The sequence below is a fragment of the Procambarus clarkii genome, chromosome 45 (assembly GCF_040958095.1).
Source record: "Procambarus clarkii isolate CNS0578487 chromosome 45, FALCON_Pclarkii_2.0, whole genome shotgun sequence".
Lineage (NCBI taxonomy): Eukaryota > Metazoa > Arthropoda > Malacostraca > Decapoda > Cambaridae > Procambarus > Procambarus clarkii.
Genome location: NC_091194.1, coordinates 3,570,448 through 3,642,536, shown reverse-complemented (window position 1 = coordinate 3,642,536; position 72,089 = coordinate 3,570,448). Strand labels below are relative to the sequence as shown.

The window sequence follows — 72,089 nt, the reverse complement described above, 5'->3', positions numbered from 1 at the left end:
GAGTGTTGCTGTCTTCTTGTTTTGCTTCAGTTGTTTTATTTTTTATTCTACTTTCTCTGTTTTTCATTTTTTGTTCTCATTTAAGGATATATATTGTTTTGATATATGCAGGTGCTTGATATAGAGTCTGTATATACATGGGAGACACTGGGGGGTGGGGGGGGGGGGGGAGGGGGGCAAGGTGCCAAATTGGTTCAGTAAAATAGCAACATATTAGAGTGAGAGACATGGCAGGAAGTGCAGAAGAGAGCCAGTGAGCACACAGAGCACTGTAGAGCACAGAGCCAGTGAGCACACAGAGCACTGTAGAGCACAGAGCCAGTGAGCACACAGAGCACTGTAGAGCACAGAGCCAGTGAGCACACAGAGCACTGTAGGAACATCACAGCTCTACGGCTCTTCAGTATCGTCTCAGAACGTTAAAACAAATATTGTCAGAACAAAAGTGAACGTATGAGGCAATTTCCTCCAGGAAGTGCCGGACCAACCAGGCTGTAGTGGATGTGTCGGACCAACCAGGCTGTAGTGGATGTGTCGGACCAACCAGGCTGTAGTGGATGTGTCGGACCAACCAGGCTGTAGTGGATGTGCCGGACCAACCAGGCTGTAGTGGATGTGTCGGACCAACCAGGCTGTAGTGGATGTGTCGGACCAACCAGGCTGTAGTGGATGTGTCGGACCAACCAGGCTGTAGTGGATGTGTCGGACCAACCAGGCTGTAGTGGATGTGTCGGACCAACCAGGCTGTAGTGGATGTGTCGGACCAACCAGGCTGTAGTGGATGTGTCGGACCAACCAGGCTGTAGTAGATGTGTCGGACCAACCAGGCTGTAGTGGATGTGCCGGACCAACCAGGCTGTAGTGGATGTGCCGGACCAACCAGGCTGTAGTGGATGTGCCGGACCAACCAGGCTGTAGTGGATGTGTCGGACCAACCAGGCTGTAGTGGATGTGTCGGACCAACCAGGCTGTAGTGGATGTGTCGGACCAACCAGGCTGTAGTGGATGTGCCGGACCAACCAGGCTGTAGTGGATGTGTCGGACCAACCAGGCTGTAGTGGATGTGTCGGACCAACCAGGCTGTAGTGGATGTGCCGGACCAACCAGGCTGTAGTGGATGTGCCGGACCAACCAGGCTGTAGTGGATGTGTCGGACCAACCAGGCTGTAGTGGATGTGCCGGACCAACCAGGCTGTAGTGGATGTGTCGGACCAACCAGGCTGTAGTGGATGTGCCGGACCAACCAGGCTGTAGTGGATGTGTCGGACCAACCAGGCTGTAGTGGATGTGTCGGACCAACCAGGCTGTAGTGGATGTGTCGGACCAACCAGGCTGTAGTGGATGTGTCGGACCAACCAGGCTGTAGTGGATGTGTCGGACCAACCAGGCTGTAGTGGATGTGTCGGACCAACCAGGCTGTAGTGGATGTGTCGGACCAACCAGGCTGTAGTGGATGTGTCGGACCAACCAGGCTGTAGTGGATGTGTCGGACCAACCAGGCTGTAGTGGATGTGTCGGACCAACCAGGCTGTAGTGGATGTGTCGGACCAACCAGGCTGTAGTGGATGTGTCGGACCAACCAGGCTGTAGTGGATGTGTCGGACCAACCAGGCTGTAGTGGATGTGTGGGCCTGCGAGCTGCTCTAAGCAACAGCCTGTTGGACCAAGTTATCACAAGCTAAGCCTATCCCCAGGCTAGGTTTGGGGAGTACAAACCCCCATTCCCCCCATGACCCCCTTCCAAGTGGGGATACCCCCTGTGGATGCAATAACCACATAGATGACCAATTACATCGTTAATTACCAATTCTCCTTAATTATCCTTCCTACTCGCTACACGTTCCAATTCCCACGAGACAAATCGTGAGTGACCACAATTTCTGGAAAGCCGGGTTCCGGGAGCTAAAACCCCGATGCTACAGGCACAAATAGGTGAATACAAATAGGTAGATGCCTACAGGAGATTGCTGGGCGGAGTTCATCTCCTGGGCTCCGCCTTAGTTGGTGGGGGTCCAGTTGTAATGCTTCTATCGGATATACACTCTGATGTGTATGTATAGTGTATGTTATAACCTGTGACGCTATGTATACAAAATGTTCCAAGTAGCACGGGCTATGGTGAGCCCGTACTTCTGTGATTTTTGCCGTGGAGGACCAAACTAGGTTGTAGTATGAGGTGTTGTATTTGTGTACTTAATAATAATAATAATAATAATAATAATTTTTATTTAGGCAAAGGTACATATATAAAGAGATTTTACAAAGTTTGTTGGCTTTATAGATAGAGCTAGTACATACAATGCCTAAAGCCACTATTACGCAAAGCGTTTCGGGCAGGCTGGAAAACCCAAGTCACTTTTGTTCTAATGTAGCAGTTAGTGTTCACTTAAATAAAATGAGATAACGTGTGAAAACAAGATTTTTCAGTACCCCAAATGAGCAGTTCCTTAGTCAATTGACCAGTTGACTGACAGTTGAGAGGCGGGACCAAAGAGCCAGAGCTCAACCCCCGCAAGCACAACTAGGTGAGTATGTATGGAGACAGACAGACAAATCAATATAGAAGATTGGTATCCCAATATAGAAGATTGGTATCCCAATATAGAAGATTGGTATCCCAATATAGAAGATTGGTATCCCAAAATAGAAGATTGGTATCCCAATATAGAAGATTGGTACCCCGATACAAGAGGGTGGCCCACACGGCTCGGCCTAGTGAATGGCCTGGCCAAACTGAGTGGATATATCAATTTGTAAAGCCGCTGCTAATTGGCGAGATAATGAACCAGTGGGCGGGGTTTGGGATGACGTATTGGCGTAGGAGCCAATCAGCTACGGGGACACATTAGGCTAGAGGCCTTGAGGTGAATACGAAAGGGACATAAGTGACCAACCAGAGTTCTTAGGTAATTATTCATTTTCATTCTTATGGCGGATATATATAATGAAATATAATGAAGTCATGGAATATTTACGTACCAACTGGAAGTGTACGCTGGCAGAGCTGAGGGAGAACACGTCTTAGACTGGTACAAGACGTCCAGGACTCGTGTAACGGAGCTCCCGCCAAACACACACCGAAACTACGACGTTGGTATAACGTTCGAACAAGTTTTAACACCTCCTAACCGGTTATAACAACCAATATAGCAAGTTGTAACAACGTTCTAATACGTCATAAACACGTTAAGCCAAGATGTAACAACTTTATTACAAGTTGTAACAAGCGGAAAATAGAGACAGGTATGGTTTGTGTTTCCAGGGAGGAGGCTGTTGGTGACAATGTCAGGAGAGGTAGATATCACCACACCACAACAAAAAGTCACTAAACCTTGCCAAATAGTTCCACATGGGCCCAAGTAGTCACGAAAAATAATATAGGTGAGATAAAAAAAATGGTAGATGTTACTCTGCCAATAGCAACCTCCCATGAGAAGAAGGAGGAGACAAGGAGGGTAATACACACAAAAAAAGAGAGAACTCTGATTAATTGAGGTTTTCCAGAGAGAAGGGAGGAACCGAAGGCTGGGCGTTTGGGTGAAGGAAGGAACTGAGCCACACTTAGACTACTGTGTGTGTACACAAGGCTCAGAGAGAGAGCTGGCTGGGTTCATATCCAACAGCTCGTAAACATCGAAGATTTGGACCACTAAAATTGGTATTTGTAAATTATGTGGTGGCTAAGGCATGGAGGAGCCGAGAGAAAACACAGTCCATTGTTTAAGAGAGACAATACTTGCAGACATCAAGTAAAAGTAAAAGATGTTGGCAGAAAATCAGGGAGCACCCAGTAGAGGAGAACAACGACATATGTATACAAAACAGTTATGAATACAGAGGAATACGGAGAACAATAAAGAAGCAACATGAGAACGGTACAGTATTTAATGCCAAGGATCTATATTAATATATAGCCACGTGAGAAGGAAGGTGTCGGTAAATAAACCAATAATCATGCTATGCAAGAGAACATGAAGCCACACAGAGAATGATAAGGAAGTGTGCAAAGAATTCAATACAAGTTTCCAAGAATTTTTCAAGATAGAACAAGAGCTGTTCCCAGATCTACGACTTATAATGGAAATGGAACAAGAAGACTGTATGAAATATTAAGACCAGAGGAGGTAAAGAAACCCTTAGAGGAGCTCGATGTCTTAATATTGTTCCTCACAAGCAGTTTCAGCATGAGACTGTTGATGGCTAAGAGCCTTGTGCCAGGTGCCAACTACTGGTTGTCCACGGAGTTGGGCCAGGTACGGAACTTTGAGAATCTTGGCTGTAAGTTTTCTGGCTACCTTATGGGCCAGGTTAAGCATGTGACTCTTCATTGTCACACAAGAGTCAAACTTCATTCTCAGTATGTCAGTCTTGTCTCTGAACTCTAAGTTGCTAGTGTCCATTTGCAACCCTGTCCTATTCCCAACATGCAAGACATCATCGCCTGAGCTTTCTTAGCCACAAATGTGACCTTCAATCTCCCCCCCCCCCCCAGGTAGACATTGCTGAAAGTTAGAGATTGATGAGTTTTGTATCAGTTGACATTTCTTCCTTTCCAAATGTAAAGGTTAGCGTTCAGTTGCCAGCATGAGACGTGAGCTCCAGTTGTTGTTGTTAAAGATTTGCTACCTGGAACAAAGTTGCAAGTAGCACGGGCTATGGTGAGCCCGTAGTGCCTTGTGAGCTCCAGGAAGGAGGTGAAGTGGATCGTTGAAATAGATAATCCACAGCAGAGGTCCAAGCACACTTCCCTGTGGTACACTGGCACCAGTGGGGTAGCTTTGGGACTCTGCACCATTGAGGACTACTCTGAGAGTCCACTCTTGAAGGTAGTCCTTTATTAGCTGTAAGATGGCGCCAGAGATGCCTAGTGCCTGAAGCTTCACTACCATTCCAGAGTGCCAGAGCCGATCAGAGCAACAACACAGCTGATCTTGGCCCCATCCACTGACTGGTGCCACTTACTGCAGAGATTAGCTAACACATCAACACCAGATTGGTCTCTCCTAAGACAATATTATTGATCACATAGGAACAGATTCTCTCTCTCTCTCTCTCTCTCTCTCTCTCTCTCTCTCTCTCTCTCTCTCCCTGCTCTGTTACCCTTCACATAGTGCAATAACCTCTCTTCGTCCCCCCTCCTCCCCCTCTATCCCCTCTATTCCTTTTAAAGGCAGGAGGGGGGAGGGGGAGAGAGGGTTGGGGAAGGGTGGGGGGAGGTGCAGCAGAAGGTAAGAGTTCCTTGCCTTAGTGTTGAGTGGTCGACCATACTGACCCTGGGTCTTTGTTCCTTAAAGCTCTCTCTTACTCCCACCTCCATACTGGGGGTACACCAACACCTTCACCAACACCTTCACCAACACCACCAACACCACCAACACCCTCACCAACACCCTCACCAACACCTACACCAACACTTTCACCAACACCCTCACCAACACCAACACCAACACCCTCACCAACACCTTCACCAACACCACCAACACCCTCACCAACACCCTCACCAACACCTACACCAACACTTTCACCAACACCCTCACCAACACCTTCACCAACACTTTCACCAACACCCTCACCAACACCTTCACCAACACCACCAACAACACCCTCACCAACACCTTCACCAACACTTTCACCAACACCCTCACCAACACCTTCACCAACACCAACACCCTCACCAACACCTTCACCAACACCAACACCCTCACCAACACCTTCACCAACACCAACACCTTCACCAACACCAACCCCCTCACCAACACCTTCACCAACACCTTCACCAACACCTTCACCAACACCTTCACCAACACCAACCCCCTCACCAACTCCTTCACCAACACCCTCACCAACACCTTCACCAACACCACCAACACCTTCAACACCACCAACACCTTCACCAAGACCTTCACCAACACCTTCACCAACACCTTCACCAACACCCTCACCAACACCTTCACCAACACCTTCACCAACACCTTCACCACCAACACCTTCACCACCAACACCTTCACCAACACCCTCACCAACACCTTCACCAAGACCTTCACCAACACCTTCACCAACACCTTCACCACCAACACCTTCACCAACACCCTCACCAACACCTTCACCAACACCTTCACCAACACCCTCACCAACACCTTCACCAACACCTTCACCAACACCCTCACCAACACCTTCACCAAGACCTTCACCAACACCTTCACCAACACCTTCACCACCAACACCTTCACCACCAACACCTTCACCAACACCCTCACCAACACCTTCACCAACACCTTCACCAACACTGTTCCTCCCTCAGTTCCCTCCATATATCTTTCCTTATTTCTACCCCTTCTCCCCCTCCCCTCCTTCCCTCTCCCTCACCGCCTCTCTCCCTCCCTCCCTCACCCTCCCTCACAAGGGAGGGAGGGGACACTTAAGCACCACCTTCTGGAATTCGTACCATAGATGCTTGAGGCGAGAGATCAATACTGAGCAGCCTCTATGGTCATGGTTAGTGAGAGCAGGTGATGGTGACCTGATGGTGAGGTGATGGTGGTGGTGAGGTGATGGTGAGGAAAGATCACTCAACTGTACAATAAACTAGAGGGAGATATACCCGGAGATACTGAAGGTCTGACACGAAGCATTAAGCAAGCCACTGGCACAGGTACTGAGCAGTGAGAGAACTGCCAGAGCTGTAGAAGAGGGCCAGTCTACCTCACACAACACCTGCTGACCCCAGATGACATATATTGACTGAGGCAGGTAACAGGTACAAGAGTAACAAGGAGTGAAGCAATTACTTGACTACAGTGACTCAAGATGGTGAACACCGCGCCGGACAGATACTCCAACAAGCTGTGAAAACATTCAACTTGTTATCCTCAGAGGATAGCAAGAGCTCACACTACGTCGACTTCCCACACTACAGCACTTCTACAATGGAAAGGAAATATATTCACGATATACAAAGTATACTAATATGTAAGTCCACACACACACACACACACACACACACACACACACACACACACACACACACACACACACACACACACACACACACACACACACACACACACAGCCTGGAGTCCATACCTAGTTAAACACAAGACAAAGCTAGAGAAGATTCAGCGGTATGCCACCAGGCTCGTCCCGGAACTGAGAGGAATGAGCTACGAGGAAAAGCTAAAGGAGCTGAACCTCACATCCCTGGAAAACAGAAGAGTAAGGGGAGACATGATAACCACCTACAAAATTCTCAGGGGAATTGACAGGGGGGACAAAGACAAACTCTTCAGCACAGGTGCGACACGAACAAGGGGACACAGGTGGAAACTGAGTACCCAAATGAGCCACAGAGACATTAGAAAGAACTTTTTCAGTGTCAAAGTAATTAATAAATGGAATGCATTAGGCAGTGATGTGGTGGAGGCTGACTCCATACACAGTTTCAAGTGTAAATTATTCATCTTTCTTCATTACTTCCATTTCTTGAGTGTGTAGTGTAGTAGAGGCGAGCCTTAAACATACCTTCACACAGTAATGAAAACTTTATAAGAACCTGAGTATTTTGTGGTGGTTATAGACAGGTGGGGGTTGGTGTGGGAGGGGTTGTGGTGGGGTTGGTGTGAGAGGGGTGGTGGTGGGGTTGGTGTGAGAGGGGTGGTGGTGGGGTTGGTGTGGGAGGGGTTGTGGTGGGGTTGGTGTGGGAGGGGTTGTGGTGGGGTTGGTGTGAGAGGGGTGGTGGTGGGGTTGGTGTGGGAGGGGTTGTGGTGGGGTTGGTGTGAGAGGGGTTGTGGTGGGGTTGGTGTGAGAGGGGTGGTGGTGGGGTTGGTGTGGGAGGGGTTGTGGTGGGGTTGGTGTGAGAGGGGTGGTGGTGGGGTTGGTGTGGGAGGGGTTGTGGTGGGGTTGGTGTGAGAGGGGTGGTGGTGGGGTTGGTGTGGGAGGGGTTGTGGTGGGGTTGGTGTGGGAGGGGTTGTGGTGGGGTTGGTGTGGGAGGGGTTGTGATGGGGTTGGTTTGGGAGGGGTTGTGGTGGGGTTGGTGTGGGAGGGGTGGTGGTGGGGTTGGTGTGGGAGGGGTTGTGATGGGGTTGGTGTGGGAGGGGTTGTGGTGGGGTTGGTGTGGGAGGGGTTGTGGTGGGGTTGGTGTGGGAGGGGTTGTGATGGGGTTGGTTTGGGAGGGGTGGTGGTGGGGTTGCCGTGGGAGGGGTGGTGGTGGGGTTGGTGTGGGAGGGGTGGTGGTGGGGTTGGTGTGGGAGGGTTGGTGTGGGAGGGGTGGTGGTGGGGTTGGTGTGGGAGGGGTTGTGGTGGGGTTGGTGTGGGAGGGGTGGTGGTGGGGTTGGTGTGGGAGGGGTTGTGGTGGGGTTGCCGTGGGAGGGAAGGTAGTGGGGTTGCCGTGGGAGGGGTTGTGGTGGGGTTGCCGTGGGAGGGAAGGTAGTGGGGTTGCCGTGGGAGGGGAGGTAGTGGGGTTGCCGTGGGAGGGAAGGTAGTGGGGTTGCCGTGGGAGGGGAGGTAGTGGGGTTGCCGTGGGAGGAGTGGGGGACGATAACTACAACATTATATAATATCTAACGACTAATCCAGCCATAAACCAATCATTAAAGTGTATTTTAAGAGAAGTGAAGAGGTTGTAGGGGTGGAGCCGGCAACAGTGTCGACCTGGTCTAGACATATCGACCAACACACGTCTTTGTTGGGAGTCGAACCCCGGCTGAACTCCCTCACTCCCCCTCCTTATCTCTCTTATCGTCTCTTCTTGTTCATCCGTAGCCTCTCCCGGCATCCTGGCGGTGTGGTGGTGTGGGGCTTGGACTCGTAGTGCCAGGTGCTGGCTGAGGGCAGCACTTGACAGGGTTGACAGCACTCCCAGAAGACCTTAAAGCCGAGCTCAGCTGACAGTTTTGCATCTCCCTGCAGGCTTGTTTGTGTGTGTTTGTGGATGAAGGTGTGTGCTAGGCTGTACGACTGCTATATACATCTGTATACAAACACATACATGTGTATTTTGACTCGTTTGACATACATGTGTATTTTGCCTGCACATACATGTGTATACGTGCATAATTTATACATATAAACACTCGCTGTTTGGATGTTACTCATTTTAGTACGAAGAACATAATGGCTCGAACTGTCTGTCTCACTTCTCCAGTGGTGAAACTTCGGCCACTTACTTGAGTAAATTTTTATATATGGACAAACTTCACTACACAAACTTCACTACACAAACTTCACCACACAAACTTCACCACACAAACTTCACCACACAAACTTCACCACACAAACTTCACCACACAAACTTCACTACACAAACTTCACTACACAAACTTCACTACACAAACTTCACTACACAAACTTCACCACACAAACTTCACTACACAAACTTCACTACACAAACTTCACTACACAAACTTCACCACACAAACTTCACCACACAAACTTCACCACACAAACTTCACTACACAAACTTCACCACACAAACTTCACCACACAAACTTCACCACACAAACTTCACCACACAAACTTCACCACACAAACTTCACCACACAAACTTCACCACACAAACTTCATACAAACTTCACCACACAAACTTCACCACACAAACTTCACCATACAAACTTCACCACACAAACTTCACCATACAAACTTCACCACACAAACTTCACCACACAAACTTCATACAAACTTCACCACAAACTTCACCACACAAACTTCATACAAACTTCACCACAAACTTCACCACACAAACTTCACCACAAACTTCACCACACAAACTTCATACAAACTTCACCACAAACTTCACCACACAAACTTCACCACACAAACTTCATACAAACTTCACCACAAACTTCACCACAAACTTCACCACACAAACTTCACCACAAACTTCACCACACAAACTTCACCACACAAACTTCACCACACAAACTTCACACAAACTTCACCACACAAACTTCACCATACAAACTTCACCACACAAACTTCACCATACAAACTTCACCACACAAACTTCACCATACAAACTTCACCACACAAACTTCCCCACACAAACTTCAATAAACAAACTTCACCACACAAACTTCATACAAACTTCAATAAACAAACTTCACCACACAAACTTCATACAAACTTCAATAAACAAACTTCCCCACACAAACTTCATGACATAACTTCATTACAGAACCTTTAAATACCGTTTGCCAGTCAAGAAAAACAGTAATTTCTTTCTTACAGTTCTTGTTATCTGTTCACAGTGAGCGAGAGAGAGTACCGTGAGGGCGTGAAACAGTGCACCACGGTGCAGTATCATGAGTTACACACCTCTCTTAACAAAGGCCACAGCAGGGAGCTAGAGACATAGTACTGTGCGATACTATGCTCCAGGGTCTCCTAGCACAGTTGCCTTCATTCTCCACACACAATCCCGGGTTCGATCCCCGGCCGGGGCAGAAATGGTTGGGCGAGTTTCCTGTTCCCTTGTGCCTCTGTTATCCTATTATGATATAAGTATTTGGGAGTTAGGCAGCTGTTGTGGGTTGCTTATGTACTTGTGACAACAAGGAGGTCAGGTCTAGCTCTCTGTGATGGCTAACTAGGACTGTCTCAACAGGAGGATGGGCTGTTGACTCACAGGATGAGCCACACTGCCCAATAGTCTCCGTTCAGAGCACAACTGACTCATGCAGCTCAACATGTTCTCATCATTTTGAGAAGACTGCAAATATATTTCATCATACACCTAAAAGCCTTATGGCGGGGCCCAAGAACTATACCTCAAGTCCACACACACACACACACACACACACACACACACACACACACACACACACACACACACACACACAGTGAAGAAAGATATTAAGCAAATCAACCCAGTGAAATAGAACTGAGTAAAAATAGAACTGTAGGTGATAGTGAGAGAGAGAGTGAGAGAGAGAGAGAGAGAGAGAGAGAGAGAGAGAGAGAGAGAGAGAGAGAGAGAGAGAGAGAGAGAGAGAGAGAGAGAGAGAGAGAGAGAGAGAGAGAGAGAGACAGACAGGGGGGGGGATACGAACCTCCCCCCACCCCAGAGAGTCATCAAGGCCTACTTCAAGGTCATTTAATGTATCTTAGGAAACACTACAAACTGTCCACATATAGCCTGAGAGACCATACCTGTGTAGTTGACCTGCTCGCACCTGTAATTAAGGGCCAGAATAAGCGCAGACAATCTTGGGGTGGAGGCAAAATAGAGAAATGAGCAGGATATGATAAGGGCCAAGGTGGTGAAGGTGGTGTTAGGCCGGGGCTGTAGTAGCCTCATGTCTTCTCTCTCTGCCCCTTCCTCTTGTGCCTGGGTGGAGTAGAGAGTGTAGAGGGGGAGGTGGGAGGAGCCGCGCTCATCATTATGTGACGATGAACTCTGGCCAGGCTAAATATAAAGTCTACTCGTCATCTGGTGTTGGCTTAGTCCAGTTCGGACGGCTGTCTGGCAGGAGCTGTCTGGCCCTCCATGACGTCACACGCCGGAGTCAACCACTTCACCAACCTCTCCCAAACCCACCACCATATTTTCAATACAAATTCATCCTATTCCTATGAATTCGACTTTAGGTCATTTGCCACAACACCGAGCACTTTTTACTGCGCTTACTTCTGATGAGTCGCTTACCCAGGACTCTGTAGTCCGTTATTTTACATTAATGGAAGGAAGCTGTCTGCCCAAGTCAGGGCCGACGACCGGACGAAAGGGCGTCTCTCCCGAGGCGGGCGACGGGACCTCGCGCGCCATCTATTGAGCGCTGCAACACTCGCTCAAAAGGCTTGCAACTTCAAGTTCAAAGTCATGGAAATTATCATTGCTCACTGGTTGTTTATTGCTTGTTGAGCGTTGTCTTAATATGAAGAATATTTCATTAATTTCCCCTATGATGTGAATGCTTTAATTCTACATTAATATGAACATTAGTTGACACTTGTTAAAAGTAATTTTAAGATAATACTTGTGTTATAATTATATATACTCTCCATACCCATCCTGTGGGTGGTAGTGGACCCCATACCCATCCTGTGGGTGGTAGTGGACCCCATACCCATCCTGTGGGTGGTAGTGGACCCCATACCCATCCTGTGAGTGGTAGTGGACCCCATAACCATCCTGTGAGTGGTAGTGGCCCCCATACCCGTCCTGTGAGTGGTAGTGGACCCCATACCCGTCCTGTGGGTGGTAGTGGACCCCATACCCATCCTGTGAGTGGTAGTAGCCCCCATACCCGTCCTGTGAGTGGTAGTAGACCCCATACCCATCCTGTGAGTGGTAATGGACCCCATACCCATCCTGTGAGTGGTAGTGGACCCCATACCCATCCTGTGAGTGGTAGTGGACCCCATACCCATCCTGTGAGTGGTAGTGGACCCCATACCCACCCTGTGGGTGGTAGTGGACCCCATACCCATCCTGTGAGTGGTAGTGGACCCCATACCCATCCTGTGAGTGGTAGTGGACCCCATACCCATCCTGTGAGTGGTAGTGGACCCCATACCCACCCTGTGGGTGGTAGTGGACCCCATACCCATCCTGTGGGTGGTAGTGGACCCCATACCCATCCTGTGGGTGGTAGTGGACCCCATACCCATCCTGTGAGTGGTAGTGGACCCCATACCCATCCTGTGGGTGGTAGTGGACCCCATACCCATCCTGTGAGTGGTAGTGGACCCCATACCCACCCTGTGGGTGGTAGTGGACCCCATACCCTCCTTTAGAAACAGAATGGGCCCAAGAACCGAGCCTTGTGCTACACCACTCCTAACCTGTCTCTTCTCTCACAATAACCTCTTGCTTCCTGCCTGAGAGGTACTCTCTGACTCCTTCTCTAGTGTGTGTTAAGAGTCTCTCATGAGGACCGTATCAAATGCCTTCTTGACAGTTCAGGAATTCAAGTGTAGATATGACAGAGCTCAGTAGGCTCAGGAACCTGTACACCAGTTGATTGACGGTTGAGAGGCGGGACCAAAGAGCCAGAGCTCAACCCCCGCAAGCACAACTAGGTGAGTACACAGGTACACACAGGTACACCCCCCCAGCAGCAGCAGCCACAGGTACAGTGTTCCAGGAAGACATTACCACCTGTGCCTCCCTCAACTTTACCTTACACCCTCCCCATTTACCCAAGGGTCTCCACACCTCGCCTACCCATCAATTGTTCTCTCCCTCCACCCATTTACTGCCCTATTAACCCATTACATACTTGCACAAGGATATTTACATGTGATTTAATGGCCAACTACACAAACGCTTTGAATACATACCCATACGACCAGTCTACGACCAGTCTACGACCAGTCTACGACCAGGGCATTGGGTCGTTAACTACTACACCCTTCAGTAGACTCCAGTCACAAGTAGATATCAGTATTAAGGTACTCTGTGTATATCTATACCGTAGATACACTACGTAGCATGGGTTTACGACCTCTTAACCTATACTGTAGATACACTACGTAATATGGATTTACCACCTCTTAACCTATAATGTAGATATAGTGCGTAGTATGAACTTACGACGTCTTAACCTACACTGTACATTCGGTGGGTAGAATGGCCTTACGACATCTTAACCTAAGCTGGAGATACACTGCATAGGATGGAACCATCAAATGATTGACCACTCTCACTCTTAAGTTGCTCCTGTACAAAGTTTAGAGAGCACTGAACGACAGGGTCTGTCTGTACAGATTTACGCTCCATAGGACCCAACTGACTGTTGTGGGGTTCATGTTGCACTTCCTAGGACCCCACTGACGAATGGGATTCACGTTTGATAGGCCTTAATAACCCTCCAGAGGTTGATAGGTCTTAATAACCTTCCAGAGGTTGATAGGCCTTAATAACCCTCCAGAGATTGATAGGTCTTAATAACCCTCCAAAGGTTGATAGGCCATAATAACCCTCCAGAGGTTGATAGGCCTTAATAACCCTCCAGATGTTGATAGGTATTAAAGAGTTTAATAGGCTTTCCCCGAAACCAAATCAGTTAAGGAGAAAGTCTGATCAAATTGGTCTACAAATCTTAAAATCTCCTTTGATGAGAATTCTTATTCTATTTATCACTTACATTTTTAATTATCTACTAAATAACATTAATTTTACAAGTAATATAAACCCATAAGATGCCATTGGCTACAGACACGATAACAATTCAAATATCTTGCATATGATTGGCTAAAGAGACTACAGTAATTCAAATATCGTGCATATGATTGGCTAAAGAGACTACAGTAATTCAAATATCGTGCATATGATTGGCTAAAGAGGCGACAGTAATTCAAATATCGTGCATATGATTGGCTAAAGAGACGACAGTAATTCAATTATCTTGCATATGATTGGCTAAAGAGACGACAGTAATTCAAATATCTTGCATATGATTGGCTATAGAGACGACAGTAATTCAAAAATCTTGCATATGATTTGCTAAAAATAAATTGAAATTCTAGCACCAAGCAACCTAAAGAAATTAACATCATTGATAAGAAAAATAAATACAATTAATGTAACAAAAATAGTGATGACAATTATCATTTAAGTGTGGACATGAGGCTAAGTATGAGGAAAGAATGAGTGTGATTTACAATTCAGCTTATCAAGCTCATCATTTAGGAGGCCCAATACTTCACACCAAACAAGCTTAGATATTGACTGTTAAATACCTTAACTCTCCACCAGGTATCAACATGACTAAATTCACTCATAATGACGCTATTCTGACTTTCAAGTCTCTGATAGCCTCATAAAATGTTGCAATGGGTCTTAGTCATTAAACCCGGAAGCTTTCCATAATACGCTCTTTAGTATGGGATCTAGACACAACGAGTCCTGTGAGTTAGAAGTAACTACAGCACATCTACAGGACTGAACTGTATTTATTAACAATCGACTTGAGAATGGTCCAGGACGGACCGAAACCTCGTCGTCCCTTCACCTTCTAGTGTGTGGTCTGGTCAACATATTTCAGCCACGTTATTGTGACTCCTCGTCTGCATCTGTATTTCTATTAGTTTTCCTTTACAAGGGCGGGGTCCCCATAACACTGGCCTTAGTACTGGACGGTAGAGCCATGCTCTCGCTTCATGCAGGTCGGCGTTCAGTCCCCGACCGTTACAAATGGTTGGGCACAATTCCTTTCCCCTGTCCCATCCCAAATCCATATCGTGACCCCTTCCTAGTGCTATATAGTCGTAATGACTTGGCGCTTTTCCCCCTGATAATTCCCTTCCCCTTATCCCTAATCGAATAACCAAAAATTGTACGTCTTGTCATCTGTTGCACATGGATAACTAAAACTGGAACTGAACTCAGAATGTATGAGATGTATAATGTATACCAAGAGAGACAACAACGGCACCTTCCTGCACCGTGGGAGATTACACACTTTCCAATGTTAATCCTTCCCCTTCCACCCAAGAAGTAAATTAGAGATCAGTCCAAGCTTCGTCTTGAGGCAAAGCTCAACGCCTTAAGCCATATTGATGCTCTCTCCACAGAGCATTCTCTCTCCCTCTCTCTCTCAGGTCATATACACTGCTGGTTCCCTACACGGCCCCACGGGTGCAGCTGCAAGTGCACTTGTCCTGACAATGGACGATGGTTTGTAACTAGTTCATCAAGATTGTAACTTGCTTAGCTAAATGAATTGTGGGGTTCGGTCCCTGAGCCCATTATGTACCTCTGTAACCCTTTCCACTACTGCCCACACGACGGGTATGGGGTGCATAATAAATGAACTAAAGTAAAACTGTAGTGGTAGTGACTATGTTGTGAAGTGTTGAACGCCGGGCCAAGGAGGCGACCATTTCCTGCCTCACCGTGACTAAGTATCATAAATACATTATCCTTGTCTAATTCGTGAGACAATTTCAGCAAACAGGTCACCTCTTCACCACAGTTTATAATCGTTCACGTCTGTCTGTTACATTCTTCAATAGGCTTCCCAGCTGAACAAACTGCTCTCTGGAAGACTAGGAAGATGCAAGCAACCTTCTATATCATGGCGTGTTTTGCTGGTCGTTGTTGGTGGTGGTCGTCTTGTGATGCAGTTGGGACGCCAGTTATGGTGGTACAGCTGGTCGTTATATCAAGTCGGTGGGCGTGACTGAGTCCCGGTCATTACCAGAAGTGGTGGTCGGAGGAGGGCGGGCGGCTGGTCCGGTGACGGCAGGTCGTCGTCACCTTGGCCGTGACGCGACCAAAGGAGGTGGAGGCAGCAGGAGCTTGGGGGTAAGGTGGGCCGGGTGCAGGTGGTGCTGGCCGACCATCTGCAGCAGTGTACCACCCCCGCCAGCTCCCCGCCCTCGGGGGAGGCTGCCTCACACTCCCCAGACTAAACACAGACTTCACACTCCTCTATATGTGGCAGCGTGGCGACGCCCACACGTGCATAAGGACGCCCAGACGTGGCAACGGGTTTTGTTCACTCATTGTAAACAAAATGATATTTCCTCTGTTTTATTTACTCGTGTGTATTGGGGATGAGTACACCGGGGTGTTGAGAGGAGGTAACGAGACCAGTGCTGCCTTCACGACAACCCTGTGATCAACTCTTGCTCTTGCAAAGCCAACGTTGACACATATTCCAGTGAACATTGTTGCTTTCCTGCTGACGTTGTGAGGTGTGAGGCTAGAGGTCTCCGGCACTCCTCCCTCACCACACAGTCACATCACCTTACATCACACACACACACACACACACCTGCCACACCTGCCCACCTCACGTCACACACAACACCTGCAACACCGCCCAGTGCCTCAATGTTTTGGCGGGAGACCATGTAAACAAAAGATATGTGCAAGTACGTATGATGGCTGACTGGCCACCGTGGCTCCCCAATGACAAGGACCGGCCTTCGAACCCCCGGCCACACACACTCCCCCGGGAGTAATGATCTTCACACCTTATGTACCGTTCCTTCTCGTGTATTGTTCCTGGTGACGTGTGTATGGTGTGTATACCTCCACTGTGCGGTTATCTCACACACTTTAAGTGGGGTATATCCTGGTGTATGGTTGCATAGTTTGGTGTGTGTATAGCTGTGTGGTGTATGTCTGGTGTGTGTGTGCGTGTGTATATCAGTATCAGGTGTATATTTCATTCTAGATTATATCTCAGCCTGTAATACAGTCCCCCTAAAGTGTGTGTTTAATGTTTGTACTCACCTAGCTGTTCTTACCTAGCTGTACTCACCTAGCTGTACTCACCTAGGCTAGGCTACGTAAGCTCCTTAACCCTTGAACTGCTAGGCTACGTAAGCCCCTTAACCCTTCAACTGCTAGGCTACATAAAAGTCACACATCAGGGCAAAGTGACCATTGCAAACCCAGGAGGATCACTCAAGTAGTTATTGCAGCTCACGAGGAAATCACAGTTAGCAATTGCAGCAGTTTAAGGATTAGGAAAGTTTTATTAATTTACTGAAAGAATTTGAAACAAGGATTAAAGGCATATTTTTTCTTAGTTAATTAGAGTAATGAGCTAAGGGAATAACTGACTACTAAAATTCTTAATTATTTAAGTAATTACTAGAGAATTACTACAAGATTAAGGTGTTATTATACCCCAGCTCCTTGTCCTCATACCCCAGCTCCTTGTCCTCATATCCCAGCTCCTTGTCCTCATATCCCAGCACCTTGTCCTCATACCCCAGCACCTTGTCCTCATACCCCAGCACCTTGTCCTCATACCCCAGCTCCTTGTCCTCATATCCCAGCACCTTGTCCTCATACCCCAGCTCCTTGTCCTCATACCCCAGCTCCTTGTCCTCATACCCCAGCACCTTGTCCTCATACCCCAGCTCCTTGTCCTCATACCCCAGCTCCTTGTCCTCATATCCCAGCTCCTTGTCCTCATATCCCAGCACCTTGTCCTCATATCCCAGCTCCTTGTCCTCATATCCCAGCACCTTGTCCTCATATCCCAGCTCCTTGTCCTCATACCCCAGCTCCTTGTCCTCATATCCCAGCTCCTTGTCCTCATACCCCAGCTCCTTGTCCTCATATCCCAGCTCCTTGTCCTCATACCCCAGCTCCTTGTCCTCATACCCCAGCTCCTTGTCCTCATACCCCAGCTCCTTGTCTTCATATCCCAGCTCCTTGTCATCATATCCCAGCTCCTTGTCCTCATACCCCAGAGCCAGCCAACCAGCCAGACACCCAGCCAGCCAGTCAGCCAGCCAGCCAGCCAGCCAGCCAGCCAGACACCCAGCCAGCCAGCCAGCCAACCAGCCAGACACCCAGCCAGCCAGCCAGCCAGCCAGCCAGACACCCAGCCAGCCAGCCAGACACCCAGCCAGCCAGCCAGCCAGCCACCAAGCCAGCCAGACAGCCAGCCAGACACACAGCCAGCCAGCCAACCAACCAGCCAGACACCCAGCCAGCCAGCCAGCCAGACAGTCAGCCAGCCAGCCAGCCAGATAGACAGTCAGCCAGCCAGACAGTCAGCCAGCCAGCCAGCCAGCCAGCCAGCCAGACAGTCAGCCAGCCAGACAGCCAGCCAGCCAGCCAGCCAGACAGACAGTCAGCCAGCCAGACAGTCAGCCAGCCAGCCAGCCAGACAGACAGTCAGCCAACCAGACAGCCAGCCAACCAGCCAGACAGCCAGCCAGCTACCCAGCCAAACAGCCAGCCAGACAGCCAACCAGCCAGTCAGCCAGCCAGACAGTCAGCCAGCCAGACAGCCAACCAGCCAGCCAGCCAGACAGCCAGCCAGACAGGCAGCCAGCCAGCCAACCAACCAGTCAGCAAGCCAGCCAGACAGTCAGCCAGAAAGGCAGCCAGCCAACCAGCCAGCCAGCCAGACAGGCAGCCAGCCAGTCAGCTAGCCAGACAGCCAGCCAGACAGCCAGCCAGCCAGCCAGACAGCCAACCAACCAGTCAGCAAGCCAGCCAGACAGGCAGCCAGCCAGACAGGCAGCCAGCCAGACAGGCAGCCAGCCAGACAGCCAGCCAGACAGCCAGCCAGCCAGCCAGCCAGTCAGCTAGCCAGACAGCCAGCCAGCCAGCCAACCAGCCAGCTAGCCAGCCAGCTAGCCAGCCAGCCAGCCAGCTAGCCAGCCAGCCAGACACCCAGTCAGCTAGCCAGCCAGTCAGCTAGCCAGCCAGCCAGCTAGCCAGCCAGCCAGCCAGACACCCAGTCAGCTAGCCAGCCAACCAACCAGCCAGCCAGCCAGCCAGCCAACCAACCAGCCAACCAGCCAGCCAGCCAGCCAGACAGTCAGTCAGCCAGACAGGCAGCCAGCCAGCCAGTCAGCCAGCCAGACAAGCAGCCAACCAGCCAGCCAGTCAGACAGGCAGCCAGCCAGCCAGCCAGCCAACCAACCAGCCAACCAGCCAGTCAGTCAACCAACCAGCCAACCAGCCAGACAGTCAGCCAGCCAGCCAGCCAGCCAGCCAGCTAGCCAGACAGCTAACCAGCCAGCCAGCCAGCCAGACAAACAGACAGGCAGCCAGCCAGCCAACCAGCCAGACAGTCAGCCATACAACCAGCCAGCCAGCCAGACAGGCAGCCAGCCAGCCAGCCAGCCAGCCAAACAGCCAGCCAACCAGACAGCCAGCCAGCCAGCCAGCCAGCCAGGCAGCCAGCCAGCCAGCCAGCCAGCCAGCCAGGCAGCCAGCCAGACAGGCAGCCAGCCAGCCAGCCAGCCAGCCAGCCAGCCAGCCAGACAGGCAGCCAGCCAGCCAGCCAGCCAGCCAGACAGGCAGCCAGCCAGCCAGCCAGACAGGCAGCCAGCCAGCCAGCCAGACAGGCAGCCAGCCAGCCAGCCAGCCAGCCAGCCAGCCAGCCAGACAGGCAGCCAGCCAGCCAGACAGGCAGCCAGCCAACCAGCCAGACAGCCAGCCAGACAGGCAGCCAGACAGCCAGCCAGGCAGCCAGCCAGACAGGCAGCCAGCCAGCCAGCCAGCCAGCCAGACAGGCAGCCAGCCAGCCAACCAGCCAGACAGTCAGCCAGACAACCAGCCAGCCAGCCAGCCAGACAGCCAGCCAGCCAGCCAGCCAGCCAGCCAGCCAGCCAACCAGACAGCCAGCCAGCCAGCCAGCCAGGCAGCCAGCCAGCCAGCCAGACAGCCAGCCAGGCAGCCAGCCAGACAGGCAGCCAGCCAGCCAGCCAGACAGGCAGCCAGCCAGCCAGACAGGCAGCCAGCCAGCCAGCCAGCCAGACAGCCAACCAACCAGCCAGACAGCCAGCCAGCCAGACAGGCAGCCAGACAGCCAGCCAGCCAGCCAGACAGGCAGCCAGCCAGCCAGACAGGCAGGCAGCCAGCCAGCCAGCCAGCCAGACAGACAGCCAGCCAGACAGCCAGACAGCCAGACAGCCTGGGAGGGAGGGAGGGAAGCAAACAATGAGAGGGAGGCAGGGTGGGGCTTGGGGGCGGCCGTTACCCACAGCTCAATTTGGCAGAGGTCCAAGAGTGAGGCTCTAGTGATCTTTGTGGTGAAGATGTTCACCGGACCCCACTCTCACTCTCTCCTCTCACTCCCTCCACTCTCACTCTCTCCTCTCACTCCCTCCACTCTCACTCTCTCTCCTCTCTCACTCCCTCCACTCTCACTCTCTCCTCTCACTCCCTCCACTCTCACTCTCTCTCCTCTCACTCCTGGCTGCCTCCACTCTCTCTCTCTCTCCTCTCACTCCTGGCTGCCTCCACTCTCACTCTCTCCTCTCACTCCCTCCACTCTCACTCTCTCTCCTCTCACTCCTGGCTGCCTCCACTCTCACTCTCTCTCCTCTCACTCCTGGCTGCCTCCACTCTCACTCACACTCTCACACTCCTGGCTGCCTCCAATCTCACTCACACTCTCACAATCCTGGCTGCCCCCACTCTCACTCACACTCTCACACTCCTGGCTACCCCCACTCTCACTCACACTCTCACACTCCTGGCTGCCTCCAATCTCACTCACACTCTCACAATCCTGGCTGCCCCCACTCTCACTCACACTCTCACAATCCTGGCTGCCCCCACTCTCACTCACACTCTCACACTCCTGGCCTGCTCACACTGTCTACAGGTTTCAGTCTCATAAAGACATAAGGGGAATGGTTAATCTGCATTCACGTTTTTGTAAACCACACACACACACACACACACACACACACACCACACACACACACACACACACACACACACACACACACACACACACACACACACACCACACACACACACACACACACACACACACACACACACACAAAGGCAACCCCAAATGCCATATTAGAAGGAAAACAACAGTGAAGGAAGAGGTGATAAAACTGAGGATAGAAGCAGACAGGTTCACGACACATGACAGAAACACCAGGTACCACTGGAGGAGTTTGAGAGTACCAATGGGGAGGTAAGGAAACATTGGATGGAGTTGGACGTAGCAAAGGCTGTTGGCTCAGATGGACTCTCACCATGGACAGTGAGAGTCCATCTGAGATAGGGAGAGTCCATTTGAATAAGGAGTCCATCTCCCTACTCAAATAGGGAGCAAGAGCACTATGCCTGCCTGTGGTGTATAACAAATCCCTGGTAACAGGTGAACTGCCAAAAATTTGGAAGACGGCTATTGTAGTTCCAGTATACAAGAAGACAGACAGACAGACAGGATGCCCCTGGATGGACACGATTGTGAGGAAAAACTAGTAGAACATCTGGAGAGTGAGAATTTTGTAACACATCCCCAGCATGAGTTCAGGGATGGCAAATCTTGCCTCATAGGATTAACTGAGTTTTATGAAGAGGCAGCAAACATTAGGTAAGAAAGAGAAGGGTGGGCAGACTGCATATTCTTTGATTGCCAGTAAAGCCTTTGACACAGTATACTATAAGTCTTGTGCTTAAGTTGGAGATGCAGGCAGGAGTAACAGGGAAGGTACTCCGGGGGATAAGGGAGTACCTAAGCAACAGAAGACAGTGAGTCACTGTGAGGGGTGAGGTCCCAGAGTGGTGAGACGTAACTAGTGGAATCCCACAAGTTCAGTCCTTGGACCTATCCTGTTTCAGATATATGTAAACGATCTTTCAGAGAGAATAGATTCGTTTCTATCAATGTTTGCTGATGATGCAAAAATTATGAAGAGGATTAAGGCAAAGGAAGATAACAGGAGGCTACACGATGATCTAGACACCCTGAAGGAGTTGTCCAACAAATGGCTACTAGAGTTTAACTGAAGTAAATGTAAAGTAATGGAGGTAGGTGGAGGGATCAGGAGGCCAGACACAAGGTACCAAATGGGAGACAAAGTCCTCCACGAAACGGGCAGAGAGAAGTATTTAGGAGTTGATATCACACCAAACCTGTCTCCTGAAACCCACATAAACGGGATATCATCAGCAGTGTATACGAGGCTGGCTAACATCAGAATTGCCTTTAGAAATTTGTATAAGGAATAATTTAGAACCTTATACACCACATACGTCAGACCAATCCTAGAGACTGCTGCTCCAGCGCGGAGCCCGTACCTCGTACAGCACAAGACAAAGCTGGAGAAGGTTGAGAGGTATGCCACTAGACTAGTCCCAGAACTAAGAGGCATGACTTACGAGGAAAGACTCAGTTACAGCCCCGCTCCTATGCCAGATAAGTCCACTACGGGCTCACCATTGCCCGTGCTACTTGCAACTTTTGTTCCGAGAAACTGAATCTAAAACAACAACAACAAGGAAACGCTGCGTGAATTGCTCCTCACGTCGCTGAAAGACAGAAGAGTTCGAGGAGACATGATCACCACATACAAAATTCTCAGGGGAATTGACAGGATAGATAAGGACATTATTTATCACCTGTGGTACTCGCACAAGGGGACACAGGTGGAAACTTAGTACCCACATGAGCCACAGAGACATTTGAAAGAACTTTTTCGGTTTCAGAGTAGTTAGTAAATGCATTACTATTCAGTTAGTAAACTGCACTACATTAGGCAGTGATGTGGTGGAGGAAGATTACACACACATTTTCAAATGTAAATATGATAGAGCCTAATAGACTCTGTACTGTACAATCTAAGGAATCTGTACACCAGTTGATTGACAGTTGAGAGGCGGGACCAACGAGCCGAAGTTCAACCCCTGCAAGCACAACTAGGTGAGTATAGACACACACACACTTGTATAAGCTATTTTAGTCCCCATAGTCCGTCCGCTACCAATTCACTGGGTGTTTCTCCAAGGTAAACAACCTCACGCTCTAGAACACCCAAAATACCACAATTCTTATCAACTTGGAGACTTAATTTTATAAACAAAAGCCCTTGCCTCACGTGAGCCCTTCGGGGTGAAATAGAGACATGGATCTTTATATTTAAAATAGCTACTACGAAGTTGGGAATTGTTTGGGTGAGCGGCGTGTGTTGGTGTTGCAAGAGACCAGCTCATGCCATCTATTGGCGGCGTGAGGAACCACTGGCCCGATAACCGGCCTCTTGCACCACGTCAAGTGTATGCATAATACAACTCCCCAGATCCGCCCAATTAATCTAATCAACGGAAAACACCAAAGCCAAAGAGAAGCCGATAACTGACAACAATCTGAAACCTTATTTCGTAGCGGGGGCGAGAGAGCGCTGCTCGTCATCCACGGCACTAGACGAGGTAATAATAATAATAATAGTGATGATAATAATAATTGTAGGTAAGGAGGCGAGGCTGCGTGATGTAAGGTGTGGTGGTGGTCAATGGTGGTGCTGGCTGGCCTTCCCTGTCACCACCACCAGCCTCATGCACCAACCCTTCCTTTAAGATTGTTGTTTAACATTCACTACCTGGAACCAAAAGCTCCAAGCAGCACGGGCTATGGTGAGCCCATAGTACGTTCTATACGCCAAACTTGCAGCCAATACATCAATCATACTAAGTTAACTCAGTTGTCTCATAATTCAAGACCATTGGTATTATTAGTATAACATACCAACAGATAACATTCTAAATGAAAAATGTACAATGTTAAGAGTATTCCTCAGTGCTCTAGTATTCCTTCACACGTTCCAACGACGAACGGTGCGTCCAGAAATAATTAATATTAGTTCCTCCCAACCTCCTCTTTCTGTATATATATCTGTCTATCAGAGACAATAACTGTCAGTCTGTATGTCCAAGGTTGGAGGCCAGATATTTAGGGCTTGTCTCACCCAACTTTCACACATGAAGCATGCGTGGTAGGGGAATGTCATAGGCCAATCCGGTCATGCACAGTGAAATGCTTTAAGAAATACTTGCATATATAAAGACACTCCCCCAATGCGATCTACATGGAGCCAATATTTTTCATGGAGTCTGAAATATTCCCTTTCCCATACAGCTTGCGGCTAGCCTCACTACATTTTGCCGAGTAATTTGTGGTTGTATGACAAGTCTAGTACGGTGATTATCGTCGACCCCCCCCCATGCCCCACCTTAAGAAGGACTGGCTCCTATTCTAAATCCCACTGACTCCAATGACGTATGAAATGTGAGTTTGATTGTCCACAGAGTGCTAAAATATGTTTCATGGCTGTTTTCGATGTTGAATTAGGAAAAAAGGAACAAGAGAGAGACAGAGAGAGAACACATAAAATTTTGAAAGGCTAACAGCTATCTTTTCAAACTTTTCACTGTGATTATTCTGCATTACTGGATAAACGTTTTTTTTTATCCTTCTTACATAAATATATGTGTGTGTGTGTGTATATAAACCACGAAGAAATTAACATACCACGAAGGAAGGATTAAGACAGTAATTTCCTTAAGTCCATTCGTATATAATAATACATCTTCAGAAGGACGGATTTACATTGACTGATGAAGGTTAAGCCACCCAAGAGGTGGCACTGGCGTCAATAGCCCGTAAATGGATATACAGTTTAGTGGGTGTGGATATATAGGCGGGAAAGAGGTGAGGTGAGCTACAATGTCTTCAATGAGATAATACGTTATTAGTGAGATAAATGTGTATCAGTATGATCATACTCATACTGATCATACAATGATTCATACATATCAATCATGATATATATTTATTTATTTACAATATACCTTCTTCTATATATATAAATAAATAAATAAATAAATGTACCAGAGTATTGAGTATGAGTATGATCCATTAGGGCCCAATGGATCTAAGTTATACAAATCACTGCTAATGTTCAAGTTACATAATTTTGTAATCTGTATTAAAGCATATTCAATAATGTTCCTATTTAAAATGCCTTCACAATTCGTTATTGAAGAAGCCATCTGCCAATCAATTTGGTGAGAACTTTCTGACAAATGAACAAACAAAGCATTAGACAGCTGGCCATGTTTTACAGAAAATTTATGTTGCGAAATTCTAAATTTCAAATCATGGATGTTTGCCCACCATAGAACCTACTACAGTCTTTACAAGGTATTTTGAAAATGACACAATTATCACTGCGGGGACTGTTTCTAACTAATAGTTTTCCAACAGTATTTTCGAATTAAACAATAAGTATACTGTATATCAAAAAGTTTCAAGGCCTTCACAATATTTTCGTACCCAGAAACATTTAGTAAACATAACACATTTTTTGGGGCGAATTATTCTCATTGCATATATTATTATAATATGTGCAATGTGCTTTGCTACGGCAAACTTCCAAAAAACTTAGTGGATAACAAAGCCTTAGACCAATAGAATCAATATTCCTAAACTCTTCATCTAGGAATTCTGGATTAACAACCCGAAGAGCTCTTAGATACATACACGAAAAATTGGTTGTTTCACATTTTATCTATGCCCTGAAAAATAATGAACATAAGATAAACTATTCATAGGCTTTCTGTAAACGCTAAACATTAGTGAAAAATCTTCCCTATGAATAAGTATATCTAAGAATGGCAAACATTTATCAATTTCAGTCTCTATAATAAATTTTATAGAGGTGACTTGATCATTAAATTTAGCTAAAATTCGTCTAAATTCACATTTGTAGGCCATATACACAAATTATCATCAACATATCTAAACAGAGAATGAATCCAAGGGTAATTTAAAGAAAAATAAAAATTCTCGAAAAATTCCATGTGCAAATTTGAAAGCAATGTTCCAATCACTCCTCATGTCAAGTTAATCAGTTCCGACGCTTGTTCTTTGTTTATTAATTTAAAGTTCCGGTTGATGATATTCTTAATTATCATGCTGATGAATTAATGAATCATACCTCTGCTTGCTGATATTATTATCAATCTCGTTATGATGTGTATAAAAGAATGTAAATTTAATTTAATTAATGAGTATTATTATAGACTTTTGGAATGGCAATGGGGAATCCTTTATATTCCAAAAGTCTGTAATAATACTCATTACTAAATTAAATTTAAATTCTTGTTTACACAACGAGATTGACAATAATATCAGCAAGCAGAGGTAATTGATGATTCATTAATTCATCAGCAAGGTAATCAAGAATATCATCAACCGGAACTTTAATAAACAAAGAACAAACGTCGAAACTGATTAACTTGACATCAGGACTGATTGGAACATTATTAAATGTGTTAACTAATTCAATAGAAGTGATCAAATGTGAAAATGAAATAGTTCCTAACAATGGGGGACAGGAGTTTGGCGAGCCATTTAGAAAGCTTGTAAGAAATGGATCCCAGAGAACTGATAATGCTAGTGCTACCCAATTCCCAAAAATATGTACCTATACCATACAACTTTACCATTGTAATCATTGATGTTATATTATATCATGTTATTCACATAGTTTGCTACATTATATCTTGTAATAATCCTCATATTATGCTAAAAATGTATCTGTGATAACCCTTAAATTTACTTTAATGTACCTACTGTTTTGTTCTGTCAAATTTCTTATATGTAATTTTTTTTATACTTTCTGACAATTCATTTTTATACCTTCTTACTCTGTATATTTATACTGTCTTGCAATGTACCTGTAATTTTTTTGTTAATTTTGCTAGAAATTACCTTCTTAAAATTATATGTTAGATTAAGGATCTATCTGAAACGCTATACGTGCTAGTGGCTGTACAAGAATGTCAAACTTCAAATCTCTGTACTCTAATAAACCCAATGTACCTTCTTGTATATAAATAAATAAATAATAGGCCTCATGGGATAGTAAGACTTATGCGTCTTGACAAGGCCATAGAAATATGGCAATAAAGAAGATGAGGGAGTAAATTGATTAAGAAGATCTTTATAGTTTCTTAAAACCTTCCTCAAGCTGCTGTTGAAGGACTTTATGATGTCATCAAGATCATTTCCCCCGAGTTTGATGTATGTTGAAGAATCTTGGAGGAGATCATTCATTTTGGAAATATATTCCTCCTTATTTAAAATAACAACAGTGCTTGATTTGTCAGCCTTTGTGATGTGCCTGGAGAGGTCGACTCTTAACTCCTGTAAGCCTCATCTGATGAACCTTTCAGGGAAATTGTTGGTTTGAGGCGTCAACAGTGAACCATAAACAATACCTTTAACCAAGTTGAAGTTTTACTGAGAGAGAATATTTTGTTTTCAAGCTAAACATCTATACATCTTGAAAAGTGTTTCAATATGTATTATTAAATACGAAAGTACTTGAGGAAATTCCTGTCTTAATCCTTCCTTCGTAGTTTGACTATCTATCTATCTATATATATATATATATATATATATATATATATATATATATATATATATATATATATATATATATATATATATATATGTATATATATATAGAGAGAGAGAGAGATTTCTGATGGAAATCTTTTATTGCTTAATAAAAAAGACCAATGCAATATCAGACATATTCTTGTATAGTACTTTTATTTAAAAAGCTTCACATAATGTTGCCAACACTTTATGTTCATCCTCATATCTTAAAGACAACAGAAGCAACTAAGTTGTTAAAACACTAAAATAAAGTTTAAAAATGTTCAAAATAAAATTACTGAAGGAACTATAAGTAACTAGAAAACACAGGACACTACAAACTGACAAACATTTATACCAATAAGACAGCAAATCTCTACATACCAATTGGTCAAAATATAAACTGACAGGCTAAAAATAATTACAATTATTTATTACAAAACAAACACAAACCCGAAGACATTGGGAGCTTTTACAAAACAAAAAAATAAATTGTCTATACAGTATACCTAGGTCATAAAAGTATTTGTGTGTACGTCTGATACCATACTACTTGTGTAAAGGAGGAAATGTATATGTTTATGTCTCAGAATGTTTGTGGTAATATGTTTATTGTTTGTGATGTGTGTCTATGTATGTATTAACACGATGTACTGAACGGGGTGAGAATAGCTTGAGCTACCTCATCCCTTTGTGTGTATTTTACCTCAATAAACTTATTTCAATTTCAATTTCAAACATAAAATAAATTATATCAAAACTGTAAACCACATTTAAAAGTTAATAGTCAAATATTTACACAAAAAACAGTAATTATACTAATTTCCATAAACAAGTAAACACAAGAGCCCATATAACACAATATAAATATAAGAAATTAAAAAGCACAAAAGCTAAACTGGAAAAGAAGGTGGACTAAAGAACTTGGTATAAATATAAGCTGTGTAAAGCTGCTCACACGAGATAGTTTTATTCAATAAGAACCAAAGCTTTTAATATAAAAAAACTCCATTATTCTTTGAACAGAGAAGCCACCATTACAAATATCCAGAATTTCCGAAGCAGATTATCTGAGAGCATGATCCTGTTGTGGAAAATAGTCTCTTATCTCAGCGATGGATGCCTTCAATAAAGACTTATCAGAACTGAACTGTTCTGGTCCGTTCTGAACAAATGAACTGCAAATAATTTTTTTAACAAATGGAATAGGCGTTCAAAGACTAAAAAAATGGCTTACGAACCAACCAACCAACCCCCTCCTGTTTGTTCCAACATTTTGAAGTTGCTGATGGAACTGCCCAAGTGTGCAGAGTGACAGCTGGAACACTTGTATGAACAAACCACAATGGAAGACAACTGAGTGGGAACATTGGCCCTGGACTGAACACCAGAACCAACGGTGCTCCAATTAGTAAAGATTAATCTAAACTCTGTCTGAGGACGACACTGTTGGAGCAGTTCTGAGTAACTGAGAGTTCTGAACAACTGAGAGTTCTGAGTAGCTGAGAGTTCTGAACAACTGAGAGTTCTGAACAACTGAGAGTTCTGAGTAGCTGAGAGTTCTGAGAAACTGAGAGTTCTGAACAACTGAGAGTTCTGAGTAGCTGAGAGTTCTGAGAAACTGAGAGTTCTGAACAACTGAGAGTTCTGAGTAGCTGAGAGTTCTGAGAAACTGAGAGTTCTAAGAAACTGAGAGTTCTGAGCAACTGAGAGTTCTGAGCAACTGAGAGTTCTGAGCAACTGAGAGTTCTGAGCAACTGAGAGTTCTGAGCAACTGAGAGTTCTGAACAACTGAGAGTTCTGAACAACTGAGAGTTCTGAGAAACTGAGAGTTCTGAGCAACTGAGAGTTCTGAGCAACTGAGAGTTCTGAGCAACTGAGAGTTCTGAGCAACTGAGAGTTCTGAGTAGCTGAGAGTTCTGAGAAACTGAGAGTTCTGAGCAACTGTGAGTTCTGAGCAACTGAGAGTTCTGAGCAACTGAGAGTTCTGAGCAACTGAGAGTTCTGAGCAACTGAGAGTTCTGAGAAACTGAGAGTTCTGAGTAGCTGAGAGTTCTGAGAAACTGAGAGTTCTGAGCAATTGTGAGTTCTGAGAAACTGAGAGTTCTGATAAACTGAGAGTTCTGAGCAACTGAGAGTTCTGAGCAATTGTGAGTTCTGAGAAACTGAGAGTTCTGAGCAACTGAGAGTTCTGAGTAGCTGAGAGTTCTGAGAGATATTAAACTCCCATAATATTGGAATGTAATACATCTGGGATCTATAAGATCCCAGATATATTACAAGATCTCACTGCAGAGATCTTAGAGCAGGACAAAAATTTGCCTGTAAAAAAAAAACTGTTAATGGCTGTTTGTCCCACAAGGAAACAATAAACATTAGTCGAGAAAAATCCCACCAAGAACTTAATTCGAAGATTGAAACTGTATCACATTGCAAATCGCCAAATAAACTTGGCGAAAAGCATAAGCGTTTTTCGCCAAGTTTTGAATTTAATTCCTCTTAAATTTTTTTACATCAAGCAAGGACAAAGAATTATTAAGCTCACATTCAGTAGTAAAATTATATTAGAATGTTGAGCATTTAAATAATCCTTAAACTTAACAATATGGGAGAGATTTTTATAAAAAAAATATATAGTTATCATTATATCTTTATAAAAAAAATCAGGTCTAAAATCAAGAAGATATATGATAAATTTTTAGGTGTCAGCACGCAGCCTCTCTACTTTATTATCTTAATTTATCTACTCTAAAATAACTCTATCTCTACCTTTCTCAGGTCTGGTAACACAAATCCTGCTACCGATAACACCTTACATACAATCAAATTGTTTCTTATCGGAAGGAGGGAACAATTACAATCTCAATTTAATACAATCATTAACGACATAATGTGTCACACTTGGGCCAATATTAACAACTTTGGTCCAGTCAAAATCTATATAACTTTACAATATAAAAAAAATTTAACAAATGGAATAGGCGTTCGAAGCCTAAAAAAATGGCTTTCGAACCAAAACCCAACCGAAGCAAAAGAAGATTCTTGTCAATGGGAGAAAGGATTCACTTACAAAAATTGAAGAAAACATTTTCCGGAGTCACAGAATTAAACACAGGTAAGCCCAAATGGTGAAGTTTCCTTAAATGCATTATGTGTGATTTCCTCCGAGGCTACGTGTCCCCCTTCTTCCAGCCAGAGATGGTACTCCCTTCTGTATATGCTATATATAATATGTATATATAAATATTATATAGTAGGAGGTGGTGTGGGGGATAGGAGAGGTCTGTGAGAAGGGAGGAGGAGGGGTGGGAGAGAGACAAGAACCGGGCACCGGTTCTGTTTGGAACGAGATACGTAACTTTCTCCGGTTCTTCCGGTTCTTCATTAGGCTAATGCATGGCACGACACGTAGGACAATATACACAGGAAAAAAGACACGTCATTGTCATTAGGGAAAAAGGCTTCCTTGTTGTGCTTCCGCAAATACCCGCATATGATCTACAGTCTCCCAATGATTATTATGCTGTTATGTCTCTTTTACCTGAGGGCCACCACCTCCAGTGGCTTCGACAGTAACAGGAATTTCGTCCTAGTTCCATATTAATTCGGCAGCTGTGTGTGTCATCATGATGGGTTATATTGTGTGCGATGGTATTCACATGAGAGAGATACTAATCCCTTCATTTTGTGCAGTGAACAAGCTATTTATAATTGCTATTATAAGGCTGTTGTTGTCTATCTTGCAGAGTTTTTCAAGTGTTTGAAGAGCAAACTGTGAATCACAGAGCATTACTCCACCTCCTGTGTTGTTTCGTGTACTAGTGACTAGTTGTAGTGCAACTAGTTCTGTTAGTGTACTGGTAGCTAGTTGTAGCGCCGCTAGTCCTGTTAGCGCACTGGTAGTTGTAGCGGTAGTAGTCCTGTTAGTGGACTAGTAGTACAGTTGTAGTCCTGTTAATAGCATAGTTGTAGTCTTGTTAGTGTACTGGCAGCTTGTTGTAAATGAGCTAGTTCTGTCTGCACAGAGTTCAGCCAGTTTAACCTGGCGCTGGTAGCCTGTGTGCAAGTATTATTCTGTAAAACCTACAGCCTGCTGCAGTCCGTCCTGTCCTTATACTTGCTGTGAGGATATTGAACAGTGTGTGCACCTGTAAGATCCACAGTGTTCTCTGTGACTCTATGTAACCTCTAGTCTTCAACTATTCTGCATTTGTTATCGTATCTTCTGCTTCAGTATGTTGTTGTTCTACTGTCTGTTTTATACTTATTAAATGTGTCTGACTATCAGGTCAGGTTTGGCTATATAGCATTGAAAAAAATCAAAACAACAAATTTGCCCACAAATCTCATCTCAATCTTTTCTTGATATACTAGGAAACAGTAAGAGTATCCCAGTTCAAAACTGGGGTGAAGCAACTAACTTAGACGAAGTCAATATTAAACCTACCAATATTATCACAAATATTAGAAGAAATTATTTACAAAAAGCTGTACTCCTACCTTGCAAAATTCAACAAAAAAGGTTCCAGCCAGATGGACTTCAGATCCCAATAGGCTACCAATGATGTCACTATGAATTTGCTTCACTTAATCTACTCAGCCTTTGACAAAAATAATAGTCTTTTGATGCTTAAAGTTAATCAATATGCAATTCGAGGCCTTGCTCTGAACTATATACATCATATCTCATCAACAAAGACCAGTACGTGGTCATCAATGACCTCTCCCACTCTACCATTAACCATACAAGTGTCACAGGCCAGTGTCATAGAACCTTTCCTATTTCTTATATACATTAATGACGTGCCAAATGTCGCTATGTTCTTAAACCTATACTATTTCCTGACGACACTGTCTTCATCTGTTTAAACCCCCAACTCACACACTCGATATAATATCGTAAAGAACGAATTAAACAAAATTCCTCTCATGGATATCAACCAACACTCACACAAAACTTAGAAGAGACCTATAGGTACTATATTTTATTTGGAAACAAAGTATCGAACCAAATACATCTTCAGATAGACACTGTCAACATTAATAATGAGGGAAAGTTCCTTGGCCTGTACACAAATAGCAGACTTAAAGAACAAATCCACAAGGGCCGTGACGAGGATTCGAACCTGCGTCTGTGTGTAGCAGACTTAACTTCAGTACTCACAGCGCATAGACAAAAAAGTCTTTAGAACTGTTGGTATACTCTCAAAAATCAAATATCCTAATCTCTAATCTCAATTAGTATTAAGTTTTAGTCTTTAGTGTTTTTCCTGCCCGAAACGCTTTGCGTAATAGTGGCTTTAGGTATTGTATGTACTAGCGCTATCTATAAATTCATCAATATTTGTATCACACCTTGTATGTATGTAATTTACCTGAATAAACATTTGAATTTGAATTTTGAATTTTGAATACTATGTCTCCGCTCTGCTCTTCTCACACTAGTACTCTCACTGTCTATCCATATCTAACATACGGTATCTGTGCATGGGACTGATTGATTGATGAAGATTAAGCCACCCAAAAGGTGGCACGGGCACGAATAGCCCGTAAGTGGAGGCCCTTTTGAGCCATTACCAGTATCAAGAGCTGATACTGGAGATCTGTGGAGGTGCGACTGTACCCTGCGTGACGGGAGATGTCTCCCGTCACATGCAGATGTGCATGGGGTTCAACCACTCAACATTACCCCAAAACCCCATAAAATTCAGCTATCTGAACTATAACAAATTGTCTTCACACAACACACAGCCCCTCTGCTTAAATCCCTAAACAAGCTAAACATTCACTCCACACTGTCTCTTCTACTATTTACTTACAAAACCTTATTCCTAGCCTAATCCTGATCTGGAATTCTTCCTAGATGAAGGTAATAGAACCCATGAGCGCCAAACTAGAAATAAATATATTTTTGATATTTCCAGTTAGACTAAATCTGTGCAAACACTCCATGCTTGGACGATAGAGCGACTGTCTCGCTTTATGCATGTCGGCGTTCACTCCCCGACCGTTCAAGTGGTTGGGCACTATTCCTTCCCTCCGTCCCATCCCAAATCCTTATCCTGACCCCTTCCTAGTGCTATATAGTCGTAATGGCTTGGCGCTTTCCCCCCTGAAGATAACCTACTCTTTACCTACAGCAGCAAATAGGTTAGACAAGTGTTGTGGGGTTGCATCCTGGGGAGGGTTAGTACTTCCATCTTGGGAAGACCTCAATATAAGCCTATATATATATATATATATATATATATATATATATATATATATATATATATATATATATATATATATATATATATATATATATATATATATATATATGTACAGGCTGGCTCTCCAGCCTGTCCCTGACAAAAGGAATTAATAAGTTAAAAATATACAAAATATTAGTGAGTTACACATTGACTACGATCAGGAGCGTTTTCTTTAATTAGTATTTTACTGAAGTATCCAGAGAGAATGTTGTGTTTCAATAGGAATGGGGTTCTTAACTAAAATATGTTATCTCAAATTTAAAGATGGCCACCATCTCTCTGGTGGTTTTGACGAAGACAGAAAGCCGGCGGCTTGACAAAGGTCCCCTAGTTCTCCTGATGATTGTATCTAGCTGACTATAGAATTGCACCAGTGTTCTGGCCAGAAAGGCTTCGACGGGTAGGCAGTTCCATGGGTTAAAACCTTGAGGGTTTAAAGGCATATACTGTTTTCTACCCTACATTATAGCTTGTTGAGCTTGAAACCACTGTTCCTTGTTTCTGTTATATCTGACCTTTTAAAGAAATTGTCTGAATCAATATCCTCCCAATTGTTTTGTATTTTAAAAGATTCGATGATATCAGCCCTGTCATGTGTGGTTTGCAGTGTTGTTAGCCCTGTGGCCCTCGACCATTCCTGGTATGAAAGTCGACTTAGTACTGATATGAGTTTTTGTCAACCGGTATTGAACTTTCTCCAAAGCAGATGTGTCCTTCTGAAGATACAGTAGTCTAGATGGGGCGCACTAGAGATTTGTACAGTTGAATAACCGACACAATACCGATTGACATTTATAAAGATGGAGCCAGAGTTGAACTCTTCTCCAGTGAAGAGGCACGAAACGTTGTTTCCCCCAGAAAACTAGACTGTTCTGAATACCACGAACCCCCTACTCACCTCCTCACCACGATGTTACCTACCAGACACGACCATCTTTGTTAGAAGAATCAGCACCTGGGTATCCGACAGACAGAGACACCATTGTTGCAAGCATCAACGACCAGAACCCTGCACTGACTGCAGTTGTAGCGAAAATTATCTCTAATGACGCAAATCACCGACCAACAACTTTGCTACTGAAGTGACCCTTGCTGTAGAAAACGGATTTAGATGGTTGGGCATGTCAACAACACTGGACCAAGTGAAGAAAGCGGCACCTCCAACTGAAGCAGAACTTCAAGTGCTATAAGTACGACCACTTCACCCAGAAATACACTTTGCTTCTTGGAAAATGTAGCATCTGCTTCTTGAAACACAATTACAAGAATTATACGGCAACTACCATACAGTACATCCTGCGTGACGGAACACTGTTTCTCCTGACTGCCCACACTGCTAGGCAGAAATAAAGAAAATTACTGAGGCTATAGAAGCTTTTCCCACAACCTGCCCGGCTGTTACGGGCTCACCATAGCCCGTGCTACATGGACACTTCGTTCCGAGTAGCTAAATCTGAAACAACAACAACAGCCGCCAAATAGCAGCATTTCCTTCGCTACCAATTTGTACAAACAATCAAGAGGCTACTCACTATTCATGGCCTGCCGACCGTAGAGGTACAGGATGACCTACCTTCTCCTCCTGTAATGTAGTGGAAAATGTTACAGAGGTACATAATGGGCTCAGGAATTAAGCCCCAAAATTCATTTGTGCTAAGCAAATTACAGTCTTGATAGGCTAGTTACAAAATGCAATGCGTATTGTTTATATCGACAATTACTGAGTGTGAGACCGAGCACAAGCACAGTCTCCAAGCTAAGCAACTTACAGAAGTGGAGAGCTAGTGTCATAGTTGACATGTTGTTGAGTGAGGGGCGAGGACGATGAAGAGATGCGCCCGTGACATGTTTATGCTGCCCCCCGCTCAGGGGTCACCCACATTACTGCCTACACTTAACAAATTGGAGTTATTTAGATAACATTTATGGTAGTAATTCATTTTAAATAATAATAATAATAATAATAATAATAATAATAATAATAATAATAATAATAATAATAATAATAATAATAATAATAATAATTGTTAAGGAAAAGTTCATACATACAAAATGTGCACATCCGATCCCTCGATCTCCCTTCAATCAACAATATACATAGAAAATGGGGTACAAGTAAGTACTGATCAAAAATAATACATCAAGCCTTTTTGACTTTGTAGCCAAAAAAATAAAATGGTATACAAGAAGAATGTTGGAGTTCTAGATAGGGCAAGTATATATTATGCTCAAAGCCACTAACACGCTCAGCGCTTCGTGTCGGCCATTTTCAATTAAATATTTACCCATTGCTTATACACTTGTTCAAGAAATTTGGAGCTGTCTCTAAATTCCCACTCCATCACAGTTGTTTAGTTTAGCTCATTTATTATGCACCCCATACCCCATCATAGTGACAGTGGGCAGATAATGCTGACACAGTTTATATTTGGTCAGGTCTACTTTACCAGGTAATGTACCCTGCCAGAGAGAACAGTTACAGCCCCGCTCCTGTGCCAGGTAAGTCCACTACGGGCTCACCATAGCCCGTGCTACTTAGAAATTTGTTCCCAGTAGCTGAATCTTAAACAACGACAACCCTGCCAGAGGTACTTATAGCAGTATAAACCGAACAGTATTTATTTATTTATCTATTTATTTATTTATTTATTTATTTATTTATTTATATACAAGAAGGTACATTGGGTTAGAGAGAATACATAGCATAGTATTTACAATCTTATACCGCCACTAGTAGTAACATCTAGGAGTCTGCTGATTTTATTGCTTGATCCATAGATGTGTGGCTCTTCTTGCATGCTAATATGATGATAGATGGAATTATCAGTGTAGATTTCACATTGCCTCAGATCTACAAGGTTTTGTTGGAATTCTTGGTGTATTATTGCTCTTAGGCTGCTTATAAGATAGTCAACTCCTCTGGAGGCACATTCTTTGGTTAACTCATCAGCTCTATCGTTGTTGTTGTTATAGACTGAGCTACTCTCAACAAGTTCCAAGTAGCACGGGCTATGGAGATCCCGTAACGTACCTGGCACAGGAGCGGTGCTGTGTCCTGCAGCACCGGCACTAACCGTTTTATCCCGCCCTTATCCTATATTACCTCACTCAAATCCTCATCCTTCTCCTTTCCCCCATCCTTGCCACACTCTTCGGCCGTCGAAACGAAACATTTTGGTTGGATCCCGTGTTGGGAGCGAGAAGAGCATTAGGGTTGGATCACGTGTTGAGAGTTTGATCCCGTGTTGAGAGCGAGAGAAGAGCATTAGGATTGGATCCCGGGTTGAGAGTTGGATCCTGTGTTATGAGCGAGAGAAGAGTATTAGGATTGGATCCCGGGTTGAGAGTTGGATCCCGTGTTATGAGCGAGAGAAGAGTATTAGGATTGGATCCCGGGTTGAAAGTTGGATCCCGTGTTGAGAGCGAGAGAAGAACATTAGGATTGGATCCCGTGTTAAGAGTTGGATCCCGTGTTATGAGCGAGAGAAGAGCATTAGGATTGGATCCCGGGTTGAAAGTTGGATCCCGTGTTAAGAGGGAGAGAAGAGCATTAGGATTGGATCCCGTGTTGAGAGTTGGATCCCGTGTTAAGAGCGAGAGAAGAGCATTAGGATTGGATCCCGTGTTATGAGCGAGATAATAGGATTGTGACTGGATCTCGTGTTGAGAGTTGGATCCCGTGTTGAAGACGAGAGAACACAATACGAATTGGATCCGTACTGAGGGCGAGAGAAGAGGATTAGGGTTGGATCGTATAGCGTGGAGGGTTGGAGATGTGATCCTGTATGAGGAGCAGGTTTGTTGTCCTGGCTCAGCTGGTCGCGGGACGCCACTAACATGGAGCGACGCTCTCTATGACACCCGCCCCGAGATGTCGTCCCTCTGGCGCAAGTTCCGTAAGTGTGGCACTCTAGTGGCACTCTGGTGGTACTCTGACACTCTAGTGGCACCCCGAGTGTTGCCTCGGTGCCTGGCACCCCGAGTGTTGCCTCGGTGTGTGGCACCCCGGGTGTTGCCTCGGTGTGTGGCACCCCGAGTGTTGCCTCTGTGCCTGGCACCCCGAGTGTTGCCTCGGTGTGTGGCACCCCGGGTGTTGCCTCGGTGTGTGGCACCCCGAGTGTTGCCTCGGTGTGTGGCACCCCGGGTGTTGCCTCGGTGTGTGGCACCCCGGGTGTTGCCTCGGTGTGTGGCACCCCGAGTGTTGCCTCGGTGTGTGGCACCCCGGGTGTTGCCTCGGTGTGTGGCACCCCGGGTGTTGCCTCGGTGTGTGGCACCCCGAGTGTTGCCTCGGTGTGTGGCACCCCGAGTGTTGCCTCGGTGTGTGGCACCCCGAGTGTTGCCTCGGTGTGTGGCACCCCGAGTGTTGCCTCGGTGCGTGGCACCTAGAGTGTTGCCTCGGTGCGTGGCACCCCGAGTATTGCCTCGGTGCGTGCACCCCGAGTGTTGCCTCGGTGCGTGGCACCCCGAGTGTTGCCTCGGTGCCTGGCACCCCGGGTGTTGCCTCGGTGTGTGGCACCCCGAGTGTTGCCTCGGTGCGTGGCACCCCGGGTGTTGCCTCGGTGCCAGGTTTGCTTGGGCCAGGCACCACAGTGTTGCCTTAGTTAATTAGGCACCACAGTTAATTAGTACATGTTAGAAGCAAGAAAGTGGTAGGCTTTGTTGTATACAATTTTTAATTTATTTATATATACAAGAGTTCTTACTAGCAAGCATTGCATTTCGGGCACGGCCTTAATCACAATTTTCACTGGAATACGATGTGTCAACTTGTTTAACACCAGGGAGCCAGTCACTGCCGGCTGAACAGACGTGTACCTAACCTAACCTTCCTGAATCAACCTATCCTTACCTAACCAACCAAGATATCAATAGATTAGTGAATAAAATGCTATTACCAAAATAGTGAGGTACGTAGTACTGTACTGTATCTGATTTTAGGGAGTGGTTTTTTTTTTTACTGTTTTACAAAATTTTGTATATGGCAATTGAAATTCCGCTTACTGTCAGTGTAAACACCAAGCAATTTCCCATCTACGCTGCACTCAGTTCTAGTATTGTTAATTCTTAGTTCACTTTTATAATAATAATAATTTATTTACACGAGTGTACATACATGTGATACGTGAACAGAGGAAAATACATTGATAACATAAGTACAAAGCCACTACTATGCAGCCAAGTTTTTCAATGTTAAGGGAGAGTTTGTTAGTAGTCAGCCACAAATGAACTTTGTTTTTAGTTCAGTATTCACTGTGTCACTTTAAATAAGTGGATTAGTTTTTGAGAAAATGTAGGTTGTGTTATCAGCAGATAGAATTGGCTTCAGGTGTTACATGGCATTTAGAAGGTCATTGATGTGAATGAGTGAGAGAGGAGTGGCCCTACTATACTACCCTGTGGAACACCAATTAATTTATACATGCAAGAAAGTGCAGTGGGTTGTGAAAGTAAGTATGTTGGTGATTAAGTGGTACATTCTTGGAAAGCTACTAGCACACACAGCATTTTGGCCAGATCCTTAAATTAAACTAACCTATAAATGTAATGTTAGGTACATTGAAAGAGAATTTAAATTCACATAATAACTACCTTAGCATAAAGTGATAAATTATACTGATGCAGTGTGGAAAAAGTAACATTGTTCACAGAAACATACTGGTGCCTGTCACTGATGTAAGATAAACTACTGTACTGTAGTATTGCTGAACGGAATGACCCCCTGATGCCATAGTGGTGCAGTTTAAGGTTATTATGGTTAACTGTGTCAAAGGCATTATGCATGTCAACAAATACATCTATGGGGTACTCATTTTTTGTCAGGTGCTGCATGTATCTAGTAAAGCATTTTAAAACATCACTGTGCTTTTATAGGGTCAGAAACCATATTGATAAGAACTAAGTACTGCATTGTACTGTATATTAGTCTCTGTAGTACAGTTGGATTTGTTATCAATTCACAATCGAGAATCCTGAGTTTAAATCCCGTGTGGAACAGAAATGGTTGGACACATTTTCTTTAACCTAATGCCTCTGTTCATCTAGCAGTAAATAGGTACCAGGAGTTAATCAACTATTGCGGTGATGCATTCTGGGCAGGGTCAGTAGTTTGACCTTTGGAGGGTGTGAACTTTATACCCGCCTAACATATATATATATATATACAGTATACTGTACAACCAAGGCCACATTGTATCTGATCATTCCATAATGAAGAACTATGCATAATAAAGTGATGGGTGTTCTGTATAACATTTTATTGTGTATAAATAGTTATTGCTGAAAATTCAGTCTTCCCATTTTGTGGTTGTTTCTCACTGTGTTGTCACTGTACTGTGTGTGATTTTGGCAGGTGGAGGAGTAGGTGCGGGAGGAAGTCCTAATCATGCAAACTATCATAGGAAAGGAAACCCACAGCAAGTTTGCCAGGAAGGTGCCCCCTCTGTGTTGCATGATCCGGGCATCCTTAAAGTGGATTCCACCCAGATTGCTCGTACCTCGTCACACACCATCACTCAAACCGATGAGCAGCATTTCATGAGTGATAGCGGTGAGTGGATTAATATGATTTTAATGTATGGTGAATTATAAGAAATAAATGTTTTTTTTTTTTTTGTTATAAATAACAGTGAATTTACACTTGAACTGATCTTAGTTCACTAGAAGAATCAAATGCAGTGGAATGGAAAGATTACATTTTTAGTAATACAGTATCCAGTGCAATGAATTAGGCGTGTAGTTAATAAAGATATTGTGCTAAGAAATAAGTTTTATTGCTAAGTTTTATTTCCATGTTAACACATTAATTTTCTTTGAAAGATTAAGACACCACTGTGTCATAGACAGGCTCCTTGAACATTTTTTCAGGGTTATGTAAGGCGGTGGCAATGCATGGAGAATCTCGGTTCAACTCAAAATGATTGTGAAAGGTACAGTGGTCCATATCCTCGACCCACAATCAAAGGACCCAAGTTCACTTCCCAGAGGATTCAGAAGTGGTTAAGCATGTTTCCTTTCACCTAATACCGCTGTTCACCTAACAGTAAATAGGTACCCAGGAATTAGGCAACTTTTGTGAGGTTGCATCCTTGGGAAAGGTTAATAGTTTGACCGTGGGTGGACCTCAATATGCCTAAGTACAGGCTTCCTCTCCCTGATAACAGGAAATATACTTTGTTTTCAGTTACACAAAATATTAACTGTAAGATTTACATAAAATACAGCCTGTGTTCTTATTTTAAATATATTCTAAGTATGACTCTTAATTTAATATGATAAATATTTGGGATATTCTCAGTGCTATATGGCTTATGACAGATCACTAACAATTTACAAAGGAAATGAAAAATAAATCTTCACTAGAAAATTATTCTGGGAAGCAGGTCTAAAACAAATGGTGGGCTGTGATACGCTCACAACATCTGCTGTAACTTAATTTGGAGGTTGCAGGACCTATCAGTTTTTCAGGGGAGGCTTGTCTATTGTCTCCCTCTGTCTGAAGCCTAGTTGGCCCCCCCCCCCCCATATGCAGAAAATGCAGTATATTTGTATATGGAACAGCTACATTTATAGTAATACTGTATTCTAAGAAACAAAATACAGTACGGTAATCTAAATACTGTATTTTGAAACGTCCACCGTGGAAATGTTAGATTATATATCAAGAAGAACAAAAAAGCAAACTCAAATTTATAATTTTAAAGGTTATTCAGCACATTGTCCTATGTTACATTTTTTCTTACTATAAACAATACTGTAATGATGGATAAGGCATAGTTGATGCTTAACATGCTTATATAATGGTTCTCAAAATTGATTACATACCCATGATATTCTAATGCATTCCATTTCATGCCTTTGTGTATGTGGATGTGTAAATGCATTTCTAGATTATATGTAATAATGTTTTCATTCTTCCCAGGACAAGACAGAGTAGACCCTCTACTCATTCAGTCACAGTTTGTGAAGACTGTGGAGGACATTCTCAGCAGCCCCTCAACTCTACCATACTTCCTTCAGTTTCTTCAAGGTTGGGGTGCGGACAAGTATGCACGGTTTTGGATGGATACCAACAGCTTTAGTGCTGCAGCCGTAACACGCATCAACAGTCAAGATTTTCAAGTTTCCTATGATAATCCTTCTTCCATGCCTGGTAATATAGGGGAAAAAAGTAATAAAGAAAAATATAATAAAACCTTAGACAGTGACCAGAGAATATCTTCTTGTGATAGTAAAAGTGATTTCTGTAAAACACACTCGCTTGAAAAATTCAGTTTGGATTGTTCGAAGGACATCCAAAATACCCGGGACAAAAGTCTAATACTGCCTGATCTAGTGAGTAGTATTGAAAATGCCAGTGATGTTACTCCCCTGAACACTCCTGATGGGAGCTCCTCAAAAGTGTTAACGTGTCGTGCTCGAACTTCTCAAGAAGAACAAATTAGTGTTAGAGAAAAAGAAAATGTGTTAATTCAACAAAAGAATATTGAAATGCAACCCAGCAACAGTGCAGCACAAGATACAAGTACGAACGAGAGTAGTAACTCTAGCCTAAGTGCCTCCCAGTGCCTTCAGGCACAGAAACTAAGACAGAGTATAGCAGATGATGCCATGAGAATTTTTAACAAGTATCTAGCAAAAGATGCCGAACATTCTGTCGGAGTGAATGATGCTGTTGTAGATAACATTTTACAAAATATTTCTATTGTACAAGAAGATATTGATCCTAATTGCTTCATGTCAGCTCAGAAGATTGTGTTCAGTGCTTTAGAACAAGAGTAAGTTCTAGTTAATAGTTATGGGTCATTAGATAACTTAAATATTACTGGTACTGTACATTAATCAGATGATTCTAAAACACATCATCCAACCTGAAATTTCTCAAAATTACTTCCAAAATTACAAAGTTTTTCCTGGCTGAGTGGTCTGGAGGTTTCCCAGACTGTGGCTCTTGGTGTGGGAGATTTTGGCCAGTTTTCAAGGAGCCACAATTTTTGTTAAAAGCACATACATTACCTGTAAAGAGTTACTTTTAAAGTATTAGATAAATGTTATAGATTAAACTTACTTGCCAAGATTAAATATTAAAACTATTGCTACTAGATTTTGTTTTTTGCTAGAGGATTAAACTTACTATACTGTATATGGAAAACCAGTTAAATTGTGTATTTTTGTTATTTGATGATTTGAAGCTGCCTAGCTAGATAACCTGTAGTTGGTTAGTCTCTCCCTCACCCTTCTTCCCTTCCTCCCTCCCTTTCTTTCCTTCCCCATCCTTCCTGTCCCTCACATCCCCCTCTTTTCCCCCATCCACCCAACTACTTGGACTGGATGGTAGAGTGACGGTCTCAGTAGCAGGTTAGTATTGTGTGTGTCTAAACACGGGCAGGTTAGTAGTGTGGGTGAGAAGGCATGCAGGTTGCCAATCAATCCTCAACCGTCCAAGTGTTTGGCCATTCTTTCCGCACGTCCCATCCCAAATCCTTATTCTGATCACTTCCATGTGCTATACAGTATAGTCGTAATGGCTTGGCACTTTCTCCTGATAGTTTCCTTCACTCCCCCCCTCTCATCCTCTCTTTCACTCCCCCTTCCATCCCTTCCTTCCCTCCCCTATTCTTCTTGATTTCTATTTAAACCATTATTTTAAGAATTAAAGCAGTCATTACTTGTTGCAGTACTGATGACTCAGTACTATCAATAAGATATAAGTGGGAATTTTGTTTGAATAATCTATCATTGTATGGATTTGACATGCATGGGTCAGGTACAAAATATATTTGTTAAACTTGTGGAAGCTTCAGCTATGATATGTTGAACCCTTGGTAATTGACTTGTTTGTTTTCTTAATTTTCTCAAAGGTTTTTGCCCAAGTTTCTGGCTAGTGACTACTACCTCAAACATCAGATCGATGTCCTCACCAGTGGCTCAGTTCGGTTGGCAGATATACTCTACAGTGACTCTGCATTTCCCTATTTTATGGAGGTTTGTATTTGCCTTATCTGGTTAACAATTCTGGTATTGAGAAGTATATATTCCCCATAATTTTTTATTTTTGTTTGCACATCCTGTGCTATAGAAGTAACAAATGGCATAAAGAACTATGATTGGCTGTGACTGAAAAATGTCCTTATTTTAATTTCATAGTGCCAAGTTTTCTCTATTCAAAAAAGTTTTATGCACTCTACACATTTTCAGAAAAAATTAAAAGTTTATATTTACTCCTGTGTTGTACTTTTGTTTAACTTGGACTGTTTATAATTTAACAAAATAATATATTTATTCAGGTAAAGGTACATATATTAAAAATGAGTTACAAACATAATGTGGCATTAATAGATAGAGTTAGTACATACAATGCCTGAAACCACTAATACGCACTAATAAGCATTTCGGGCAAGAACTTTTTCAAATTCTTTTCAAATTCCCACTACCTCACCCATGCACATTTGTACCAAAACAACACAGCTAGTTTTTCAACTTGTGGAAATTGCAGGATAAACATTTGTTATATATTCTCAACTTTTACTGATTTAATTTATTCCTTTTCCTTGCATTGCCCAACATTAAAACAATAACATTAATCAGCATTAATATATCTACTGAAGCAAAAATGTTGTTCATTGGAAGGGCTTTTTTCTGATTACTTATGCCTCCAAAGTATAGATAATGGCTATTGTTCCCCTCAAACTTTGGTTTGACTTTTACCTTACATAACATAGAAAGATGTTTTGATGGTACAGTACTTGATGGGTGCTGACTGACTTCTTACCTAGAGTTGTGTCACAGCTCAAGATAAGGAGTCGGCAGCCTTCAGTACCTTCAAGATGTCTTCCCTGAACTGTCATGGGTAAAAGTCAAAGCAAAAGTTTAAGGGGAATAATAGCCATTTTCTGTACTTTGGAGGTATAAGTAATCAGAAAATAACACTTACTACCCAGGGTCAAACAAAAGTTTAATTTGTTATGTAGTGTTATCTTTTGACTATCAAAAGTTTACCATTAACCTGTCTTCACATTAATTTATTACATATTTATTTTATTCATTATTTAATATATGTGTACACACACAAGTAGGTACCATGGGTTGTGAAAGTATGCAGACTTTTGTTATTAAATAGTACATGATTGCAAAGTTACTAACATGCATAGTATTTTGGGAGATTAGATGGTGACCAGCTAAAGTAACATTGTAAAGATTGTAAAGCTACTAACTTTCACAGCATTTAGGGCTAATTGTCCCTTGTACAGGTGGAGGACATACCACCCACCTGAATGTCTCATCATTATTTTGGCTTGCATTCTTGCAGTACGTGGAGCAAGAGGGTGGGCGGAATATGCTGCAGTTGTGGGTGGCAGTATCAAATTTTCGGCAGCAGCTGATGGAACAAGCCGACCTGTATGATTCAAAGCAGGCACAAGCTGATGCCATGATTCTGTATGACAAGTGAGTCCAAACTAACCACATGATGTTCTTATCACAAAATCTAATAAAGGTTATAGATAATTATCTATATCTAAACATGTCAGTAGTACACATAATTAATAAAGTTACTTGAAAATCCATTTAGTAAATTGTCTTACACAATACTAAGTGTATGTAAGAATAATGACTAAATGTATATACAGGCATTATTATTGTTCGGGAGAATAGGATGGGAGCAGCAAAATACATTTTTTGTCACGCTGCTTTGCTAAATATATATACTTTTTGTTGCAGGTATTTCTCTTTGCAAGCAATGTGTCCACTTGGCTTCAGTGATAGTGTCAGGTTCATTGTAGAGGGAAACATTTGTCGTGAGAAAGGACCTCTGCCCTCTTGTTTTGATTTACCACTTAGAGTGGTACTGCATATACTGGAGAGAGTAAGTACACGACCACATTATGAATTTTTGAACATCTTTTCTTCAGTTTCTGTAAAGAATGCTACCACTTTCACATGAAAATAGGCATCACTACATTTTAAATGATAATCTACCCAAATTATAAAGTTATCACTAAACTGGGTCAGATGAAAGTCCTGGTATAGAACTCTAGGTCAAGGAAGGGTAATTATCAAGTTGTAATTACCTAAGTGTAGTTACATAAGCTGTCTCGCATAATAGGAGGCAGCTCCTATTTATAACTCCCTAATCCCACTCATATACATGTCCAACCCATGCTTGACACAATCAAGGGACCCCACCTCATGCCATGTAGCAACTGGTTCCACATAACAATAACCTTGTTTTTTAACCAGTATTTACCCAGTTCTTTCCAAAATCTAAACTTGTCCAGTTTATACCCATTGTTTCGTTTTCTTTCCTGTGTTGATACTTTTAATACCCTATTAATATCCCCTTTGTTATGTCCATTCATCCACTTGTCAACCTCTATTATGTCACCCCTAACTCTTCGCCTTTCCAGTAAATGCAATTTAAGTTTTGTTAATCTTTCTTCATATGTCAGGTTTCTAATTTGGGGAATTAACTTTGTCATCTTTCGCTGGACATGTTCTAATGAATTTATATCCATTCTATAGTACGGCGACCAAAACTAAACTGCATAATCTAAATGGGGCCTAACCAGAGCACGATACAGCTGAAGAACACCAGGTGTCTTGTTACTAATTACAGGATGAAAGCCATGCTTGTGGTGTCCTGTTTTCCCAGTATTCTTTGTCATATGATGCTTTAAAACTACTAACAGTTTTGGCCTCCAGCACCACCTTATCACTTAACTTGTCCCAACTTTCTACCACCCTGCAAAATAGAACTTTCTAATATTGTTTTGACATCTTTGCTTCCTGAGTTTGAATCTGTGACCTCTTGCTCTTGAAGCTTGCAGTCTCAAGAATTTCTCTTTTTGTCAGTTTTGTATATATAAACAAATGGTAACCAAGCCATGGTAAGAAAATGGTAACTTATAACTCACCAAGCCATGGTAAGAAAATGGTAACTTATAACTCACCAAGCCATAGTCTGATGCTCATTGAGATACATTATAAGGAGCAGAATTCTTTAGTTCATATTTCTGTTTTTTCAAGAAAACCTGAGACACATGACTCATAGCCAGACACCAATGTCAATACCCAACTTCCCATTCTCATAATCTGGATATATCACAGGCTGCCTCATTTGCTCGGTTTTTTGCAATTTTCATTAACCTTAGCTGTGGATTTGGTAAATTTTTACGCAAGGAATGACTACAAAACAACTTGTACAGCTAGATGTTATTTCAGGATTTCTTGCCGGGTTATTTATCTTCCAACCTACACATTAAGTACCTGAGTGAACTAATCAACACAGTCAAAACAAGTGTGGAACTGCTTGGTCGCAAGAAACGTTCCGGTAAGTATGGTGTTGTACTAGTGCTAATTTGAATGCTTAACCCTTAAATGGTTCCAGTCACTATGATTACCTTTGTGCTCGTCATCAAATGGGATTTTTTCTTACATTACTTTTGTGAACATTTTATCATACGTGCACAATGTAGGACTTAATTAGTGGAGCCATTTAAGCTTTGATCATCAATTTATCATTTCTGTGTTGGTATATCTATATATACATAATATATATAATAATTTATAGTCCTTTCATCCAGTAAGACAGCCCATGCAATAAAAGCCTGAGACATTCCCCAAGGTTATAAAAATCTTTCTGAAAATTTCTGGAAACGAACCTGTGCTGTGATTTGTCATATACAGTATGAAAACTTTCCTTAAATTTCTCCAAAGTGACAACCTCTTTCTACAGACGAGGAGTCACAATAACGTGGCTGAAATATGTTGACCAAACCATACACTAGAAAGTGAAGGGACGACGATGTTTCAATCCGTCCTGGACCATTCTTGACACAATCGACTTGAGAATGGTCCAGGACAGACCGAAATGTCGTCATCCCTTCAATTTCTAGTGTGTGGTTTGGTCAACAACCTCTTTATAATGTGATAAATTACAGGATGTTTATAGTTTTTGGCATTTGGTTCCAGTTTGGCTACTGCGTATATATATATATATGGTGAATTGCTGGAGGCTGTTGTAGTAGGGAGATTTTCGTCAAATGACATGAACTAATTAATGGTTCTTCTATCTCTGAAGGTTCTGAGAGTACTTGCAGCAGCGAGCAGAGCAGCAGTTGTGGCGGTGCAGGGATCAGCACTCACAACACATTGCTGGCCATGGATACATCTGCACCCCATCGCTTCCGCAACTTGGATGATCCCACGCTTGCCATGAGGATAGATGAAGCTCAGATAACAGATCCTGACTCACTGTGGCGTAGGAAAAATTTTAGGTATTTCCTTTGTGCAATGCCATTTCCTAAATTTAGGCACTATTGTACTGGACTTGCTCTGGCTTCATGTAATTTCTTAATTTTTGATTACAGTATTTTGTTTATTTTGGCTACTTATCATAAAATGTTTTTAAGTTTTCTTGTAGCAAATTATACAATGCATCTTTATTTCTCTTTAGACACACACTATATAAACATTAATTGTTAATAAAAATATAATGAAAACTTAATTATGCAGTATGTTTACTGAAGACTGTTCATTTGCTGGAATTTAAGTACCTAGTGCAGTGGTTCCAAAACTTTTTTCACAGTTCCAAAACTGTGGGGACGTTGATCCTTGGAATCATCGACAGGTGTGTAGTACAGTGGTCTGTGTTTTTGATTCACAATTAAACAACCCAAATTTTAAGTATAGGCTTTTTATCACAACAATGGAAATTTGAATTATGACATTTATTCACATTGATTGTCATTTTCTGTGTTCCTTCACTGGTAGTGTGTGTACCTGCTACCAGTACAGGTAAATGGAGAAAAATATGTGTACATGCAGCTCCAGCCACTACATGAATTTTTCTTACGTTCAATTCTTAAGCAAAGAAAACATGCAGTCCACTAACAGTGTGATCAAATTCGTATTAAACTGTTTTGCTCGTGCATTTGCTTATTGGCATTTAAACGTACTTTCCTTTACAGCAAAATGAGTTGTGGCTATATCAACGAGCTTGGAAGATTTGAGTCTGATCTCCAGCCCGAGCCAGACCGCAAAACGGAATCCAAAATCTCAAAAACACTGAAGAAATTTGTTAATATGGACGAGGACAAAGTCAAAGAAGACATGGCATACAAAGTGGCCGAGATGATCATTAAGGATGTGACGAGTGTGACTCTTAGCTCGCAGCACAGTGGTAGGTCAAGTGTGGAGTCGTCGGCACCACCCCTCTCTCCATCCTCGGTCTCCCAAGATAATCTCAGTGATGTCTTCTCGTCGTGATTGGAGAAATTATTCATTGTTATATATACTCTATTATTTCTTAACAATTACCAATACAATATATCTTACTATTTTAATTAGCTACATTAACATACAACAGTGGGTTTGACTTGGCATTAGCTGGATTGTTTAATTAGACTGGTTAGTGTGATTGGGTTGTCGAATGATGTGATATATTTAAAATGATGAATTTTGTTAAAATTTATAGCTAAAATACTTGTACTCACCTAGTTGTGCTTGCGGGGGTTGAGCTCTGGCTCTTTGGTCCCGCCTCTGCTGTCAATCAACTGGTGTACATATTCCTAAGCCTACTGGACTCTTATCATATCTACATTTGAAACTGTGTATGTACAGTATGTATGTACTGTATGTATTAATTATTAATTAATCTACCCTGGCTTTGCGCCCTGGAGAGGCCACTCCAGACCGGGAACCAGAGCCCAACTCCATAGTCTCCTGAGACTGATGGATGCCTACTATGTGTGTGTGTATGTATGTATGTATGTGTGTGTGTATGTATGTATATTACATTATACTCTTTATGTGAATCCTCTTTTATTTCTCATTCAGATTAAAATTATTTTAGAATTAGAAACTTGTAACAATATATACAAGTCATTACAATAATGGCTGAACTAAACAGGTGTACAACAGTCTAAATTAGACTTGCATTTTTAGGTAGGAAGGGGGGGGGAGGACCTAAATAATTATTCAAGCATTTAGCAAGCATTGCATGTATGTCATTCTACAAACAGCCGTCTCTCATTTGTATAGGATGATGCAAGTCTCTGCATTGTGTTACATTTTCACTCATTTTCTTCAAGTTTAGATTGTAAGCTATTGAGCTCCACTGTTGAGTTGGTAACCAGGGTTCATTGCTTGTATAAAAATTGTGAAATTGTTTTAACCCTGTTGAGAATACGTGGTCTTGCTTCAAGTGGGATACAGAATGACAGTAAATGAATATTTAATACACTGACGGTTGGAACTAGATAATAATATACTACTACTAGCAAATATTATGTATGGTCCGATTACACTTATATAGTAGTAGTACTTATTATACTTTTTATAATGCCAGTAATCACGGCCTATGTTTCAGGCAAAGGATAAGGAATATATAAATTTTAAATGGAGATTTCCTTATTTAAATTTTGTGCTAAGTTTTTTTTTTTGGCAATCACCTACTCTAAATACAAATCAATCTATTCTCTACATGGAAAGGAATAATAGGGAATAATAAAGGACATAGTTAATGCAGAGTTAGTGAGGAGTGTGCTGTCAAGTAATGTTGTACTGTATATCACATTATATTTTGCAATATGTTGCCCATCATGAACTCGGACAACAGTGGGTGTAAAAATATAATGTGGTGAGGCAGAAGAGATGTGGTTAATAGGGAAGAAACTGTAGTGATGAGCTGCGAGACTGACAAGAATTTACACAAAGTTTTTGTCTGATAGCATAAACACTGAAATTACTACAGTATGTCATTAAGCTTGTCAGAGAGTATGGATACTATTCAAGTTACTGTCATATGTCACTAGGTTTGTCACGGAGCATAAACACTGGGAAGATACTGTAATATGTAACCAGGTGTTACATATTAGTACTGTAGTCACATAATTATTAGAACTTTTTTTTCCCATTTACATGTGATTCGTTGGTACAGTATTTAAAGAGCAGCAACGTGTAGGTATTGGAGATGGAATGTGAGGTAGCAGATATGAAATGGGCAGGATTGGACAGCAACATGCGGGACAGTAGATGTAGAATGGCCAGAAGTGGACAGTAACATGCGGGACTGCAGAGATGGAATGGGCATAAGTGGATAGTAACATGCGGGACTGCAGAGGTGGAATGGGCATGAGTGGATAGTAACATGCGGGACAGCAGAGATGGAATGGGCCAGAAATGGACAGTAACATGCGGGACAGCAGAGATGGAATGGGCCAGAAATGGACAGTAACATGCGGGACAGCAGAGATGGAATGGGCATGAGTGGATAGTAACATGCGGGACTGCAGAGATGGAATGGGCATGAGTGGATAGTAACATGCGGGACAGCAGAGATGGAATGGGCAGGAATGCTCAGTAACGTGTTCAGTGTCAGGAGAAAGCAATACTAGGAGAGCTGGCTCATTAACTATATGGAAATAGATAAGAATGTTATGGCAGTAAGGAAAATATACAGAATCTCAGTGTTGGAACTAATGGCAAATAACAAACTTGGAATGTGTAGGTGTTCAAATGGAGATAGGTCTTGTATAGTAATAGAAGAGGTATAGTAGATTTAGATGGGGGTTGTCTTGAGATTTGTCCATTGTAACTTTGTTCTTGGGGGGGAGGGGGGTCATGGAAGGAGTTAGGTTATTAGACATGTAAACACAACATTTAAAAATTCTGTGTGCCTCTTTCCTGATGACACTTACAATTTGGCAATCAGGAAGGCAAAATAAACTATACATCCTGTTGTACATATGGAACTGCTTGCATGCACTATCTTTTATACACATTCATGCAAGTAGACATGTATTATCTATAATTGATACATTGTGTATATATACTATTTAAGTTGCCATTATGACAAATCATGTGCAAAAGAATATTTTATGTTCAAATGTATTTTAGCTGATCAGTAGAGATTTGCATGGAACTGTTTTTGTTGTATTCTAATGTAGTTTTAAATTGTGTTGCGTGTTGTGGGAGCAGACACCCCAAGTGGTGGTGTGAAGAACCAAGCTGCATAGTCATCACCAGCTGGAGTATTCTTGATGTGACATACAATATGCAGTGTGTTTAGTACTGAGTGAGTAAATGAGATGATCACCGTAACACTACAGCGTAAGCATACAAGTGCGTTAATTTCCTGCATAACATACATTGTATAGAAATTAGAAAATAAGTAATATATAAATGCATGTACGTACTGTATACTTATACAGTATTCCACTTTTATTTAAAGGATCTGATATGGCACTGGATCGGATAATGTGCATATCTTTAGATGTATCGATAATAACCAGTAATTAGTGGAGGTATAGATTTATTTCTCTTAGGTGGTCAAAACCCCATCTTAAACCGGCATGTCTTAATGTTAAGTAGATATATTTATGATATATAAAGAAAGGGATGACAGTAGTCACTTATTATAGGTTTAGAATTATATACAAGTTTACATTTCCAGAAGTTAGGTTGTAAGACTTGCCAAAGGTATCTTAAGAAACCAATGATGCTTTATTCTTAGGCTAGATATTGTTAAGACTCGACTACTGTTTAATGTTTGTTTCGTTTAAATTTTTAAGTTGTTTTTTATATTGTGTTTACGTTTGACATGATGCATAACGAAATCACAAGATATAAACTTAATGTGTATCTGGCTTACTATTGGTGGTGCATCATTTTGTCATACATCTAAAGTCAATATTTAATTTTCTTACAGTTGCACTGTCACAAAGTGAAAGTTCAATATTAAATTTTTTTGTTTTTTTGAGCGACAGAGCAGGTCAACATTTGGCACCGAGAAAGCCTCACTGTGGTGGGTCATATTTATTCTAGGGGAATCACAGGAGAATACTCAATCCATCCTAGAGTGTAGACATAATAATTGTTACCTTAAAACTCAAATCCCCATCCAAAGCAGAATTGGGTAACACAGACCATGAAGCTGTGACCTGGCAAACTACCAGTAAGTTACTACCACCGACTCCCACCATATGGCATTGCTTCACTACAACAGTGCTCACTAACCCCACTGTCTCGCATTTCCAGTATCTTAGGCAAAGAGAAGAAAACCCATACCCATCACAGGGGAGCCAAATAAGAACGGTGGGAGTTACCGAGTTAACGGCTCCGAAAACGTTTTTGGTAAGTTCTAAGCTATATTTCTGAGGTACTATACTTAGTTGCTTCCTAAAGCAAAGACTAGTGTAATCCATTCATATATCAAGGACAGGTGATGTTAAGAGCAGCTGCAGGGAAGAAAAATCGTAGAAGGAACCACAGCTGGAGGAAACGAGGAACTTAAATGAAACACAGAGTACAGGACACAGACTAATGCATAGAAGAAAAGCAACATGTAAAGGATCTGGGAATTATTATGTCTGACAATCTGATATTTAGTGAACATAACCAAGCAAATATAGTGGTGGTCAGGAAAATGAGACGATGGATTATGAGAATATTCAAATTCAGAGACAGCAGTGCTAATACTATCTAAATCACTGGTGCTGTCCCTGTCTTGAGTACTGCTCGGTACCGACTTTCCTTTTCAGAGCGGGAGAGATTTTTTAAATAGAGGGAATACAGAGAACCTGTATAGCACACATGGACAAGATAAAATGCCTAACTTATTGAAACCGTCTCAAAGCTCTCAAAATGTACTCTCTGGAAAGTAGACAAGAGAGGTATAAAATAATATATACATGGAAGATACTGGAAGGCCAGGTCCCAAATTTGCACGGTAGAATAACAACAAACTAGAGTGAAATGTATGGAAGGAAATGCAGAATAGAAGCAATGAGAAGAGGTGCCGTAGACACAATTAGAGAACACTGAACATCAGAGGTTCATGGCTGTTCAATACTTTCCCGGCAAGCATTAGAAATATTGTTAGAACAAAGGTGGAAGTCTTCATGAAGCAATTACATAAATTCTTGCAGGAAGTGTCGGACAACTCGGTTGTAGTGGATGTGTGGACCTGTGGGCTGCTCCAAACAACTACCTGTTGGACCAAGTTATCCCAAGTTAAGCCTGGCCATAGGCCAGGCTCGTGGAGTACAACTCCTGAAACCCTCTCCAGGTATGCTATAGGTATACTGCACTTTTTGATATGTGACTAATCTGAGAAGATTACCATCAGGTGAGCCTGCCCAAAATGACACTAATGTAATTGAACCCTAGGGAGGTAATGAAAGGCAAACATTTCAAAAGATGAAACAATTAAGTTCTAATATCAGCATAGGACATTGTTGTTAAAATGCCTTTAGTGTGGCTAATACAGACTTTAGAGCAGGGAACCATGGTGTGAGGGGAAGCCACTTTGAAGTGCTGAGCTTCCAAGGGATAATTACTGAAGAAGCCACAGGCCACAATATGAAGTACTGAATTTACATGAGAATTTACCCCATTGAGCAACCACTTGGGCTGGACGGTAGAGCGACGGTCTCGCTTCATGCAGGTCGGCATTCGATCCCCGACCGTCCATGTGGTTGGGCACCATTCCTTACCCCCGTCCCATCCCAAATCCTTATCCTGACCCCTTCCCAGTGCTATATATTCGTAATGGCTTGGCACTTTCCCCCTTAAATTAAGAGTTCCCTTCCCTTACCCCATTGAGGCCAAATCCAGTGGCCTCAATGGGGACAGGAAGCTGGTGGGTTCCTGTTGGGAAGTTAAAGTCTTCCTCATTATTCCTAAGATTTTTCCCATTGGATTTTGAGCTCTAGTACTGTCTTGGTATTGACGGATTTTGCGTGTAGGCAATTCCACGAGTTTATTACACGTTAGGTGAAAAAGCCTGCCCTGTTATCTGTCCTACATTGTGGCTTGTTGAGCTTAAAGTTGTTGCCCTTTGTATGTGTAATATGGACTTTTTAAAGAAGTGACCTGAATTAATAGATTACAATTTGATTATTACTGTGAGGGCGTGTATAAGAGATGAACCGTGTCGTGTGGTTTATAGTGTTGTTAGTGTTGAGGCCCTCAACCATTCCTGGCATGAGAGGTGATTTAGTTCTTTGACAATTTTTGTCACTATGCATTTAACTTTTTCAAAGCAGACATATCCTTTTAAAGGTTGATTGTTTTACATGAAATTTTCATCAAAAATTGGATAAAAATTAATGGAGTCTTTACCGTTATTTAAGTGATTAAATAACAGTAAAGACTCGAATTGGAATTTTCCCGTTAAAAATGTACCATTATAAATCCTCAACAATATCCCTTTTAGTTGCAAAATTTATCTTGTACTGTATATATTTTCCAATAACTTGTATTTAATTACTTTTACTTTTTATTTGAAAACCTAAAACCTAAATACAAGTTGGCAACTCACCAATATTGCCTCATTTCTTTGTTAGAAATGCACCACCGCCGCCCGCCATATGGTGGGAGGCGGTGGTGCTAACCCTCACTAACCCAACCATTTTACAATTTTGTTGTGCACCCTCTTCTTATCTCGTAGCACAAAAGCATTAAAGAGGGCATGAAAGAGATTAATAAATGGAATAACTAGTTCTTGTTTGAACTCTTCAAATTCATGAACATTCTCTCTGGATGACACTTTTTAGATTTATATGCTGTGTGAGGACAATCTACATACATTTGGCTTTCTGATTCCTGTTTCAAATATGCTGACATATCTGGCTTCAGAAATAAGCATGTTAAAGTTTATAAATACAGTAAATATCTATCTGGCTGAAAATGTTGTCAACTGTAAATTATTGCAGCCACAACCCCTCTCCTCTTCCATAAGGAAAAAATAGGCCTCTGCCTTTTATGCTTCATCCACCCATCTTCCAATAACTGACAAAATTCTACAGTAGTTCCCTAGTGTAATCCCACCTACCCAAGTCCTCTGCATGATTGTTTTCCTATCATTTGCCCCCTAAAGTCATTTTTTATCTGACACCGACCAGAATTTAATAGATCCCAACCTTAGTTGCCACTTTTTTTTCTCTGTCTGTAGGGTTATTTGATTTACACCTTTTATCTCTTTCCAGATGCCAATTATTAAATAGAATGTTCATGTCTTATGCTAATTTCTCTGAACTTAAGCTTTTAATCTCCAAACTCTCCATTATATGTGTCTAGGAACTGATATTTGGTGCTCATCCTGCTCACTTCCATGGAACAGACCTGCACTTTACTTTCAGAGCTAGATTGTCCCGTTAGTAATCGGGACAATGTAGTTCTGGGACGGAACCCCTCATACATAATAAAATGATCTGATCTTTCAGGATAACAAACTGGTGGAAGAGCAACTCCCACCATTTCTTAATCTAATAATCCTTAATAGTTTGATGTCTTTGACATCACTTTTTTGCTTTCATATTGGCATCCAGAATGTTATCTAAGAATTGATTCTGTAACAAAGATAGTGCTATACAGCCTTCTGGGCTTGGTGCTTTCTCTAAATATCTATCTACCCTCAATCCTATAGTACAGTAGTAGTGTTTTAAGGTGATCTAAATGTTTTAACACTAATATTTAGGTTGAAGTTTCTAACCTGTAGTGCAGTGTGCTTTGATCAATTGGACTCGAATTTAATTCCTGGGCAGAGCAAGATGTTTGGGCAGGTTTCCTTACACCTGATGTCTCTTTTTCACCTAGCAGTAAATAATATAGGGTCCTGGGAGTTAGGTAACTGTTGTGGGTTGCAACTTTGGAGAAGTTAAATGGCCTAGGGTGGACCTTAAAATGCCTAACAGGTTTCCTTATCCCCAACTGTATGAAACATTTTAGTGTTTGATAGATCCTACAACAGGTTGCATACTGTTCATAACTCTGATCTCTAATTGATGGGGTTTAAATTGTAAATTATATGTTCTGTGTTTTAATAGCATTTTTTCTTAAAGAAATAATATAATTTAATCACTTAATTCTAGCAAAATGTAATTCGTCACAATGACTTTCAACAGATTTGCTTTATTTATTTTTTATACGGAAACCATGAATATTGTGATGTAAACTGTGATCAATGCTTTTGAATAGTTTTACTAGAGATTTTGAAAAATGTATTTCATGTACAGTACAGTACTAGCCATGGATTATATGGTGTCTGTCATAGAGCTGCATCTGTGTAGTGGCTCATAATATTGTGTTGCATATTGAACAAACCATTACAGGTATGTACTTGCTTTTGAACACAGGTCTTTAACCACAAAGGGCATTGTCATACAAATGTTTGCGATGAGTACTCTTGCCAGAGGTGCTTCATTTTTGTGGTTTTATTGCAAAAAATCTTGCTTTCTGGTAGAGCCTGTTGGTGGCTCCATGTAGCCATCTCACTGGTGTTGCTCCAATCTACCAGTCACATCAGTGGCACAAAGTTTATTTGGTCTACCAGAGACCAGAGCTGAAACCTAACCCTTCACACGAGGCACAGGGAGCAAATGACTCCACCGTTTCACTGGGAAAGCATCCAGAAAGTCAGCAAAGCTTTACAAACAGCTGGGTTCCAAAACTCAAAAGCCACTAAAATGCCAAATAACTCTCCAAACCAAATAAAATACACAAAAGTAGCTAAAACCAGGAAGTACTGAATGCCACCACTAGGCAACTAGTCCAGCATTTTGCAAACACATCAGTTCATTCTCTGATGCCTAGCCTAGAGCAATGTTGTAAAGCTCCTTTGTTGCATTATCTTGCAGCCAGTCCCAGAGCTTCTAAACCTAAGTACCAGCCATCCTAGGACTCATCCTGTGGGAGCTTATTTTGCCAGTGTACCATTCAATTTAGTCTTTTCTTCACATGAATGTTTTCTCTCCGGTTTTATTTGGACTTGACTTTTATGTGCTCCAGCCTGCATGTGTCCAGCAGTTACTTCCCTGGGTATTCATTAGAGCACTGCCCTTACACTGGCAGAGTTCATTGTCTGATGTAATTGGGGGGTTACCCTTTCAAGCCTAGGCCACTGGGGGTGGAGTGCCTTACCTTAGATATTTCAAAGATTTCTGAACTCTCTATTTAGGCTCTTAGTTGGGAGCATTCATTAGGTTGTGTAGGGTGCAGTCAGGGTGCCAGGGTGCACCTGGCTCTTATTACTATGGTATACCATGGGTGCCATTTTGCAGCACAGGTAGAGGGGGCTGCCGATTCCCATTTCTTTGGCGAGCATCTTAAGTGCCTCGGAGCAACTGTCTGGCTTATTACCGGCAGGCCCTGGCATTTCCCTGATGGGTCTATGATGAGGTCAGTTATATTTAAAGAACAGCCCATCAAGCCCGCTCTCGCCCATTGCGAGATTGAAGGTTGTTCGTCGCCATTGCTATGTGACAACGATCGTTCTTTCTGCCTCCACCATGCAGCTTGATGGGTTGATGACACTTAAAACCCCAAATCTTGTGAGGTTTGTTCCCCACGGGTTCTGATCCTGCCTCTGAAGTAGAGGCATTTCAGGATTTCAGACAGCTGTCTCATTATGAGCTAGATTTGCCTGGATTCAGCATTTGTAGCATTGTGCCCAGTTGGAAACCCAGGTTTGCCTTGAACTCACCTAGTTGTGCTTGTGGAAGTCGAGCTTTAGCTCTTTGGTCCTAACTCAATCGTCACTCAACTGATGTACAAATTCCCGAGCCTACTGAGCTCTATCATATCTACATTTGAAACTGTGTATGGAGTTTGCCTCCATCACATCACTGCCTAGGGCATTGCACTTGTTAACTACCCTGATGCTGAAAATATCCTTTCTAGTATTTCCATGACTCATTTGAGTACGGTACTTAGCTTCCACCTGTGTCCCCTCGTTTGTGTTCTGCCCATGCTAAATAATTTTTGTCAACCCTGTCAATTTCTCTGATAATTTTGTAGGTGGTGATCAAGTCTTTCCTAACTCTTTTGTCTTCTAGAGGTGTGAGGTTTAATTCCCATAGCTAGTTATGAACTCCAGGCTGGAGCTGCATACTCCGGGATTGGTCTTTCAGTTTTCAGTCCTAGTTCAGTTCCAGCTCCATCCCTCAATGTCTTTACGGATGCATTGGCTCTGGGACGAAGGTTTGGGACCAGGCTTCCAAGAGTTGGTGATCGGGTCCATTGTTTTGGGTGCACAGTACAGTGCGAGAGTTAGCAACTGTGTGGCGAGCGTTACAGAGGATTCAGCTCCCTCCGGGCTCTGTGATCCAGCGCCACTGCAAATGCTTCCCAGTGATTCACTACCAGAACTATGTGGGGCTCTCTCTGGTCCTGGATGCTGTGAGTGGCTCATCCACACAGTCTATGTGCGGGGTATTTCCAACATCCTCTCAGTGCTTATCTGCTCCTGAACTGATGTGTGGGTAGATGCTGGGCTGAGCACTAGGCCATCTGGTAGCAGCATTCTGTATTTTCTGGTTTTAGCTAGTTTGTGTGTGTGTGTGTTTGTGTTCGAGAGAGATTTGGCATTTTAAGTCTTGGAAACCCAACTGTAAAAAAAGCTGTCTGTAAAGCTCCGCTGACTTTCTGGCGCTTCCCCAACGAAGTAGCAGAACGTCATTTTTGCTCCCTGCGTCTCATATGAATGAACCTGGTTCCTGGTAGGCTCTGGTTCCTGGTAGGCCAAATGAATGCTTGCAACTGATGGATTGGAGCAATCTCAAGTGAGATAGCTACAGGGAGCCACCACGGCTCTACCAGAAAGAGGCCTTTCAATACATTCAAAGCTGTATTTTGAGGATTTTTGAAATGAAACTGTGCCAAATTGCTTAAAAGTACAAATATTGGTTGTCTACATAGCTTTAATTAGAAAAATATTTGGATTTATTTCCCTTTGGGAAGAGAACTCGTGTGTTTGCCCATGTGTAGATTAATTTAGATAGCCTAAACGAGATGTGAGAACATTAATCATATTAAATGTATATACATCCATTTTTATATATAGCATCCAAGCTACTTTACAAGTGGCAGATCTTAATGAGCAGTATTCCTTCACTTGAGACCCACGCATGTTAATGGCTGTGTCAACAACCTTCTGCAATATTTTAAATTCAAGCTTAAATAAAATTTCATACTGTACTAAAATCACTTATCATTCATTTACCTTATTTTGACTTAACATTTCATCAATAATAATTAAATCAATATCTACATTTTTTGTATTTAGCAGCAAAAAACACTCAAGTACTGTAATTATCAAAAGTATTGAGCCTGGAAGACTATTTAGCAAGAGTTTGTGACACAGAACATAAATACCATCATTAAATGTAATGAAATGCCTCTTTCTGATAGCATCCAGGAGCCATCAGTGCTCTCTCGTGCCAAGATGGATTCCATGCTGGGTTACATCTGTTGTAAGTCCTGTTTGGCCAACCAGGGACCAGACCCAGAGCCTGGCCTTCCATCACAGACACAGGGAGCAGGGATTTAATATCACCCCACTTGGAAAGCAGAGAATTGGTGAAGCTTTACACACAACTGCAAGGTACACAGAAAACAGTAGTGAAACTGCCAAACAACTCCGTAAACTTTTAAGGTACTGTAAATACGAGCAATTCACTCTAGCATGAACCTGTTAGGATTGATAGTTGCCACGAGGTGACCAAGAGCCCTGATCCACAGCTGACTCCAAGGCCAGTCTAAAGCTGACACCACTCAGAAATGACAAATCAACAAACCTGGTAAGGAGAGAGTCGGGGAGCCACTAGGCCTCTACGAGAAAGTGGCATGGCCTTACATTAAAGTTGGTTTTCTGGAAGAAGCTCTTTGGTGGCTCCCTAAACCTAACCACATAGCAGAGAAAAACAAAGGACTTGCCATGGAGAAGGCGAGATCATGGGCCAGGAAGCCCAGCCCAGCTTCACAAAAGGCCACCAGGGATCAATAACAAGGCCACCAGGATTCCGTTAGAACAGTAAAACCCCCAAGCCTGAAAATCGGCCAATGAATTGGAAGAGAAAATTGCAGTCAAGTTGCATACTGACAAACACCAAAGGCCAGAGGGAAACTGCAAGCTGGTTAGATATAAAGACACTTCAGACAACCGGAGGAAAATAAGCCACAGAAAATAACAATGGTCGAAGACAAACTGAAACGTCACAATAATAGTTCAGAACCTGGACCATTATTTAGCGGAGTGAACCAAAATATTTTCACTTTCTGTATTTTCAGGTGTGTGGGTTGGGTGTCTCTGTTCATCCACATTACTGTCACTTAGTGCCTGCAGAACTCTTTCTAACATTTCCAAACCAGTGTCCACTGCTTAACATAAAATTTAAAAATCACCTAAAATGCTAATTTAATTGGTTTTAAATACTTCAAGAGTAACAAGAAAATAATAAAATTCTTTTAACTGCAAGATGTGAGATGAACTAAATTCTAGGTTGACAGAAAATTCCTTTACAGCAAACAGTGCATTTCATTGCCATAATAAATGTAGTCGAAATAATACAGTGTTGTACAATAATAACCATGTAGGGAGTAAGTCATTAAACCCGGTGCTTTTGCACACAAACAGAACAACAAATGTCTCATAAGATTATCAGTGTATAAATAAACATCTTATTAATACAGTATTATTTCTGACCAGTCATCTAGTCATAAAACTGGATCCAGGTTTTGTTGTGAATCCCTAAAATATTGATTTAGATGCATATTTAAATACGTACCATTATAAAGGTATAATATATAATATACTTACTAGATACTCTTCATCTGAAAGTATGAATGTAGTATACAGTATAGCATGCACAGAATTTAGTAATTTTAACCTGCATTTTTTAAGAACACAAATATGCCTTTAAAGAATTTTTGTCACACATCAGGACTGAACACATGTTTGTTCACGTGTCAAATATACAGAAGTACATCAGTACCTGTAATACATTTGCCTCGGATTCAATACCAACTTCAACATTATATTAAAGAGAAACGAGCCTACAATGGGATAATAAAATAAACTTTTCTGGAGATTTACTTTAACACGAGGTACTTCAGTACAAAATATATCATAGTACCATTAGAGAAGACAATGAAAAATTAAACAAGAAAATTGTGATTATAGAATTTGTCACACACAGTACAGTATATAAAAACAAGGCCATGTTTCATAAGCTGTAAGGAATCGGTGATTTAGGTGAACCAGTTACAGATTGTAATTGATATAATGATTCTCTTGTTTAAATAAGCAAGGCAATAACTTTATTCCACATAATCTGAGTAAGATTTGGGTTGAGAGTAGCAAGAAGAAGAGTTGGCGAGGATAGATGGTAACGGGAATTGACGTGCTCGCCCATCAGAGAGTGGCAAGATACCAGCCAATTAAGAAGCTGGTTCAGAGTTTGTTTCCATTCAGACTGTCCAGATAAGGTTACGAGAGAAGGAAGTAGTAGACGATCTCGCAGAGCAGGTGTCTCGGCAAGGACTTCCATCTGGTTTGTGGCCCACAGGTCTGACCAGACCAAAAGTCCCATCACTACTAGATCCAGATAGAAGGTGACTCTCTGCTGCTGTTCATGAACAGCCACAAGGTTGTCTCCAGGTTTCTTCTTCAGATGATCTCGCAACCTTCCCAGAAGTTGCAAGAACCATGCACTACTTTCCTTCACTCGACATCGGACTATAAGTGTGTTGGACATTACTCGAAGCAGATGTGAACGGTCACCGGGTAGAGAGGCAGCCGAGTCAACCAGATCATTCAACCAAGGCAGAGCCAATTCCTCAGGGTCCTTCTCGGCAACATGACAGCGTAAAACTGCAGCGCGGTATAGTCGTTCGTCTGTAACTTCCCACCAAAGTGATGGTGAAGTTAGCCGTTCTATGTGCTTCTGAGGAAGATCTGCTACACATGCCTTATATGATACATACAAGACCTCATTTGATGGATCAATATGTTCATTTAGATTCTCTATTGCATTACTTAGAACATTCCTATTGGTGTCAAAAATAAAGTCAGCAGTAAGGTTTGGTTTTAATGCCTCAAGAAGTGCCTTCATATGCACAGTGTCTGATAAATGTTGATTGAAAACATAGGACAAGAATGGCTGTAAGACAGTAGGGGGTAATCCACGACCAAGATGATCCAACAATTGATATAGGACAATTTCATCCTCTCGTGTTAAACCATTAGATGGTGCAGGAACTAACCATTTACTGATTAGAGCACTTGCCGAGGTCGACTTGTTACACTGACGACCTGCAATCTTGAAAAGACTATGACGTATTCTTGTAATCCAGTCATAGTTACAGGTTGACTGTGCTACTGTCAAAACCTTCTCAAGAAAACACCAGTCCAAGGCAGGATATGGTCGAGAGAGAGATTGACCGAGTGCCTCAAGCATCAATACGGAGCTCCTAAGTAACCTCTGCTTCACCTGCTCACATTCACAGTTCTCCATCATTTTGGGGAATTCCAGAAGAAAACTTACCAGAGCCTTCAGAATTGATGAGTCTTTGAAAAAACTGTAGGACTGCGGCTCAGGTTGGCCGCCACTGCCTTTAATCCCCCTGCGCTTAGCTTCTTGAACAGCAGTTAAGTATATGCCTTTCGGAAGGGCGGCAACTTCCCGTGATACTAAAGAATTTATAAAGCTCGCAACGTATTCAAGATGAGATTCAGGACAGCCCTTTATTAACTTAACCCAGCCTAGACCAGGAACATAATTCAATACATCTTCAGGTTTGCGAGCAGCCTCAAATGGTGTGGCTGCCATACTGGCCGGTAATTGGTGACCATGTCTTGCATACTGTGGAAGCATCTTTAGTGTGTAATTATCATACTTAAACTTTTCAAGTGCCATGTATGCAGCTTTCACTACTGGAAGTGATCGGTGAGATGCAACCCAGTTCCACAAGATGGTCAGAGCATCAGTAGTGAACTTATCATATTCTGTACTGGCCACATGGAGCACTGGCACAAGCCCTAATAGTGTGCAGAGTTTCTCTGTGACCCCAGGCCTCTTATCTCGTACCAATTTTGGCGCAATAACACGCCAAGTTGTCCGTAGATCTATTATCTGATTGGCACACAAATCATAGATACCATCCAGAGCTATGAGAGTCTGTGCTGTTCCATCTTCATCTCTACATTCATTTAGGAATCCAGAGAGAAGTGGTAAAAGCTCCTCACCATGTTGAGAAGGCCTGCAAAAAAAATAATACTGTAATGGTGTTATGCAACCTTTCTCTAGTGGTACATCGGTAGTTCTAGAGCTTACTTCTATCAATCCCAAGCCACACCCCCTTCTACCCGATCACCAGGCTCTCTTAATAATTACTAGGAGGAAGCAACGTTATCTTGCCTTCTCAAGACGGGAGGGCAGCTTGTGGTGTTTAAGAAATCAACTTGCCAACTTAGTGACCCACCCAACCACATAAAAAATTACACATCTCCAAGAGAGGTTTGTGAGTACCAAACTACCATACAAGCACCCTAACACCTTGATGCTTAACTTTCCCCTCCACCAACTAGTGAGGTATAAAGACCTTACTACAGCCAGTAGTCACTGACAGGCAAGCACCCGTGACAGCCCAGGGTCTTGCAGTAGCCCATTTTCTTGATTTGCCACAATGTAAAACAATGCAATGGTTTTGCCTAACTAGAAATATATGAATGCCAATGCATAGAAAATGTCAATAATATAATACCTTAATGTCACATTTTAAATGATTTGTTAATTTCACACCCACCTATAGCCCTAGTGGATTTTCTTGTAAAGATGCTATTCTATATTTTCAATATGTATATGAGTGGCTTTTGCAAAATGAAGTGCAAATTGATTTGCACTTCAAATAATTTTCCTACAATGCAGTAGATGTTAAGCCTTTGACCAATAGTTTGATGCAAATGATTATCTTGGCAATCAGCACAACATTTGCAACCCTTCATGATTTCAGCACTCTGTTCGACTCTAATGATATTAAATAGGGTCCAGGTAGTACAGTTGGGTTCGTTCTTGACATATAATCGAGAATTCCGGGTTTGAATCTCAGATGGGGACAGAAATGGTTGGGCACATTTCCTTTCACCTAATGCACCTATTCACCTAGCAGTAAGTAGGTACTCAGGAGTTAGTCAGCTTGTTGTGGGGTTCCATCCTGGGTGGGGACAGTAATTCGACCTGGGAGGTGGGGGGGGACCATGATATAAGCCTAACAGGTATAAATACACTGGCTGCCTGTACCACGAGACAATGAATTATTATTAATTATTTCCTGGCGATACTGCCTGTATCTGTTTAAACCCCAACCAGTATCTTTGTACCTCAAAGGTGTAGGGAAGCACTTTTGAGGTACACAGGTACTGGTCTTTGCTGCCAGTGGGCTGGCATTGTCACAGGAGCTGATTGGCATTTGGCCGGCTCAGGGGTGCCAGTGTAATATGCTCTCATTCCTGGATTATTCAAGCATTTGTGCAATCACTCAAGAAACCTGTACATCTTTCTTTAATCGTGGCAGCTTTGTTTACATTTATTGAACAGTTTACATGCTTCGAAACTTCCCAAACCAAGGTTATTGTTACAAACAACCTCGTAGTGCAGGTTTTGTAAGCTGCATAAATGTATGTTGAATAATGGCCCAGGATGTACCTGAGGGGGGCAAGTAAAAGTAAAAAAGAAATTATTATTACAAATAAACTTAATTTTGAAAATAGAAACCCATTAAATACTAACCTAAATATTATTGTACTTACTTTGCTTTACAAACACTAGAGACCACAAAGGCACGAGCAATTTGAATCTCATTGGTATTAATGGACTTGTCGTGGATGAGCTGAGAAAGATATGAATAGGTTCTTGGCTCCACTGTCCACAAGTCATATACAAGACGCAAAACCAGTGGACGCAACGACCCAGATGACCAGAGAGCAAGAAGTGTCTTCAGCACCAGGGCAACACACAGCTGTGTGGGTTCAAACTTAGAATTAGAATATTTGTATTACCTTTACCTATCATGAAAAGGCCAGGTCTATACAGTACTACTTATTCCATCACTGGCACTTTGGTCTTAAAATATATACAATATAAAAAATCTCTAGACATGATGTACATTAGAATATTCTTAATACTTTCAATATTCACATTAGCATGTATATATTTATGTCTCTCTCTCTCTCTCTCTCTAAATGCACCCGTACTCTAAAATTAAGCCAATTTGCAATTACAAATCATATTTTTGCATGCAGGAGCAGACTACTAGTGACTCCTGTTAGCAGTCTTAGAGCATTGCCTTCCCATAATGCATGTTTAACCTTACAACACAATCTCCAACAAATCAATTTATAATTGCCATCCAATTATTTTCCAACTGAACAGGGGCAAACAGTTAAGGATCTGTGCCCATTCGACTATTCCTGTCCTCCTTTGATACTGTCAATTTAACTGCATGCCTTCATATTTTTTCCTTTGCAAAGAAGACATATGAAGAAAACGCAGCACTGAATGTAACGAAGTACCCCTTTTTGGGCGAGTCAAGACACATCAGTCATATGCATCGTGTTGGCCTACCGGAGACCAGAGCCAGAACTTGGTGCTCTCTAAGAGACACTGGGGACAGGGTATTATGAAACTCGCCAGGAAAGCAAAGACACCAGATAAGACTATAGACACAACTGCATGGTTCGTGAAAATAAACCACCAAAACAGTCAACAGAAACCACAAAAGAATCACTCAAAACGAGAGGTTCGTTCAAAAGCAGGTACGAATCGCAGCCAAGTAGGGAGGAGAGGGAAAGGGGTCAGGGAGCCACCCACAAAATGGCATTTCATTACATTCAAAGTTGGTTTTCTGGGGATGCCCCTTTGGTAGGTCCTTGAAGATAACAGCAGAGATGAAGGAAAAATGGGACTTACCAGGGAGGAGAGGTGGCAGCTACAAAGTCAAAGAAGAAATGTCAGATTGAGAAACCCAGCCCAGGGCAAAACAAACCTAAATGGGACTAGGAACACTGACTAGATACCTTGCCATCAAATCCCAGTTAGATCTCCAAAACCCCCAAGCCTGAATATCAGCCCACGACATACTGAAAACAACAGCTAAAGCCATGAACTTATGAACATTGTAGGCCAGAGGGTAGACTAGAGACTTGCTAGCTTTAATATCATGTTCTTATCCTGGAATTAGGAAGCATCAGAATCTTACACAGAAAGTAAACTTTCAAATTTAAAGACTGACTCTTTGAAGCTGTAAAACCTAGTCACATTGTGAAAAACTCTCATGTGAAATTAAAACAATGTAAAACCTACCTTGTTAACAGCCAGAGATGGTAGGGTGTAGAGAATAGTGAGGCGAGTGGTGGGATCAGTTTCACGACCTAAACGGTACAACACCATTGGGAATACCTCTAAAGATAACGCCTTTTTCTTCATCACTTCACGTTCCAGAACCTAAATTTAAGGAAAAACTGATGAAATAATACACTTGACTGGTACATCTAAGTTTTACTTGACTCATTTCACAACATATTTAAATTAACACAGAAGCAAATGTAAAAATTCAAAGCAGGAATTACAATTAACTTAATAATGAAAGTACTGTACATGTTTACATTTAAGATTACTTGGGCTGGATGGTAGAGTGACTGTCTCACTTCCTGCAGGTTGGCAAAATTCCACGACAGTCCAAGTGGTTTGGCACCATTCCTTCCCTTCATTCTATCCTAAATTTTTATCCTCATATCCCTTCCAATTGCTATACAGGTACTTATAGTCCTAATGACTTAGGACTGATAATTACCCATCTTCTGTACCTACCTTAGTTGCCTGTTGTACAGATTGAGTTGTGGAGCCTTGGTACAAAAACACAGATGTTACAATGGTGTGGTAGAAACTCGAAATCTGATTGATTGATGATGCTAGCTTTGTTAACCAGTCAGAGGCCAGCTTTGGGTCTCGTACTAGGCGGTCAGAAAATTCAAGGGCAGGAATGTACGAGACCAGACTGGAGAATGTACAACACAGTGTTTCCCAATACTCATTGCCTGTAAACAAACAGTAATAAATGTTTCTAAGATACTAATGTATACACTTCTACATAATATTTAGGAGTCAACACAGCAGACAAAAAAATCAGTCAACGAGCGTCATGGAGAGTGCCCGTCTGAGTAAAACATTCAGCCACTCCCAAATGTATAGCCTGTAGTATTCACTGAACAGGATTATGTAATCAGAAAAGACAACACACTGCAACAACACCACAAAGAATGTTTATAAGTGCTAAGAAGAAATCACTTGAAAATAACCAGACCAGCCAAAAACGGTTGAAAAAGATCTGTTCATAAATTTGAGCCTAACAAAACACCAAGGGAAGGCTGTGGTTAACTACCAATTAGTGCAACTCTCTACCTCGCTGCAGCACTACACATCAGTTCCACACACCAAAGCAAGTCCATGTGACAGGTTAAAAACATCCACATGTTGTATATGGGTCCTGTAGTACAGTCGTCTACATCCTAGACTCGCAATCAATAAATCCATATTTGATCCCAGGCAGGACAGAAATGGTTGGGCATGCCTCCTTCACCTGAAGTCTCTGGTCACCTAGCAGTTAGTAAGTATCCAGGAGTTGGGCAACTGTTGTGCTGCATCTTGGGGAAAGTTAGTAGCTGGCCTAGGGGGACCTCGATTAACCTAGGTACAAGGTTCCTGTCCCCAAACAATGTAAGGTAAGGCAACTACGAGGAGATAATGCTATTCAGACAACAGACATTATTTAATACATAAATAAAAAATTGTCACCTTTAATTTGGGTTTTGGATATGGCCAGATGGACTCTGCAGTTTATTTCCTTAAGGTTTTGAGAGTATGTCCCTATGGCCTCTTCTCTGACTGGGCCGCATGGATGATAGTCTCGCCAAACTGTTGGATGCCGCTGCATGCAGTATGCAAATCAAAGCCCGATTGATCAGGCACCCTTTGGAGGCATTTACTAAGTTGTCTGTTGAGCAGAGAGGTATATTGATAATGTGCCTTATATTTAGGAGAAAGGTGTTGAGCCCTCAATGTTTATAGATTTATCTCTAAACATAACTTATTGCACCCATACTTTTAAAACTGGCTATTTTGCACATTCTGCCATTAGTACAATGATATGTGATCAAGACTAATTCCAACAAATTTTCTCAAACTTGAAAGTTGCAATGTATAAAACATAATACTTGGGTGAGTGTTTTTAAGGAAATTTTAAAGTCTTGCTGGCTGCTGACTTGATGCATTGGTCTGTCCTGGAACACTAGTAATATCAATCCTCTTCAGAGTCCTTTGCAACCCTGTTTATCTAACAAATGGCTTTAAGCTACAGTGATAACACTCATTTCATTCACTCAATATCACAATACCTCCAATGTAGTAAAGTTACTTCAACAGGATATACTACAACTTTCCATTTTCTGTCTCTTGAGAGACATTTAATTTCATCACAAGTTCTTGACTGTTAAATGTTCCCTAATTGTCTAACAACTTCAAATAATGTTGCAGTATGATTGTTAGAATTGATAGGTATCAAAAAGGTATAATCAATATATGAAGGTTTGGAAATGTCTTGTCATCATAAGGGTATAGTCACGCTGAATGTCCGTGGCCCCCTCTATAGTTATGCATTATGATGGATCTGGCCGACCTCTTGTTTATTAAATATTTTCATTAATCATGTAAGATTCGCTAGGACTGGACCCTCCCCAGGATGCAACCCACAATAACTACCTAACTCCCAGGTACATATTTACAGTACTGCTACGTAAACAAAGGCATTAGTTGGAAAGTAAATGTGCCCGACTACTTCTACCATTTTTATTAAATGTGCCCCTACAACCACTTGAGTTGGACGGTAGAGCAACGGTCTCGCTTCAAGCGGGTCGGCGTTCAATCCCCGACTGTCCAAGTGGTTGGGCACCATTCCTTTTCCCCGTCCCATCCCAAATCCTAATCCTGACCCCTTCCCAGTGCTATATACAGTAGTCATATGGCTTGGTGCTTTCTCCTCATAGTTCCCTTCCCTTCTGTCCCACCTGGGGATCAAACCTGGGATCCTCGATTGCGAATTGAGAACGTAGACGACTATACCACAGAACCCATATTATGCTTGTGTTCCTCTATATTACCACTATAATCTCAAGAATACTGTTTCTTAATAGTCCAAAGTGTAATTACCTAATTGTAGTTACAGGATTCTCATCCTGTAACTACAATTAGGTAATTGCTACACTCGTGGCGTCCCATCTTCCCAGCACTCTGTCATATAACGATTTGAAACTACTGATGGTTTTGACCTCCACCAACTTCTCACTTATCCTATTCCAACCATCCACCACAGTTTGCAGAAGTGAACTTAATATTTTTTCAACATCTTTAATTCCTTAGCTCGAATCTATGGCATTTTTCTTTGAAGTTGCAGTTTTCAAGACGTCTTCTTTGTCAATTTTGTTGATTCATGTTGCTATTTTGTTTGTAGTTATCAAATCTTCTCTTTTTTCTTCTATCTTCAAGCTTTGGCAAATTTAACACTTCTAGCCTCTCCTCGTAGCTCTTGTTTTTCTGTTCTGGAAACCATTTAGTAACACATCTTTGCATCTTTTGCAGTGTATTATTGCCTAAATATTGTTCCTGTTAAGTATTATCCCAGCTCAGTCTAGGTGTCTACAGCTCTTACCCATCCCAATGCTCAACACTGACCACTATCTTATAAACAAATGTCCTCACTGGTACACACGTCAAAACTGCCAGATGGTGCAAGCCAACATTTAAGAGTTAGTGCAACAAGCACATCCTGCAATGAAAGAAAGATTTAAATGTATAAAAATATTTCAATAAGCATAAAAATAATTTACTGGATACAATACCTGCCAGCTGGGTATTAGACGATGCTTGTGCAGGTGTTGCCTGTACAAGAGACACCAAGGCCGCAGCAGCAGTAGTGAGGCCAGGCACCGAGGTGCAGGGTGCGGACAGAACTTGGAGAAGAGAGGGTAAAAGCCTGGCACCAACTAAAGGATTTCCATCCTTATACGACAGGAGGGTTGCACCTGAAATTCAACAATGAAAGGAGAGCTGCTTACTATAGAAAACTAAGCACAGTACTTAGTACATTATGGTAAGGTACAGAACACTGGGATTTTGAATAATCAATAACCTGTACACTGCTTTTTAAAATAGCAACATCCAAGTGCACATGGGAAACAACCAACATTAAATATAATGCAATGCCTCTTTCTGGTGGGTGTCAAGATGGCATGTATATTTTAAGGGTTTAAAAACAGTGAGCAGAGATTATGGTGATTAATTTAGAAGAGCTTATTCTGATAGGAAAATTTCTAGAAGAAAAAATGCTCAAACTCAAAATATGACAACATGCATAATTCAGTTTACAAGCAATTTAGTCAGCAGCATTATTTTGGAAAGACTGTTTGCTCCAGAGTTTAAGTAATAATTAGGTTTCCTTGTATTGCAAATTATAACTTAAAGATGTGGAAAGGTTTGCTCTGCTCTTCCACATCACAGCGAGTGGTATCTCTCTCTCTGCACTATCTCTAGCCATAGACTATGTGGTAACACCATGTGCAAAGTTTACCATGATGAGGTTATAAGTTGAGAGCCTTAGGCGTGAGCAGTGTCTTGGGTGGACTAAGGCCTTGGCTGGGGGACCAGTGGTAACCTGCTCTACTGATTATTCAAAATCAATGCTCATTAATCTGAGGTAGTATCAATATGCAAATCCTTTGATTTCATTAGAGCACCATAATTTTGATACTACAGTTTAAAGCAAAAGAATTGCAGTGCATCGAGTGTGAAGACATGACAACCAGAGGGGTTGCTCAGGTAGCAGCGTTTCCATCCATTCATCAATTGGGTTTGTACCTAACACACAAATGGGAATCCTGGGTTCAAATATTGAGCAGGACAGAAATAATTGGGCAAGTTTCCTCTCACCTAATACGTCTGTTCACCTAGCAGTAAACAGAAGCCCTGGAGTTAATCAAATGTTATGGGGTTGCATCCTGGGGAGGGTGAGTGCAGTAGTTCTCCTTGAGAAAACGTTATATAAGTACATATTAACACAGGCTGCCTGTCCCTGACAAAACAAATTATTATTATTTTTGGTTATACATATTAAAAATGTTTTAAATTTGAGTCAATATACTGAAATATTATCAGATAATGCATGGAAACCTAGCAGAACAAATATTACAAAACTACAGTATAAGGAATTCCTATTTGAGATAAGTTATTTATGAGCTTATAATATACTAGTTAATACAGAAAAAGTATAAGAATAAAATGACACATTCCATAAACAAAAAACTAACTATAATTTGAGCAAATTTTTACAGTAATTTCTTACC

General features: G+C 42.3%; 2 protein-coding genes across 4 annotated transcripts in view; one reads left to right on the top strand and one right to left on the bottom strand.

Annotated features, from left to right (window-relative positions):
- The first annotated feature begins 37,598 nt into the window (after positions 1 to 37,598).
- On the top strand, positions 37,599 to 49,443 carry LOC138350445 (A-kinase anchor protein 10, mitochondrial-like). Of its 2 annotated transcripts, none has more exons than XM_069301205.1 (9): positions 37,599 to 37,761; positions 40,215 to 40,412; positions 41,784 to 42,639; positions 43,723 to 43,846; positions 45,171 to 45,307; positions 45,581 to 45,725; positions 47,081 to 47,189; positions 47,940 to 48,135; positions 48,829 to 49,443. In XM_069301205.1, the coding sequence occupies exons 1-9, from the start codon at positions 37,737 to 37,739 to the stop codon at positions 49,124 to 49,126; spliced, it is 2,088 nt and encodes a 695-aa protein (XP_069157306.1). In that variant the 5' UTR covers positions 37,599 to 37,736; the 3' UTR covers positions 49,127 to 49,443. The 2 variants fall into 2 exon arrangements, with proteins under 2 accessions (XP_069157306.1, XP_069157307.1); XM_069301206.1 differs by lacking the exon at positions 37,599 to 37,761 and adding an exon at positions 40,730 to 40,791 and having other exon boundaries at positions 40,273 to 40,412; positions 48,829 to 49,270.
- Positions 49,444 to 61,717: 12,274 nt separating this feature from the next.
- LOC123769979 (focadhesin) overlaps positions 61,718 to 72,089 on the bottom strand; it is a 20,527-nt gene continuing 10,155 nt past the window's right edge. For both annotated transcript variants that reach the window (XM_045761511.2, XM_045761510.2), the window contains exons 8-13: position 72,089; positions 70,590 to 70,772; positions 67,507 to 67,733; positions 67,000 to 67,140; positions 65,448 to 65,656; positions 61,718 to 63,898 (exon numbers count right to left, since the gene is read on the bottom strand). The exon at position 72,089 is cut by the window's right edge and continues 147 nt beyond it. In XM_045761511.2, coding sequence (XP_045617467.1) covers positions 61,936 to 63,898; positions 65,448 to 65,656; positions 67,000 to 67,140; positions 67,507 to 67,733; positions 70,590 to 70,772; position 72,089 — 2,724 coding nt within the window. In that variant the 3' untranslated portion in view covers positions 61,718 to 61,935. The remainder of the gene's footprint in view (positions 63,899 to 65,447; positions 65,657 to 66,999; positions 67,141 to 67,506; positions 67,734 to 70,589; positions 70,773 to 72,088) is intronic.

Excerpts from the sequence above, each read along its gene's own strand:
- LOC138350445 (XM_069301205.1), top strand. The coding sequence starts at position 37,737 with ATGTCGTCCCTCTGGCGCAAGTTCC. Across the intron at positions 42,640-43,722 it reads TTCAGTGCTTTAGAACAAGA|GTTTTTGCCCAAGTTTCTGG; the intron begins GTAAGTTCTAGT and ends ATTTTCTCAAAG. Across the intron at positions 45,726-47,080 it reads TACTGCATATACTGGAGAGA|GATTTCTTGCCGGGTTATTT; the intron begins GTAAGTACACGA and ends ATGTTATTTCAG.